General features: G+C 38.1%; 2 protein-coding genes across 4 annotated transcripts; one reads left to right on the top strand and one right to left on the bottom strand.

Annotated features, from left to right (window-relative positions):
* The first annotated feature begins 10669 nt into the window (after nucleotides 1-10669).
* On the top strand, nucleotides 10670-20259 carry LOC110619727 (protein HAPLESS 2). Its single transcript, XM_021763281.2, is given in 18 exon segments — nucleotides 10670-10914; nucleotides 11099-11242; nucleotides 11509-11597; nucleotides 12433-12472; nucleotides 12839-12896; nucleotides 12993-13053; nucleotides 13756-13834; nucleotides 14392-14526; nucleotides 15675-15869; nucleotides 16008-16088; nucleotides 16171-16271; nucleotides 16637-16754; nucleotides 16970-17002; nucleotides 17166-17259; nucleotides 17342-17430; nucleotides 18358-18473; nucleotides 19478-19578; nucleotides 19682-20259. Coding segments are annotated over 18 exon segments (2220 nt in total). The 5' UTR covers nucleotides 10670-10698; the 3' UTR covers nucleotides 20152-20259.
* Nucleotides 20260-24775: 4516 nt separating this feature from the next.
* Nucleotides 24776-32371, bottom strand: LOC110628084 (phosphatidylinositol glycan anchor biosynthesis class U protein). 3 transcript variants are annotated; one of them, XR_002489957.2, is made up of 14 exons: nucleotides 32111-32371; nucleotides 31958-32005; nucleotides 31781-31841; nucleotides 31536-31568; nucleotides 31007-31131; nucleotides 30553-30672; nucleotides 28643-28719; nucleotides 28251-28516; nucleotides 27413-27469; nucleotides 27143-27311; nucleotides 26188-26253; nucleotides 26012-26097; nucleotides 25872-25928; nucleotides 24776-25194 (listed from the first exon to the last, which is right to left on the bottom strand). XR_002489957.2 is itself a non-coding variant. In XM_021774556.2 (14 exons), the coding sequence occupies exons 1-14, from the start codon at nucleotides 32274-32276 to the stop codon at nucleotides 25099-25101; spliced, it is 1419 nt and encodes a 472-aa protein (XP_021630248.1). In that variant the 5' UTR covers nucleotides 32277-32370; the 3' UTR covers nucleotides 24776-25098. The 3 variants fall into 3 exon arrangements, 2 of the variants coding, with proteins under 2 accessions (XP_021630248.1, XP_021630262.1); XM_021774556.2 differs by having other exon boundaries at nucleotides 26196-26253; nucleotides 32111-32370; XM_021774570.2 differs by having other exon boundaries at nucleotides 26196-26253; nucleotides 31007-31111; nucleotides 32111-32349.
* Between the last annotated feature and the right edge of the window lie 39718 nt (nucleotides 32372-72089).

A 72089-nucleotide genomic window follows, 5' to 3' on the forward strand; every position in this document is an offset into this window, starting at 1 on the left:
GGTCTTGACAAGGAAGACCTCAATAAGGTCTTGACAAAAGAAGACCTCACTGAGGTCCTAGCAAGAGAAGACCTCAATGAGGTCTTGACAAAGGAAGACCTCAATAAGGTCTTGACAAAAGAAGACCTCACTGAGGTCCTAGCAAGAGAAGACCTCAATGAGGTCTTGACAAAGGAAGACCTCAATGAGGTCTTGACAAAGGAAGACCTCAATAAGGTCTTGACAAAGGAAGACCTCAATAAGGTCTTGACAAAAGAAGACCTCACTGAGGCTGAAGACCTCAATGAGGCAGAAGACCTCAATGAGGCAGAAGACCCCAAAGAGGCAGAAGACCTCAATGAGGCAGAAGACCTCATTGAGGCAGAAGACCTCAATGAGGCAGAAGACCTCAAAGAGGCAGAAGACCTCACTGAGGCAGAAGACCTCAATGAGGCAGAAGACCTCAAAGAGGCAGAAGACCTCACCGAGGTAGAAGACCTCACCGAGGCAGAAGACCTCAATGAGGCAGAAGACCTCAAAAGAGGCAGAAGACCTCAAAGAGGCAAAAGACCTCAATGAGGCAGAAGACCTCACCGAGGCAGAAGACCTCAATGAGGCAGAAGACCTCAATGAGGCAGAAGACCTAAATGAGGCAGAAGACCTCACTGAGGCAGAAGACCTCACTGAGGCAGAAAACCTCACTGAGGCAGAAGACCTCAATGAGGCAGAAGACCTCACTGAGGTAGAAGACCGGCGAAGATCTCAAAGATCTCCCGGAGCAAAAGTAGCCGGAATCCCCAAGATCATCCGGTGCTACAAGCAAAAACAACTCATAAAGAACATAGTTCTGATCTCACATAAAAGATTGGGGCACGGGACCATAAATGAAAAAGCTAAACTCCGACCTCCCAAAGGAGCTCAAGTCATCAGGTAGAGAGACTTTAATCTCACACAACAGCCAAAAGTACCAAAGCATCATGCCGATCTCAAGAAAACGAGCGCAGTACTGGTAAACCCGATAAGACAGACCGAATTAAGGCAAGGCGATTCCTAAGCAAACTGCATACCAAAATACAAAGCCAAACAGAGAATCAGGGGCAATCATAAGAGGCACCGACCTCGAGAATTGACCGCTCACACTAAACCAACTCAGCTGACCTAGAGAAAGGTCCAAGCAACAAAGAGCCCGCAAAACGCTCGAAAGAAGACAGCCCATAAATACTCAGGGGCAAAAAACATACACAAGAGTCCAACGCTCAGGCAAAAATAATAAAAAGGTAAGAAAGAGATACTTTCGACAGGAGCAGTTCTCAGACCACACGGTCATGAATAGAGTTTAAAGATTTATCCCCTCACCAGTCATGGAATAACTGCTGAGGAGATAAAGGGGCAATTGATGATCGCTGGATTTCTTCACCCCGGTATAAAGGCCAGGCCCATGAAAACAGTCCATGATCCGAAGGCTTCAATATTCCCCTCAAGAGCCAGGTCTAGCCCGCTCAGTCACAGGACCGGACTCCGCCTAGACTCTTCAATCAAACCGGCCCAAACCTCTCGGCCCAGTAATCAGGCCCTCACCAGGCTCAACTTCAGCCCTACCATTCAACCCAGCCCGGAAAGGGGAAAATGACCAAGATGCCCCGCTGGTAGGTCCTTCCGCATGCGTATCAGAGGAGAATCATACGTATCAGAGGAGAATTAATGGCCGTTACGCATGGAGCAGGCGCTTGACACATCCGTACATACGGAGCTAGGCGACAGAAGACAGCTAGCATTGTGGCAGAGAGACAGATATATATATCACGATAGAGGCCACGCAGAGGGGGACTCTCTTCTTCTTCCTTCTCCTTCCTGGACACCATTTTTATTCTTACTGTAACCCTTGCCTAAATATACTACTCTGAGCTATAAAATCTTACTTGAGCGTCGGAGGGCCTCCGCCGGGGCACACCCGGTAGGCCCCTGACCATTTTTTCTTATCTTACAGGTCCTTTCACCAGGAAGAACATGGAGAGATCCACTAGGGAGCCCAGCAAGAAGGGACCTAGAAGAAAACCAGATCTATCATGGACCAGGAAGAGGAAAATATTTATCATTATCATATTATAAAAAAATAAAAAAATAAACATAAAAAATAAATCATATATATATCGAGTATAAACAACACGTGAAACATAAAGATTAATTAAAAAAACTGGTAAATAAATTAAAATGATCGCAACGATTTCAATACCATATATTTTTAAAGTGAAAAAATTTCGTAACTTGCTTAACCGTGTAGGATTATTGGGTAATTGGGTTTGACTGGTTTTTGCAAGTGTTAAAGGATGTAGTTAAAGTGCGGTGGTAAAGGTAAATGAGTCAGATTTTTAAAATTTATAATTTACTTAATTACTTTTAAAAAATAAATAAAAATTTTCAAAATAAAGTACATAAAGATTTTAAGAAAATGAGGCGTTTGCCTCGACGGGTCGACATATCTTTTCGTTCGAGCGTATAATTTTATTAAGTTGTCATGGGTTCGATACGATTGTGGAGATTTTTTTTAAATTTAATTAGGTATGGATAAATTTCGGTGATTGTTGTGGATTCAATATGATCGTCGAAATTTTTTTTGAATTTAATTAGGTATGAATAGGTTTCGGTTCGTGCTAAATGAGAGATAGAGTTTTGTCTCTTTATTTTCTTCTTTGATTGGTGGTGATTTTATCTATGCATCTTGAGAGGTCTTTTGCATGTCCTATTTGCTATATCGCATCGCCTTGTACAGTGCAAGGTCTATCTTGTCTACCATTTAAACCTTCTCTTGCTAGTTGTTGGGAGACTGTAGATGGTCTTGAATTGTGATGATCGCTGGATTTCTTCACCCCGGTATAAAGGCCAGGCCCATGAAAACAGTCCATGATCCGAAGGCTTCAATATTCCCCTCATGAGCCAGGTCCAGCCCGCTCAGTCACAGGGCCGGACTCCGCTTAGACTCCTCAATCAAACCGGCCCAAACCTCTCGGCCCAATAATCAGGCCCTCACCAGGCTCAACTTCAGCCCTACCATTCAACCCAGCCCGGAAAGGGGAAAATGACCAAGATGCCCCGCTGGTAGGTCCTTCCGCATGCGTATCAGAGGAGAATCATACGTATCAGAGGAGAATTAATGGCCGTTACGCATGGAGCAGGCGCCTGACACATCCGTACATACGGAGCTAAGCGACAGAAGACAGCTAGCATTGTGGCAGAGAGACAGATATATATATCACGGTAGAGGCCACGCAAAAGGGGGCTCTCTTCTTCTTCCTTTTCCTTCCTGGACACCATTTTTATTCTTTCTGTAACCCTTGCCTAAATATACTACTCTGAGCCATAAAATCTGACTTGAGCGTCGGAGGGCCTCTGCCGGGGCACACCCGGTAGGCCCCTGACCTTTCTTTCTTATTTTACAGGTCCCCTTCACCAGGAAGAACATGGAGAGATCCACCAGGGAGCCCAGCAAGAAGGGACCCAGAAGAAAACCAGATCTATCATGGACCCAGGAAGAGGAAAATATTTATCAAATGGCGCCGTCTGTGGGAAACGAAGGAGATCTTTTCATCACCGGAGTTTTCACTTTCAAAACCCACTGAGATCCACAATGGCAAACCACCAAGAAAATAACCTTAACGTCATTCCAAATAATCTGAGCTCTGCCCAAGAGGGGCAGCGGTTCTTATTTTCCAGTCCTACAACTCCAAACAACCAACCACCCATTCCTTTTAACCCCTCGCCGAGCTTGGCCGGGAATGTGCCCTCCACGAAAGAGATTTTACTATCTCAAAAGTTTTCAGATCCACCCATTGAGATCCACATAAGGTACGAAAGTTTGAGCAGATAACCCAGCTGAAAAGAAAGGTTCATTGTGCTAAAGAATATTTTGATGGTCTTTCAGATAATTTATTTTAATATTTATTAGATTTTATTACGACTGATTTTTTCTTTGAAGTCTGGTGAATATTTTCTGTAAAAGAAAAAAAAAGGGTGAGGAATATATGTATTGTTGAAATTCTGAGGTCCGCTGTATATATAAAAAAAAAAAAGAGAAGAAGAAGGTGAGAAAAAGAGAAGAGGAGTCCGTGAGAAAAAAGGAGGTCGGAGCCGTGTTTAGCAAGACAGAAAGGAACTCAGCAAATCCGACGACCACAGCGATAGATTGCTCGTTGAGGTCGGATCCATGTTCGAAACTAGATTCGTGGTCGAGGTTGGAGTCGCATTTCAGGACAGATGGAAAGCATCGGGGCGACAGGGAGACAATACAAAAAAGAAAGCTTACACGAAAAAGAAAGCTGGAGATTTACAGTAATCCAGCTGAAAAGAAAGACCCAGCTGGTGTAAGAATATCTTGACAGTCTCTTAATCTTCATTTTCCTACCCTCGTTGTTTATTTTAACATTTATTGAATTTTATTATTACTAACTTTTTCTTTGAGATCTGACGAGGTGAAACTTCAGATCGAAATGCTTGTCTCTGAGTGTAGATTTTAATCTTTTTTATATAAAAAAAAAGAATGAGAAGTATATATATATATTTGTTGAAGTTGTGAGGTCGGCTGTAAAATATCAGGTTAGCAAGTTAAAGAGAAAATTAATAAATGAAAAATAGGATAGGTCGGACTAACATTTCAGGTCGGATAAGGCGCAAGGTCGGAAGAAACACGATTCATAGCCAGCCAACTCGGTTGCAGAGCAACGCCCCTCAAGTATCAGAGCAACTTGGCGACAATAGGAAATAATCAAATATTAAGGGCAGGTCGCGTCCAGTCATGGGTGTCACCGGCGAAGCCCGAAGCCGTGTGTTGTAACAGCAGAGAAAGCTCGATCATCTCGAGGATGGGGAAGACAACTACGGGAGATTGCGGGGTCTCTTGCAACGCCTTCGACTTCGTATGTGCCGGCGGCGGAAAGGAAATCCGGCGAAGCACAAAGGTTGTCCTGTCATTGGCAATCCGGGCTGGCGACGCCAGCGGGTCGGCTATGCATGCACTTGGAGTGCGGCTGCTGCCTGAGATCGCTGAAGTTGAGCGAGTCGCTGAAGTTGAACGAGTCGCCGAAGTCCAGCGAGTCGTGCACGAGATTGTTAAGGTTGAGAGGGCTCTCCAGTGAATGAAGACCCGATGGCCATGCAAATCTGCATCTGCTCAGGAAGGAGGAAAGAGGTCGGAGGAAAAGCTCAGACAAGTTGATAGAGCAAATTTGGAAAGAACAACTTCAACAAATCCACAAGAAATTCCCAGTAAATATCACAAACTCGGCTGGACAGTGAACCACATGAATAAATCAGCTCACGCTTAACAGTCGACGGACTCAAGCTCGGGATGGAAATCGTGAAGTCGGATAGAGGTACGCCTGAGGTCGAAGTCATGTTCGAGGTCGATCCCGCATTCCTGGTCGGATGGCCAGACCGCTCTTAAAATTTGAATTAACAAGTTGGTTGGTCGGAATAGCAAGGCAAATAGGAGCTCGGCAAATCCGACGACCCCAACGATAGATTGCCCATTGAGGTCAGACCCGTGCTCGAGCTGAGATGTGATCGAGGTCAGAGCCGTGTTTGTGATCGGGCCCACATTTCAGGTTAGATAAAAATAATCGTCTGGTACCGGGAGCTCGGCTCCACTATCGCTACGGGAGGAGGCCACCACTTGAAAGTCAATGCAAAAACAGAGTAAACTTGAAGCCACCAATCTATCATCTGAGGGAATACCCTTCCTCGCAATCTCAAATTGATCCAAAAATCGAACACCCAAATGGCTCAAATCCAAAGACCCAAAAGCATTATTGATTTTCTAGGAGAAGAAATAATCAGAATCATAACAACAGTATCAATCTGCATGTTCATTGTGGTGATTCTGGTCTCAATTCTCAACACGGACTCCTCGTCGGCATCAACAACAATAAACACCATAGCTACCATGGCTTACACTGAGACAACCTCGGACTCCTTCTGGGATAAGCTCGGAGGTACCCTTTTGAACTCTCTTGTGTTTGTGACTGTTGTCACTGTTGTTACTTTCCTTCTGGTGCTTCTTTTTTACCTTAGATGCACTTAGTTCTTGAAAATATACATGGGTTTCTTACAATGGGCTAGGGCCTATAACAGCAAGACAAGTGTCCTCTGTTGGCTTTTTTGTTTGCCAATAATACATATACATTTGTAATTAAAAAAAATATATATATATAAAATAAAAATAAAAAAAAAAAAGAAATGGAAGAAAACAGCCACCAGCCGGGCCCACACCTTAACTTTTACATAGGGAGAGAGAGCAAGCAAGAGCAAACAGCAGTATATTATTACCTGACTACCATATATATTGGGGGGCCCACAAAAGTGAGATCACTTGAAAGTAGGGGAAATTGACAGCATTTGAAGACATATCAAAAACAGAAGGTCTAAATGCAAAGTCCCGGACTTCTGATGGACGAAATGATACTAAACCTGTCTCTAGTGGGGAGGAACAGAATAATAAATTGCAAGCTGATAATGCCTTTGCTGGTCATTCTACAAATGAGGAATCTTGAATCAACAATAGTAAGTGGAACAACCATCCCCAGAAGGTCCACTCAGGGCTTGCACAGTAAAGCTGATCATCGTGGTAAAGGAAGATTTAGTACTCAAGAAGCTGATGGCTGGCAGAAAAAATCTCAGGTTGCAGATCAACAATGTACAGTGTCAACTGCACATTATGAAATTTCTTCCGTTCATGGGCAAGCCCATAGTTCAGTGAAGGCTCTCAGAATTTTGTATTGCATCCTTCACCGAAGGATGAGGGATAATCATGCCAATTGACTATTGAAATAAGGTACACATAATTTGCTGTGTATATTTATTATCTTGCTTCAGAATTTCAAGAATGCCTTTAGTTATTGGAAGTTATTTTTTAATTAAATATTATTGAATACAAATGATTTCATAGATTATTAAAAGGCATGCTTCGCATGTAAATAGTAAGACTAAATTTAATTAAAATATATCTCTATGAGTTTAGATATCCTAATAATTGCTTACATTATATAGATTGAAAAATTCTGGAGAAATTTACATATATCGTTCATTGCATCTCTAAAATTGCATGAGTTAATACTTGCATGCATCTGAAAAATGAAACTAAGTGGCATGAGCGCCATATCATTTATTGATGAATATTATTGAATTAACAACGGGCATCTTCGTTATATATGCTCTGTACAAGCTCTTATTTTGCAGAAAAATTCAGAAAAATGAACAAGACCTCAGTTAGGCACAAAAACCAGCTGAGATGACGAAGCGACAGTAAGGCCAATGAGCCTGAATCTTACCCAAGACCTCAGTTAGGCACAAAACTAGCTGAGATGACGAAGCGACAGTAAGGCCGATGAGCCTGAACCTTGCGCAAGACCTCCTAAGGGAGCAAAGACAGCCGGCGGGGCCCCGAGGTCACCCCGGAACAAAAACGGCCAGGATCTCGTAAGATCTCCTGGAACAAAAACAACCGGCGAGGCCCCGAGGTCGTCCCGGACATATAAAAATGACCAGGATCCCGTAAGATCTCTTGGAACAAAAACAGCCGGCGAGGCCCCGAGGTCGTCCCGGAAAAACAAAAACGGCCAGGATCCCGTAAGATCTCCTGGTGCACAAACAGCCGGCGAGGCCCCGAGGTCATCCCAGAAATACAAAGAAGACCGGGATCCCCTAGAACTCCCGGGAAAACAAAACAAAAAACAGCCGGCGGGGCCCCGAGGTCACCCCGGAACAAAGAAGACCGGGATCCCCTAGAACTCCCGGGAAAACAAAACAAAAAACAACCGGCGGGGCCCCGAGGTCACCCCGGAACAAAGAAGACCGGGATCCCCTAGAACTCCCGGGAAAACAAAACAAAAACCAGCCGGCGGGGCCCCTAGGTCACCCCGGAACAAAGAAGACCGGGATCCCCTAGAACTCCCGGGAAAACAAACAAGACCGGGATCCCCTAAGAACTCCCGGGTAAACAAAGAAGGCCGGGATCCCCTAAGAACTCCCGAAAAAACAAGAGAAGACCTCAATAAGGTCTTGACAAAAGAAGACCTCACTGAGGTCCTAGCAAAAGAAGACCTCAAAAAGGTCTTGACAAAAGAAGACCTCAATAAGGTCTTGACAAGGAAGACCTCAATGAGGTCTTGACAAAAGAAGACCTCACTGAGGTCCTAGCAAAGGAAGACCTCAATAAGGTCTTGACAAGAGAAGACCTCAATGAGGTGAGGTCATAGCAAAAGAAGACCTCAGTAAGGCAGAAGACCTCAAAGAGGCAGAAGACCTCAAAGAGGCAGAAGACCTCAATGAGGCAGAAGACCTCAATGAGGCAGAAGACCTCAAAAGAGGCAGAAGACCTCAATGAGGCAGAAGACCTCAGTAAGGTAGAAGACCTCAAAGAGGCAGAAGACCTCAAAGAGGCAGAAGACCTCAATGAGGCAGAAGACCTCAATGAGGCAGAAGACCTCAATGAGGCAGAAGACCTCAAAGAGGCAGAAGACCTCAATGAGGCAGAAGACCTCAAAAGAGGCAGAAGACCTCAATGAGGCAGAAGACCTCAATGGGGTAGAAGACCTCACTGAGGCAGAAGACCTCAACGAGGCAGAAGACCTCCAATAGGCAGAAGACCTCAAAGAGGCAGAAGACCTCAAAGAGGCAGAAAACCTCACTGAGGCAGAAGACCTCAATGAGGCAGAAGACCTCACTGAGGTAGAAGACCGGCAAAGATCTCAAAGATCTCCCGGAGCAAAAATAGCCAGAATCCCCAAGATCATCCGGTGCAACAAGCAAAAACAACTCATAAAGAACATAGTTCTGATCTCACATAAAAGATTGGGGCACGGGACCATAAATGAAAAAGCTAAACTCCGACCTCCCAAAGGAGCTCAAGTCATCAGATAGAGAGACTTTAATCTCACACAACAGCCAAAAGTACCAAAGCATCATGCCGATCTCAAGAAAACGAGCGCAGTACTGGTAAACCCGATAAGACAGACCGAATTAAGGCAAGGCGATTCCTAAGCAAACTGCATACCAAAATACAAAGCCAAACAGAGAATCAGGGGCAATCATGAGAGGCAACGACCTCGAGAATTGACCGCTCACACTAAACCAACTCAGCTGACCTAGAGAAAGGTCCAAGCAACAAAGAGCCCGCAAAACGCTCGAAAGAAGACAGCCCATAAATACTCAGGGGCAAAAAACATACACAAGAGTCCAACGCTCAGGCAAAAATAATAAAAAGGTAAGAAAGAGATACTTTCGACAGGAGCAGTTCTCAGACCACACGGTCATGAATAGAGTTTAAAGATTTATCCCCTCACCAGTCATGGAATAACTGCTGAGGAGATAAAGGGGCAATTGATGATCGCTGGATTTCTTCACCCCGGTATAAAGGCCAGGCCCATGAAAACAGTCCATGATCCGAAGGCTTCAATATTCCCCTCATGAGCCAGGTCCAGCCCGCTCAGTCACAGGGCCGGACTCCGCTTAGACTCCTCAATCAAACCGGCCCAAACCTCTCGGCCCAATAATCAGGCCCTCACCAGGCTCAACTTCAGCCCTACCATTCAACCCAGCCCGGAAAGGGGAAAATGACCAAGATGCCCCGCTGGTAGGTCCTTCCGCATGCGTATCAGAGGAGAATCATACGTATCAGAGGAGAATTAATGGCCGTTACGCATGGAGCAGGCACCTGACACATCCGTACATACGGAGCTAAGCGACAGAAGACAGCTAGCATTGTGGCAGAGAGACAGATATATATATCACGGTAGAGGCCACGCAAAAGGGGGCTCTCTTCTTCTTCCTTTTCCTTCCTGGACACCATTTTTATTCTTTCTGTAACCCTTGCCTAAATATACTACTCTGAGCCATAAAATCTGACTTGAGCGTCGGAGGGCCTCTGCCGGGGCACACCCGGTAGGCCCCTGACCTTTCTTTCTTATTTTACAGGTCCCCTTCACCAGGAAGAACATGGAGAGATCCACCAGGGAGCCCAGCAAGAAGGGACCCAGAAGAAAACCAGATCTATCATGGACCCAGGAAGAGGAAAATATTTATCAAATTGGATTATTTCTCACAAAGAGTAATCTGTTTTGATTTTTATCTGTGTCTTTATGTGTAGTTTGGTTTTTTGATGTATGCATTTAATTGTTTGTTGTTTTGGTTTATTTATTTATAATTTTAAATTTGATTATCCAAACATCCAAATAATTGATTTTTATTAATTATCATTTAATTATAATTTTATTAATAATATATTATCTGTAATAATTATTTTTGTAATTTACTAATAATATTTAATTTATTTTTAAAAATAATATCTAATTTCTAATTATTTATTTATTGCTAAGAAAATCATATCATTTATTTTTTTATAATTAAAATGTTCATAGATATATTTTTTTATTAATATTTAGTTAATTATTAATGACATAAAATATATTATAATTTTTATTATAACCGATAATGAGTAAAAATTTTCAATTTCAATTAAGTTTGATTTTCTAAAATTTGCTTTGATTCGTTAGTCATTCTAAAGTCAATTAAAAATTCAATTAGCTTAAACTTTGATTTGATTCCGAGATTCGAATGCACACCCATAACAGTAGAGACAGATATTTTATATGTAGGTAACCGTTAATGGCGGTTATTTTTTTTAAAAGAAAAAGTAAAGAAATCCCGCCAAAATTGCTTCCATCTTTTACGATGAGCAAAAACGAAATGTTAACCAGAAAAACAGCAATGGAGGGGCAAAAGATGGTGTTAATTTTGTGTTCCTTGGTGAGTTATTTAAGCGTAGGAAGTGTTGGAGTGGAGATTTTATCGAAATCGAAGCTTGAAAAGTGCGAGAAGGGCTCCGATTCCGATACTCTCAATTGCACTACCAAAATCGTCCTCAACATGGCCGTTCCCAGCGGTTCAGTAAGCTTCTGTTTCGCCTGGTTTCCGTTTTATCTTTTGCCTTATTATAAATGTAATGGTGATTAATCAGCCACTCATGGAAAATCAATGATTGTCATGGAATGTGCAGATTTCAGTAAGGACTTCGTTTCTGTTTTTATTTTTTTTTTTAAATTAAGCAACTTATCGGCTTCTTACTGTTTAGAGTGGCGGAGAGGCGTCGATTGTGGCGGAGTTAGTGGAGGTCGAGGAGAATTCTACCAGCAACATGCAAACACTGCGAATACCACCAGTGATAACTGTCAATAAATCCGCTGCCTATGCCCTGTATGAGCTATTATATATACGCGTACGATATTATCTAAATCACTCAAGATTGAAACTTTCTAATCTTTTGATTCAAGCATAGAAATGATAAGAAACGTGTAATGTGATATTTTGCTAATGTGAAGATTGCTTTGAGAGGGGAAATTTGATGTGGCAACACAACATATGCATTTTAACGCTTGTAAAATTTTTGACTTCGCATAACGATTGGCTGCTTGAGTGTCTCTTCCGTTTCCGTTAAGTGCACACTAGATTGAACTATCGTATTGTTTGTGAACTGAATATCAGGACGTTGCTTATAAACCTCAAGAATACCATGTCAAGACACGCAAATGTGAGCCAGATGCTGGTGGTGATATTGTGAAGACATGTGAGAGGCAAGTGCTCTCTTATTGTTATTGTTTTCATTTTTAAAGTTTCACATTATGTTTTTGATTTATAATTAGTTAGAAATTGCTATATTAGTGTTAGTATTAGACTGTGACTTTTGGTAGTTTTAGATATTGATACTCGGTAGCAATTGATCTGCATTTCCTTGATGCAACAAAATATGGTACTAAAAGCCTCACTACATTTGATGAAATTCCAATTGAAAAGGTTGTATAATAGCAAATATTATTACTTCTTGAATAACCACTTTATACTTTTTTTTCTCTCCTTCCCTATCCCATGCTTTAGAATATAGATAAAGCTCTTCCTTTTGTATATGGACCAAAGTTCCCAAACAAACGGTCAAGTTGTGGGTGCTCAAAAGCATGCTTTTGCTATCAATGTTGTATGGCCAATATGTAATGTAAAGCATCTCACTTTCGTTCTCAAAATACCATTTCTCTTATGTAGGTGATGCTTGATGCATTATGGGCCAGATATCCTCCTTTTTTTTGAAAAAAAATGATATTGGGTAAAAGTTTTGTTGATCATAATAAAAAATTACTGGAAGTACTTATATGCGCTGTGAGCACAGATTATTCTTCTTCCAAGATGAGCTTTATGTTCTAGAGTGAGGCTTTCAGGGGTTAGGGCATTTGACATGAGAAAAGTTGCTGAAGACTATTCTTTATTTATTTATTTTTCTTTATTATATAACATGCTGATCTTTGCTTGCAGAACATAGGGTTTTGTTAAGGAAGTACCATAAGCTGAGAGATTTAGATTTCATTGTTTTGTATGTATCTTAACTCAATTAACTGTCACATTGTAACTCTTATGCAGGTTGCGGGACGAGAATGGTCACATCATTGAGCATACTCAGGTGGCATTTTTAACTTTTTGAATCTCATTTGCTTTCCTGTTTCCATACATGATACATGTGTACAAATGTTCCTATGTACATGTAGGGCTAATATCTATATTATTTGTGTAGCAATTTATATAATTATTACCTAAAAGCAAAATTTAACTTTAAAGTAACAATTGAACCTTTTTTTTTGGAAATAATGTATGCATAAAACTCCATTTACAGTGGAACTTTTTTTTACTCTGTTTACCGTATTGATAATAGTTTATGCTTCTTGCACTATTGGGTATGGTTCTTTGCTTCCTTTATGGATGTCGTTGTTGTTATTATTATTTTTTTGTCTTCTGTTATTCTTGCATCTTTTCTCTGTTTCCTGCTTAGCCAACCTGTTGTCCTTGTGGGCCCCAACGGCGAGTACCTTCATCATGTGGAAACTTTTGTAAGTGATTTTAACAATGCCCAGCATTCTCAAATTTAGCATGCATGATGTAGATTGCCAGTTGTTTTGATTGATTCTTAACTTTGTTTCTCTAAGTTGACAAATTGATGAAAGGAAAGGCCAATACTGCACATTGTGTCCGCTATCCAGGTGATTGGTACGGCCTATATTTATGCTGGTTTTTTCTTTTGACTATACTCTGTTAGAAATCCGTAAAATGACTCAATCATGTCCTTTTACTATTTGATTTTTTCTTTAAAAAAATCAGATATTTAGTGGATATGTAACGTATTTGATGAGAGAAGCATGTAACTAAATTGTAGAAAGTTTTTGAAAGATCTAGCTCTAGGATGAATAATGGAGGTTCTAGGCTTCCAGCTTTGGGATGGTCCTGCATTGCCATGAGTTAAAGAGATTAGGTTACAAATACTGGTTTCTGCTTTTATACTTGCTAATTAACTTATTTCTTTGGATGCTTTCATAGTAACTTTTTACCGTTATATAATTTTGGATAACAAAATGTTCTCTATCTTTTTAACTTTCAAACAAACTTTTTCCTCCATATGATGAGATGTGACAAAATTCACGTTGCAGACCAGCAAATGCCTTGGTGCAGAAGGTTGATTATATTGAAGTTGCAGGAGTAAAAGAAAGGAAGGGGTGAACTGAGAGTAATGTGGGGAAGTAGGAAAAAAAAAAAATTAGTGACTTCACATCCTTATGAAGATGGAATTCCAAAACCAGGATGGAAAGGAGAAAAGTGATATCATAGCAACCACAGTCTTTGATTAAGGCTGAGATTAAATTTTTTGCTTGTTGGGGATGATTATGCAAAAAGTAACATTTATTTTTCACTTAGGTTCCATGTTTTTGGTATTGGAAGGCAATCACTTGGATTCAGTGTTCGAGTTGAGGTAAAGACAAGATCTACAGTTTCGGTATGTTGTTCCTATACAAATTTTATGATCTTATGCCCTAGGAATTGGATTTATGTTTCAATTTATAGCAGCACTCAACTTAGGCTCCAATCCTGAACCTGTCTTAAGTTGTTCATGAGAGCAGATTGTGCATATGTTTCTTCCAATCAATTTCCAAGGACGGAATATATATCCATTCCTTATGTGATTTACATGCAATTGAGGGATTGTAGCTTTGACACTGAAACAAAACCTCTTCTCTCCTCGGTTGTGTATCTGATAATAAAGCAGATGTGAACCTTCTTTATTTGTCATCATTTTACTCCATACCTAACCCCTCCCACCAGCATGTACAATCAAGCTTCACTTCCCTTCACTGAGGAAATCATCCTATAACCTAATTTTCTTATAATCAACTTATTTCTTCCATTAAGATTTTGAATTTGGCCAATTTGAATGGAATTATGAGTTTGCCTATTGATTGGATGATACTTTGTTTTTTTAGGTATCACTGTACTGGAAGATAGATTCACTAACTGAAGATCTTCCTGAGTCCTGACCTTTCTTTTTGCTTGCAGGAAGTGATAGTGGGCCCTCAAAATAGAACTGTGACATCCAAGGACAATTTTCTGAGGGTTAATCTCATTGGAGATTTTGTTGGGTACTCAAGTGTTCCTTCTTTTGAAGACTTCTACCTTGTCATTCCCAGGCAGGTATGTTTCCTTCACAAATGTAGTTAAATTTTGTACTTCCTTAAGGGGAAAGAAGCTTAAATTTCTGCCAAAATTAATTGTGGATGTAATTTCCTTTTAATTATGTGCCTTTTTGGAAAGTTACATTTGATACCAAATTTTCTGTAGCATAGTGGTATTGGTATTGATGGAAAAGAAATGCATCTTAGATTAAAAACTCTTATTACATCACCATAGTTGTGAAAGGTTACGCAAAGGGAGATTTGGAGTCTAAGCGCAAGATGCAGGGGTGCGCCCGAGGCGTAAAAAAAAAAAAAAAATCTAAAAATTCGTTAACATTTAAGAAACATAAAGCTAAATGTAATAAAATTAAGTACCAAACATTACTCATAATTCTATAATCACGATTCACATTCACAATTCTATAACTACAATCACTTTCACAATCACAATTCAGTATTCACAATACATCAAGTAATTAAAGCACAGTTCTCAGTTAATTAGCATGATAACACAAATGCATAAGTAACATAAAGCCAAAAAAAAAAAAAGAAACAGAACAGCAATAGCATAGAACAGATGCAGCAAGAGATTTGGCCGACAGCAACATTAAAAGAAAAAAATTGGGCAGCATGCCGGCAACATACAGCCATAGGGAGAATAAATGATAAGAAGAAAAGGAAAATGAGATGAGAAGGAAGAAAAAGAGAAATAAGAAAAAAAGGAAGGAGGATGATAAACAAACAAAAAAAATAAAGAAATAGTTACCTGAGATGGGATTAAACGGGTATGTAAAGTGTTAATGATTATTCATTATTCCTCTTCTTCCTCTTCTTCTTTTTTCTTCTTTTTTTTTTTTTTTCTCTCTTTTTCCCTCCTCACTGCAGCTGCTGTCTTGAAAATGGAAGACTAGGGCAAAAAATTTGGATCCCTTTAGAAAGAGCACCTGGTATGGCGCAGGCGTGCCTCTCCAGTGCCCTGTGCCTGGGCTACATCACCCACTTGGGGTGGCACAAGGCGCCTCAGGCGCGCTTTTCACAACAGTGCACATCACCAATATGAAAACTGAAAAGGCTTTCTTACTGCCACTGATCTGGCATCTGCTTCTTGATTTAGATTGCATATTCTGTAATCTGATAATGCTGAATTTAATACTATGAACTGTGAAGGGTGAACCTGGTCAACCACAAGATCTTGGGAGAAATTTTTCAATGTGGATGCTGCTTGAGAGAGTCAGGTTTACCTTAGATGGTTTTGAATGCAACAAAATTGGTGTTAGTTATGAGGCTTTCAATAGACAACCAAACTTCTGTTCTTCACCATTTTGGAGTTGTTTGCATAATCAGTTGTGGAATTACCGAGATGTAAGTATTCTAAACCAGTTATTAACCTTTGTAATCTGTTTTCTTCATATTAACCTCTTCCATTCTCAGTAGCTGTAATTTATGCAGCTTTTTACATTGGTTGAACTGAAATGAGAAGTGAGTGTCTTATGCATGCAGGCTGATCGTCACCGAATTGATAGGAATCAAATACCACTATATGGTGTGGAAGGAAGGTTTGAAAGGATAAACCAGCATCCAGTTATGTTTCAGCAATTATACATTTCACCCCAGTAATTGTCCATTTTTGAATTTTGTTAACTGTACTTTATTTTGAATGTAGAATGCGGGGACTCACTCATTCTCCATTGGCATCACTGAAGTTCTTAATACAAATCTTTTGATAGAACTTAGTGCTGATGACATAGAATATGTCTACCAAAGGTTAACATCCTACCTCATTGTTGCTGCTTCTACAAGTGACTGATCTTGATATATAATAACTAATAAGCTTTCATCCGTACAAATTTAGACACTTAAATCCAATTTGTAATAGAGGGGGCAGCCCTATCTTTCTGAATGCACTTCATCTGTCTAAACACTATTATATCTTGTGAGTGAGAATGAACCAGATTCAAGGCTACTAGAAAATAATGTGGAGGGGAATTTCTTCAAACTCTCATCATGCATTTTGAGCTATTTTAAACTTTTAGTAGTCATTGGCAATACATGTGCCTGTCTTCGTGCTTGTATATAAATCTATATTACTTATTGTAAATAACTATGTGAAAGTTTCCTTTCTTTTACAGGAGCGATGGGAAAATCTTAAATGTTACTATCCCTACATTTGAAGCACTTACTCAATTTGGAGTTGCTACAATCACAGCACAGAATACTGGGAAAGTGGAAGCATCATACAGCTTAACGGTGTTCTTAAACTTTACTTTGTTATGTTCTTTTATGATGCTAAATTGCTTAAAATCGGAAATGTTCTGAGGCACAAGTAATCTACAATGTGCATGGCATATTGTAATCGAAGTTAAAGAACTATCTTTGTTATGCTACAATTTTTAGTTGTATGTCGTTTGGTTGCCCCTTTAACTTGTAGTATACTGTAATGGCTAAATCTCTCCACTTTGCAGTTTGGCTGCTCAAAAGGTGTCTCCCTCATGGAGGTATGTTTCTTTTTCTTAATATATTACTATTTTGTCTCCCAAAGCCTGCAAAGTGAAGCTTGAGCTCAATGACTTTATTTTGCATTATTGTGTACATGCTTCTTTCCATTGGGACATGATTAAGTGCTTGAAAGGTAAACTTTTGGATTTTCAATGATTGCAGGAACAATTCTTCATTATGAAACCAAATGAACTTGCAGATCGATCATTTAAACTCTACCCGACCACTGATCAAGCTGCAAAATATGTGTGTGCAGGTAAATTTAGTTGAGGGCCTTTACAATTTTCGTTTGTTATTATGATAACTAAGGTGGCAGAACATTCTGCTTTAATGCACAGCTATACTGAAGGACTCTAATTTTAAAGAAGTTGATAGGGCTGAGTGCCATTTTTCGACTACAGCTACCATCCTTGACAACGGATCACAGGTTTGGGGTAGTTATTTATATTGCATCCTTTTCCTTCTTGAGATACTTAAGTTTTATGCGAGCAATTTCTTATGATAAGATGTAAAGGATCTGAAACTGATCATAATTACTCAACTAACTTCAATCCTCATCTAGTTGGTTCTCTATGTTGATTTTTTCACTTCATTCCACTTGACTGAGTGCTACATTTATAAAAAGCTATAATGCTGCTAAATCATTCTTCATCTCTTTGCCCGAAGCCATCAATATACTGAACCTTCTATACTGTTGCCATCTCTTCCTGGTTTATGTTAGATTTGCCCCAAACAGTCTCAGTCATTCTCAGTTTGCCTTCACTGAGTGCAACCTCTAACTTCCTAATAGAGAGAACAGATTATAGAAAATGTAAAAATTTGTATCTCTTAGATTCTTCACCCCTACAACTTGGATATGGTCAACCCCATATAATGGTAGTCTTACTGCTCTGTGCTAGATATTCTCAAGCCATCTCAGTCACCCATCTCTAAGTCTATCTGCAAAAAGTATCAGTGCCATCTAGTCCTAGTTAAGAAAATGGTTTTAAGCAACAATTTTGTCAGATAGGAGCACAGACTGTGTAACTGCTAGAATTATGTTTTATAATATGCTGAAAACTTCAGATGGCACCTTGCCTTATGGTCTGCTTATAGTCCTTCGTAATTTTGACAAATCCAAGAGAAGAAGATTAAGCCCTAAATTGCTACTATGTGTGCATGTCCATTTTGTAGAGCACTATCAAGGGTCCAAGACTCAAAAATCTATTTAATGGCTGGCTAGGATTGTCATTAAAAATTTCTTCAGATTGTTATACTTCATAATACTAGTAGACAACGTTCAATGCTTATCTGTTATAGGCAGCTGATCTTTATTATCACTGAATAGAACACTTCAATCATAAATATTTTGCAGATTACTCCCCCTCAACAGCCAAAGACTGGTAGACATGGTTTCTTAGAATCTATTGAAAGCATTGGGATAAAATTGTGGGAAGGTCTAGTGGACTTCATCACTGGAAGAATTTGCAGGTACTTCTTTTAGTGGGGGATTGATATGGTTTATTTGAACCTACCTATCTGTGTTGGGATTATTGAGAACCTTTTTGTTCCCTTGTCATACTGACATGTTTTTACTCAAGTTCATATGTATTCATATTGTTTACTTGAATGCTTGTGGTAAAACATATTGATGGGATCGTGTACTTCTAAATGGTTCTGCAAATATCGGAATGAAACAAAGGGTTATGATTTACATGCTAAACTCTTGACCCATAGTCTTTAGAATTTATTATCTGCCTTTATTTCTAAAATGAACGTTAACGCTAACAGAACAAATGTGTGGGCTTCTATATCAAAGAAACATATTTGCGACTGCAACACCTGTTGCATGAAAATGTGATGGACATATATGGGCCATCTCGTTTGTGTAAGCGCTCTTCTTTTTTTTTTTTTATTTGAAATTTGTGTTAGGACATTAAGTGAAAGCGTATAGCTTCTAAAACTTACAAATCAGTCCAGATGTTGAAATTTTCAACTTATTGCATATTAAGCTTGTGGAATAGGAGGGGGAGAGAGAGAGAGAGATTGAAGGTAAAATAAAGTTTTGAATGCTGTTGATACATAAATGTTTTGTGAAATAATGCTTTGTTTTATAGAGAAAGTTTTAGATCTAAAGCAAATAAAATTATAACATATTCTAATAAAATCTTGAGCCACACCCATGTTAAAGACTACCAAGTGTAAGCAGTGAGCACATGTTAGGATGATTATCATGTTGCTTTTCCTGCATCATATTTAAAATATTGCTCTGTATATCTGCAACCAACACCAGGATATGGTAGTGTACCGTAGTGAAACATTAGTACAGGTATCCGTCAAGATAAAGCTACTGGCACTTCGCAGGTTTCTGTTCCTTCGAATTCATTTAAAAAAGTGTTTTTTAGCTGCACATTTCTATGAAATGAGGTCAATTTCTTGTTTATTAGATGATGCAAATGTTCAATGACTCTATATGTGGCTCTTTTTATATGCAGAAGGAAGTGCGTTAGTTTCTTTGATTTCAGTTGCCACATACAATACATATGCATGAGTTGGATGGTGATGTTTGGTCTACTTTTGGCCATTTTCCCAATGGGTAATAGTTTGTCCTTTTTTTTTTTTGTTTTTTCTTTTCCTTTTACTTTTCCTTTATAAAATTTGGTGCTGAAAAATACAAAATACTGACACTTGGAGCGCAGTGCTTGTGCTACTATGGCTTTTACATCAAAAAGGACTCTTCGATCCTCTTTATGACTGGTGGGAAGGTCACGTGTGGGTCCATAAGCGGAGAATTAGACACGTGCCAAGACATGATACAATTCATCATCGTCATCATCACAAGCATGCTAATAGACGCCATGAATTGAGAGCAAGGCACCACAAGCATGATGCTCACAGTCAAAGAAGCACTCATCAAGGGCATAGACATAACCACTCAAGAAGAGATACAGATTATTATCTTCACCATGTTCATAGGGACAACAGTAAGCACAAGAGGGGCAAGAAATCAAGATTCAAGCAGCAAGTCTACATGGGTGGAATCGAGGACTACACTGAGCACCACAGGCACAGAAAGGAAAAACACTATACACGGACCATTTAGATGACCAATCTAGAAGAGAGAGTGAGAGAGTATTTGACAATGATGCAACTGAAAGATTTACAGTAAATTTTCATTGTGACAAGTGTTAACTGTAGCTTGGTATGCTTAATTGTCATTTGTGAATAAAGGAACCAAAACAAATCACAATTTATTTTATTGAAATAGGATATAAAACTTTTTTCCCCATTTGAAGCTTCAACAATATGTAGTTCAACTTCAATTTACTGCTCTAATCGTTCTTTCTTATACACATGCTTGATATTGGAAGTGAAAATATTTGTTCTCTCTCAGAATCTGGAACTCAACCGGACTAGAATCAGTGGTTCGATCTAGTGATCAGTCTGATTCAAACAAGTTTTATTAAAAAAATTTCACGGCAAAATGAACGAACTCTAAATCAAAACTGTCAAAAATCAGATCGAAACCAAAACAGTCTTGACAATCAGAATGAAACAAGGCTATCGCGATTAATGCAGTGATAAACCTAGCATTTAGACCTAAGAAGAGCCAACGACAGGCTTCGAATAAGGCCAACAACGGATATAAAAATAATTTAAACTTCAGTGCCTTTTAATGCATTTACACTGAATTTTTAAGTCCTTTTAAATTCATTTTAACTAATAAAAAGAACATTTTAAAGTTTTAGCTCATTAATTTGATTGGGTAAATAAAAATCTCTAGAAATTTTAACAAGTTGGGTCTAAAATAGAGTTTAACAAGTAGTATATTTAAATTCATACAGTTGTGTAAGGTTGACACATTGTTTAATAGTGTATTTATATTAAGTGGCATATTTAATATATTTTATTTTCACTTTTAAATTATAATTTTATATTTAATAATATTACTAATTAATATGTTTATAATAAAAATAATTTATTATTTTTATTATTACAATTTATATATAATTTTTAAATTTTTTACCATTACTATTACTATATGATTTTAAATTTTTAATAATTTTTTTAATATAATATATTAATTTATAATTAAAAAATCTAAAATTAAAAACTAACTATATCTTTAAAATAATTAATAAAAAATTAACACATATTTATCTCCTTAATCTATATATAAACTCAGGTCTATACTAAATTACGAATAAATTGATAGGTCATACGTTTAAATTTATATATTTATATTTAATAACACAGCTAAATTTATGTATTTATGTCAAATAACACACTTAATATATTTTATTTTTATTTTTAACTTATATTTTCGTAATTAATAATATTAATAATTAATATATTCATAATAAATGCAATTTATTACTTTTATCATTACAATTTACATATGACTTTTAAATTTTCTACCATTACAATTAGACTTTTTAATTTTTTTATAATATTTTTAATATAATATATTAATTTATAATTAAAAATTTTAAAATTAAAAACTAATTATATCTTTAAAATAATCAATAAAAAATTAATACATCGCTATCTTCTTAATTATAAAATGTAAAAAAATGATACATTTAACCTTGTAATACAATTTTTTAATTATATTTCTACCATATATATATATATAATTGAATTCTAAAAAATTTACAAATGTTATTATTAAATTTATATAAGATTGACAAGTGACCTTACATATTAATGATGTATAGCGTAAATATATTTCTAATTTTTTATATATTTTTTGAATTTTATTTTTATATAAAATAAAAGTTAATGTATATATAATAAATATAATTTATTATTATTATTTATTATTAATATATAATTTTATTATATTTATTATCATTGTTATATAATCTTTTCACGTTCTACTACTTTTTAATATATTATATTATTAATATTACAATGAAAATTTTATTATATTTTAATTATTAAAAAATTTTATTGTATTTGTTTTATTTTAATAAAAAATAAATTTAAAAATATATTTATAAAAATTGAGTAAACATTAGAACACTTAACTGTCATAAAAATATAAAACAATTAAAATTAATTGTATAAAATATTATCAAATTAAAATTTTATTAATTTAAATAACTATAAAAGTTAATAAATATAAATAGTTAAAGTATAATAATGAAAAGTAAAATTGTGATTTTAATATTTTAAATTAAATATTACAAATATTAAATAATTCAGTTATTAAATTTAAATTACTATAATAAATTATATTAATAATTATAATAATTTTAATCTCTTTATCTTTCAAAAAAAAATAATACCTTCATTATCTGTTGTATATAAAACTTATAAGCACCATCTCTATTTATTTCATATATTTCTTCACATAATTCTTTTTTTACTTTCAAATAATTCATGTTTTAAAACTTTTCTTTTTTATTATTTTCTTAACATGTACAATTTTTGACAGTTAATTTAATTCTATTGGTTAGATTGAAATTGAACGATGAGTTATCTAGATATTTTAGAGAGTGATGACCGTCGGGCTTCACGCATTCTAAAAGGAGGTCGGACCCATGAAGACAGTTCTGGTCCAAAGCCCACAAAACTTTTCTGGCAGGTAGGTCCAACGCCTTTGGCTCTGATCCAAACCCAAAGAGCAAACCGGATCGCTCATGAGTCTAGGTCCATCAAGAAAAAGTTTAGCCCGGTGACGTGACATGAGAAAGGACAGCAGACCCAGTCACTTCACAGTCTTGTCCGCATGCGCGGGAGAGAATTAAATGGCCGTCTGGCGTGAAGAGGACGTCTGACGCTTTTGTATATACGGACCTGCGTGACAAGAGTAAGTGACACTGTAGCAGAAAAGTCGTTAGGCGTCACTAACAGACAAAAGAGAAGGGATAAAAGGAGAGGAATACTCTCTTCTCCGGAGAAGTTTATATAACTACTGTAAACCCTATTTTCTAGATTTCAGAATATTAGAGATAATTTATTTTTTTTCTATATTAAAATATATTTATATCATAATTATTATAAAGTTATTCATACTATTAAAAATATATACTAGATTTACCCCTCAATAAATTGACATATTTAAAAGATTTTGTGATAAAACAGATAATTCTCTTCTCCACTGCTATTATTGTTATCCACCACTGTTAGTTTTTAATAAACTTTACTTTCTTAATAATATATTTCTTTGAATAGAATTTATTATTAAATATTAATAATATGATTATCAATATTAAAATCGCCTTTATTTTTCTTTGTTGAAATGAATTTGTGCTTATTATTATTCTGAATTTAAAATTTTAGAGAAAATATTTAATAAGTAGAATAAATTTATAAAAAAATATTATTTTATAAAATAATATTATAATATAAAATATTTTAATATTTGCACAATAAACGATTAATATATATATATATATATATATATATATATATATATATATATATATATATATATATATAGTTGAGATCTAAGATAGATTACGGAAAAAATTGATAAGTTGCATTTTTAAATTCATACACTTATATTAAGCTGCACTCATATAAACTCATGTATTCATGTCAAGATATATTTTATTTTTATTTTTAAATTATATTTTCATATTTAATAATATTATTAATTAATATTTTATAATAAATATAATTTATTATTTTTATTATTATAATTTATATATGACATTTTAATTTTTTATAATATATTAATTTATAATTAAAAAATTAAAAATTAACTATATTTTTCAAATAATCAATAAAAAATTAATACATAGCTATCTTATTAACTATAAAATAATATATTTAAATTTGTAATATGTGTTTTTAATTATATTTTTATTATTAGTATATATATATATATATATATATATATATATATATTTTAAAGTACATCAATAAAAAATTAAAAGCATCACTATTAAACTTACATACGATAGATTAACAAGTAACAAATATATTTATAATTTTTTATATATTTTTATTTTTTTATATAAAATAAAAATTAATGTATATCTAGTAAATATAATTTATTATGTTTCTAATGTATAACATTTTAATTTTCTATTACTTTCTAATATAATAAATACAGTTTTTATTATATTTATTATTCCTATTATATGACTACTTGATATCTTACTATTTTTTAATATATTATATTATTAATATTATAATAAAAATTTTATTATATTTTTTAAATTTTATTATATTTTTTATTTTAATAATAAATAGAATGTTAAATATATATTTATAAAAATTATATAATGTTTAGAAAATAAAAGTAATTTTTTTACCATACAGCAATAATTTTATAATAAAAAATCATATAAAAAGTTTTTACTATTCCATAGTATTATTGTTTATTTATTTGATAATTTTATACAATCATAACTAATATAATGTGAATAATAACTGTAAAAAATATAAAATAATTAAAGAATTAATAAAACTAATTATATAAAATATTATCAAACTAAAAATAAAATTGTAATTCTAATACTCTAAGTCTTACAAATATTAAACAATTAAATTATTAAATCTAAATTACTATAATTTATTATATTAATGATTGTAATAATTTATTATTATTTAAGTTTAAAATTTTTTTAAAAATATTTTATTATAAAAAATTTTAATATTCCACAACTTGCGGCCAAACCACTGATTTCTAATAAAAATTGAAGCTTCAAGGGGACAGTGTCCCCTCTGAGCTACTCAGCTCTCCCTCCTTCTTTCGGTCATTGACTAGGTGGATGACCCTTTTCTGTTTTCACTAGTAATTACTCAGAACCAAAACTTGCCAAATTACAATGTTTCAGTAGCGCTCAATACATTACATTACAGATGCATAGACAATTGTAGTTGATTGAATAGAACAATCCTCTGTATAACAGAACTATAACAAGCTGTAGTTAGAAAACGTATCAGAAAAAAAAAAAAAAAAATTAAAATGACTTGTGATATATGTTGTTCAATTCAATGTGTTAATGTTACATTATGCAAAACCAAGCTTCTGCAGAATATGGGCAACAGGCTGCAACGAGAAAAAGATCGTTACCAGCAAAAGTTTTCTCGGGGTTTGAACTTTCAAGGGCCAGAACGTGCTGCATTGGAATAAAAGTATCCTGGTTTCCACAAGTGCTCAAGATTCGTCATCTTGAAGATTTGCGACAGATAGCTTTCTTAGCTTCCTATCATGGTTAAGCATGGCGCCAACGCTCTCAACCACCAAAATAATCTGTGTAATCATATTTACAATTATAGAAACGGGGGGGGGGGGGGGGGGGGGGGAGAAAGCAAACATTAGCGTGTAGATCAAAGAAGCTACAGCATTCTACAATTGCATCAAGCCAACAACTGACTAGTGCAACAAATCATTTACATGCCTGCAAATCTAAAACCAAGAAACTTAGATTTAGCACGTATCTAGATTATCTCTTATTAGACTGACAGTTTCACAAATTTTTAACTCGAAGCGTAGCTAGTTTTAATAGTGGAGATCAGAGAACAAACTTGAGGATTCTATGCCATCATCTTACACCAGAAAAATCAATTAAATCTAAATGATAGTTGCTCGCATGATTTTCTTGGGAATTTTTAAGAATTAAACAAAATATTAACTTATATTGTTGGATAACTTGTGTGCTAAAATTCAATTGAGATTCATAAATTTGGTGGAAAAATAAATGGAACTCAGTAAAATGATTGGCAGGCACCTTCATGACAATAAAATTAAACTTGAGAGTGTAATCTAAAGAATCACAAAACTTAATATTTCTTTCTTGAATCCATGACCAATGACCCTCATAAATCAACCAAGTAAATTACTTCTATAATCAAAATAAAAGTTTCACAAAAGAATCATTCAATATCCTCAAATGCCAATGGACATGCCATAAATAATATTCGACGTACCTGCAAGCAAGCATAGGCAATTGCAGTTGCAAAGTAGAAGTTTGCATTGCCAGTGCCCTGCAAATTTGGATAAACAAGTTGGGATACAGAAATTGAGCTACTAGTTTGCCTAATAAGATGAGTTACATAAAGAGGCATACCCTCCAAATCCAAAGGTTGTGCATCACAGGGCTAAGGAGGGAAATCCCAACATATCCACAAAAGATGAAGAAAGAGAACTGCATATCTGCATAGGATACCATGTAAATAGCATAAAATGCCAGATCAAATACAAATTCATCAATAAGATATAAGAACCTAACCTAAAGGAACCTACCAACTGACCTGCCAATTCATCAAGAAACAAAACCAGTAAACCTAAGTATAGAGCTGAATCTCCAACCTAGTCAAAATTGAACCAAAAGTCAGAAGAATACCAATTAGGTTCTATAATATAAATCTATAGACTATAGAAGGTATAAATCCCAAAGAACATAAATTGTGATGGTAAATGGGGTAATTATCTGAAGATAACCATTCCACATGGATAAAAAATTTTGGCTGCAGAGATTTGCACATTCTGGAAGCTTGCAATCAAGTTACTAGCCTGAACAAGGTAATCTCTTCCTCTCATGCAAATATAAGAGAAATTTATGAAGATACATCCCATGAGATGCAAGCACAAATAATTAAGTCAACTAGCATCAAAGTACACACTTGGGAGTACTACAAAGCCAAAACCATGCAATATATATGATAATTCATCAAATCATACAAGTAAAAAAGAAATCTGAAGCAAGATACCTGGAAATGTAATTTGCAAAAAGCCACCAAAAAGATACAAGTGACTATAGCTATCAAGCCCCCCAGTGAAGAACAACAAAATATTCACTCTGTTGATCTAATTGACAATAAAGTAATTTTACCATATATGGGTGTTTTATATACTTCTAATCACATGTTCAAGATGGAGTATTTATCAGCAGTAACAACATTATAAAAGCCAAACAGGCCTTAAGTTAACCTCATAAGAAGGAAGAGCTAGAACCCACTATCGGTAGGTCATCTTAAATGAACATCAAGATTCAACAGGTCCAAAAAAAAAATAGTTGGGAATCTACATTATGCCAATCTCTTCATATCATAAAGAAATATGTGCAAACATCATCTAATGCAACTGCTCCACAGTATGTGAAAGAGAAACTGCACTCCTTATAAAAGGTTGTAATTTTAAACATAAAATAAATATATCTTGGTAAAATGGAATATCTATGCAAGAAAAAAGAACTTACCGATGGATATGACTTAAGCATTGATGAGATGGCAATGTAGACAAAAGCCAAGAAGCAAGGCCGATGGTTTAGCCTTATGGCTAAAGGCAATACCATAAACAAAATATTCACATGGAAAACTATCAAAAAGAAGTTTCTGAAGAAATCAAAAACTTCAGCAAAGAAATACCTGCCATAGAAAACAAATTCAAGATGGCTGTCTCAGTGCAAAACCCACACACATCAAATAAATCACATTCTGCAAATAACAATGATATATTTTGGCCTGACCATAGAACACCCATGTTTGGAGACATATCTTCCACCGTAAGAATGAACCCATATGTTCTGCAAAATGAAGCCAGACATACAAGAACCATTAAGAGAGACCCCATGATTATAGTATAAATTACTCTAAACGAGCCACCTGATAATTATCAACATAAATCAAAACAGAAAGTATTGAAGTTAACATAAAATAGTAACCACACAAAAACATTCCTCATTTAGAGAGCGAGAGAGAGAGAGAGAGAGACTGAGAGAGAGGGGGGGAATTTTTACAATTAATTCTCAACATGCAAAACTTGTTGTAGGGAGAATGGCAGGTATCGTAAATCCCCCTTGTAATGACTTTATGAAACTAAAAGAGAATGTAACCTTCGTAATATATCAAGTCCCCTCATACTCTTTACGAGTATCCAACATATAGAGTTCAAATTTTCAGGAATTAAAATTAAATTAAGAAACACAACACTGTGTATGAATGATCCCTGGGCACAATTATACACTCTTCTCTGGCTGATCTTAAGTTCTTTACTCAAAATTGATTGCTTTTTCACGAACAAAATATAGAACAAATTTCTTAACTATCTTCCTTAACCAAATTAAGTGCTTGACATTTTAAAGTACTGCACACTTTACCAGCCTTTATCATGATCAACCTACTTCTTCACAAGATTGTCTTCTAGTTGTAAGCTTTGCAAAAGACATTTTGATGGTTAATACATCATAGTTCTCACATTGATCATGTAACACAACCAAAAAAAATTACAAGTAGAAGCATCATTGAAAATTGTTATACATGATGCACGTAAAACAGAAGCAAAGATTATAGAATATTCATTGATACCTTTGAAACATCTCCCATAGGCTACTATACTGCTTGACAGATATGCTACATAGAACCAACACATAGATTGACCACAGAGTTGCCCAGAAAAAGAACAGCACGACTGGTCTCCTTGAAAAGATAATTTGTTCTTTTGATCTGTTGATCATTTCCTCTTGTGCACAATGAACATGACTAGAGTTTTTATCCCCAGTTTTACAATATCCCTTCTGCAGAAACAGCTTCCTAGGAGGAGCATCTGGACCATATCCCAATAAAAGAATCACCTAGGACAAAATATGAATGATAAACATCTAAATAGAGGTTTATGGCAATAAAGAAAATATTCCATGCATTTTGCAGCAAGAAATTTCAATATGAAGACCAATAAACAAGTAGAGAAGAGGCATTACTGGAATAATTAGAATTGCTGGATAAAGAGACAAATGAGTTGCCATAACCCATCCAAAAGCTGCTAGGGGAACTAGTCCTGTTATCCATAAAAAGAAGAAATCAATTAAAAAAAATATGGAAGTTACACAAGGGTAGGGGTGTAATCGAGCCGAGCCGAGCCGAGCTTTGTAAAGCTCAAGCTCGTTTATTAAAAAAGTTTGGAAGCTCGAGCTCGAGCTCGAGCTCGACTCGAGCTCTAATATTTGATTCGAGCTCGGCTCGAGAATTAAATATTATAATCGAGCTCGATTTGAGCTCGACTCGTGAAAGACTCGTTCGATTTAATAACGAGCCTAATTCGAGCTCGAGCTCGAAAAGCTCGATTAAGAAGCTCGTTAATAAAACTCGAGCTCGAACTCGGAAAGCTTGATTAAGAAACTCGTTAAAAAAGCTCGAGACCGAGCTCAAAATTAAAAAGTTTGGTTTGAGCTCAAGTTCAGGCTCGAGCTCGAATTAATAATTACACTTTAATCAGTTTTTAATCATCATTAATTTAAATAATATAAAAAAAAGAGAGTGTACATAAAAAAATTACGTAACACAATTTATAACTAAAATAACACAAATAAATATAAATTCAACAACATAATAAAATTAGATTACACACAAAGTTTAATATCAAACGAATAAAGTTGATTCCAACTTCCAACAGTTGAAACAAGCTAATATAATTTAATTATCTTCATAATCATCTTCATGCTTGTTCAATTAGTTAACTTGAATTTCAACTTCAACATCCATATAACCTTAATTAATTATTATTAATATACTTTGATAATTATTATCATCTTTTATATTGTATGCTTAATTATATACAAAATTTTTTTTATAATTATACTTTAATTTTAAAATGTATATAATTTTTACAACTCAATTTATCATGTAGTACTATAATTTTAAAGAATACTTATTATAATAATTAATATTAATTATTTGTGATTATACATTAATTTTATGGAATCTTATTATAATAATTATATACAAAAGATTTTTATAATTTAATTTTAAATAATATTAATTATAATAATTAATCTTAATTATTTGTAATTTTCAATACTATAATTTTCAAGTATTTATAATAGTTTAAATTTTATAACTTTATAGTTATTTTTATTTTTTTAATAATATATAAACTTGTTCATAAATTTATTTAACGAATTGGTTCACCCATTTATTTAAACAATATTACTCACGAGCCTATTTAACGAGCCTGCTCGCGAGCCTTCTCAACGAGCCTGCTCGCGAGCCTTCTCAACGAGCCTGCTCGCGAGCCTTCTCAACGAGCCTGCTCGCGAGCCTTCTCAAATGAGCCAGCTCGCGAGCCTAAAAACGAGCCAGCTCGCGAGCCTTAACGAGCCGAATACTATGGAGCTCAAGCTCAGCTCGTTTAAGTGACGAGCCTCAAAATTGAGCTCGAGCTTGGCTCGTTTAAAAAACGAGTCGAACTCGGTCGAGCTTTTATCGAGTCGAGTCTCGAGTAGCTCACGAATAGCTTGGCTCATTTACAGCCCTACACAAGGGTAAAGCAGAGAATGCAGTGATGCACCCTCATCCATTTGTCATCAAATGCAAGCAAATCCCAATTGGCATTATTATTGTTCAGTGAAAAACAATCAGGGGTGCAAAAAAAGTAGAATGGCTTATATGATATCATGCAAATTACAAAATACTCCATATTTGCCATCATCAGAAGAGGTTAGCAGCAAATCACTGACATATTTAGGAGGCTGTAATTAGTGTGAAATATTCTTATCATACATATAGACTAAAGTTGAAAAGTTTTCACCAAAAGTTGGAGAGAAGCTCACTCTGATTATCCCAAATACAATGAACAAATTTCTCAAACACTAAAAGATTATTGGAAACTTACGTGTACAGGCTCCATAAAGTGTCAAGATGATGAACAAATTTTCAATTGGGGATGTTGACAAACCCACACATGCAACAATTGTGAATGGATTCCATAAGTACACAAGAGCAGCAATATCTCCTGAAGCAAATATATTTGGGAGCAACATCAATATTGCAATTCATCAGCCTTTGAATGCAAAGTGGGAGAAAGAGAAAATTTGCATCTGAAATATAATTCAATAAATGATGAACATGAGGGACATCCAAAATAACCTCATCGAGGTAAAAAGATGTCAAAACCCTCAATCTACATGGTATAGAAACATAAAAAGAGGCAACAACCTTCTTATGCATGCTTAAACTGTCAAGGTTACTCAAACTGTTTCTAGCTTCTGAACTTTTTTTTTTTAAATTTGAATATAAAATTACTCTATTTAAGGTTTCTTTCTATTAAGTTTGAATGTACTGCCTACCTGAAGTTACCAGTCTATTAATGATACCAAGTGCTTCCAAGCTCTTTTTGTATGCCATTTGTAGTTTCCAACCAGTAGCACGAATAAGCAAAGCACTCATAATATCTGCAATGACAAAAAGCACACTGTATCCAAGAATGTGTTGATATCAATCGCAAGTCTAAACAATTGGTAAAGGTAAAATAAGGGATAAACTATGAACTATAAACATAAGCATGCACTGCTAGAATGAGCATAACACAAAAATTGAACACTTGCAAACATCCCAACCTTGGCCTTCCAAACCATCAGTTAAAGCTTCATTTTACATTATGAAATGGAAGCCAGACAGAGCTTGTGACTAATTAATTAACTTGAGAGATTTACTTAATCAATCATTGATGTAATGATATTATAAAACATTAAAGCCATTCACCAGATACCAAGAAAAATGAAAACAATATTAAGAGAGAAATTTTCAATTATTGCCACTTTAAGCAATAACCCAATAGCAAGAAGCAACTACTATTAAAAACAAAAATCACATTACCTGCATAACACATGATCAGGTTGCCCTTCAATGCTGCATCCATCAAATAAAATAAATATTGAACCCAAGTCAAAACAAGCTATTCCAGGCATTGATTGATACCATATATTTTGTATATATATAGGAACTAAAACAAAGTCTAGCCAACGAAATGCAGTATCTGAGAACCTAAAACCAGAAAGAAGATTAACCAAAAAATTAAAAGACCATCAATTAACTGAATTAAAGCTCCCAGTTGCTTGTACCTCTTAACAGTAAGTGGCCCAAGTACTGATAGTAACAATGGAGAACCGTGGTACATAGATCCTACAAGCCAAAATGCATATCAATCAATTCTTATATCAATATACAAGTTTCACCACAAAACAAAGTACAAATTCGAATAGCTGGAAGTAAAATATAAACTCAAATTCAATTCAAACCTGCATATGGAGACATCGAGGCTTGCTTCAACCAGTAACCCTCAGCCACTAGAGCAACAAACAAAGGCAATTAGAAGGGAAAACAACAATGACTACGGTTAAAATTCATATTGCAAGCGAAAACTGAGAAATGCACGAGAGAGAGAGAGATACGGCGACGGAGGCTGGTGAGAGGAGTGGAGACTTCGGGACGAGAGGACAAGTTGAGATTTTGGGGGAAATAAATGAGAATAAGCCTGAAGATTACTGAGGCCATCACCCATGTCCAAAATCCTCCCCTTGTTTTATTCAGCTGCTCGTTTTCTTCTTTCGTCTCCATTTCTACGGGAGCGGAAGTATGGAAAGGGAGCGGAGCCGAGACATCAGACACCAGATTCGAGACGCGAGATTTCAGAAGCGGACGGTGCTTCCTATTTTTAATGCGACGTCGTTTTAACGCAGACAAGCTGAAGTTCCTCGTGATATTGGGCCTCCATCGGTGGGCCTGATGTGAACCGATTTTCTCAATCTCTGTTATGAAAATAAACTTTTTTTTTTTTAATTCATCCCAAATTAAAATAACTTTTTTAACGAATTTAGTTCTATATTATATAAAAACTTACCAATTATTCTTTCAATTTTTAAAAATATATTAAAATATTTATAAAATATTAAAAATTTTATTAATTAATTTCTTTATTAATTTTATTCGTGTTATAAAAAAATTTTAATTACTCAATACATGGACAATATTCGATTAGAACCGAATAAATGAACCAATGAAATTTGATTGTTTTAGTGAATATAAATTTAGTTTGGATAATAATTTTTAAAACATTCAGTTTTCAATTTTCAATATGATTATCATTAATTTGATAATTAAACTAACCAAATAACCCATTTTTTATTAAATAATATATTTAATTATTATTTTATTAATAAAATATTATTTTATAATTATTATTATTAATTTTATAATAATTATTTTACTAAAATAAGTTATATTTATTATTTTTAAAAATAAAATATTATTATTATATTATTTTTATTTATAAATTTAATTAATTAATAATTTAAAATTAATTTTTATTTTTTTGATTAATTTGATTATAACAGATAATTAAATTGAATAATTCAGTTGCAATTAATTTTGATTTTATTTTAATTTTAGTTCAATTTAATTAATATTTAAGAGTCGATAAATATTTAATTAGTTAAAATTTCAGTTCGGTTAACTAAATACTCACTTTTAATATAAAAGACTAATTAATAAAAAAATTATAAAATTAAAAAATTAATTAATAAGTTTTTTAATATCATATAAACTAAATATTAAAATATTTAACTATTAAATCTAATGGAAAGATGGATTGATAGATTTTTTAAAATTTTAAATTTATATATATATTTTTAAATTTATTTTAAATTAAAAATAACTTATATAATCAAATTATTTTAAATAATAAATTTTATATAAAGATATCTTAATGAATTAATAAATAAAGTATATTCTTTTATAAGTTAAATTATTTTTAATAATAAATTATATTTAAATATATTTTAATAAATTAATAAATAATTATGCAAAATTAAATTAATTTTTTTTAACGAGTAATACAAGTGAATACATATTAAACAAAATAAATAGAATTATTATTTGAATTTATATTAATTATACTTTAAATTGTTTAAAAGAAAAAAGTTTTTTTTTTTATCTGTACAGTCAAAGTAAGATGGATAGAAGTATTTCATTTCTATGGTCACCGTTTTGTGTGGCATTGGAATGAGTCAATGCTTTTGAGGTAAAGTTGATTTTATTATTTTTTTTTCTGATGACACTAGGCTTCTCTAACCAGGGAACGATGCCAGCCCCTAGATAAGGTTATGGTCTCAAAACCCATTAAGCCCCAAACAGGCAGGTCGGCCTAATATCGCGTGACCAAACCCTGCAATGAGAGGTGGACCAGACTAATTACATACTCGGGTCTACCTGTGAAAAGTCCAGCCCGCTGATGTGACATAAGGTAATGGAAGTAGACCCAGTCACTTCACAGCCCTGCCAGCATGCGCGCCGGGGGGAATTAGATGGCCGCCTGGCATGAAAAAGGGATTTGACGCATCCATACGTACGGATTTGAGTGACAGAGACAGTGGCACTGTAGTAGAGAGACGGTTAGATGTCACTAGCAGACAAAAGGAAAAGGAATAAAAGGGAAGGAATGTCTTCTTCCCTAGCCAAGCTTACACACTCACTGTAAACCCTATTTTTCTAGATCTCAGAATATTAATTGGCGTCGTATGTGGGAACGAAGGAGATCTTCTCATCACCGGAGTTCCGTTCTCATAATATCCACTGAGATCTACATAGCAAACCACAATGAAAATCATATCAATAACACCCCGAACGACCTGAGCTCTGCTCAGGAAGGTCAATAGTTCTCTTTCTCTAGTCCTACAACCCATCCAACCAACCACCAGTGCTGTTTAAACCCTTGCTGAGCTCGGTAGGGAATGTATCTAGTGCCACCCTATCCAACCAAGAACTTCAAGCCTTGACTCTTCAGCTACAGAACACTACCCACTGGCTAGGGCAGATGCTGCAGCAGAGGGGTCTCAATACCCCATTAAACATACCCCCTGTAGCTGAAGGAGTCCATACAATCAACCTACCTTTAACAACCAAATCCCCCAACAAAGCAGTAGGAGGACCGAAGAAGGGAGCGGAGGAGCTGGTAGAGAAGAGGAGCCGGCAGTCAGAGCCCAAGGAAGGAGGGTGAGAGAACTCATTGAGAATGACGAAGTAGAGAGCTACTCTGCAGGGACAGCAAGGAGGATGGAAAGCGAAGAATGGGGAGAAGGGTATCGCCTAGAGAAGAGGCCGAGGCAGGAAGAGGCAGACGTAGATTACAAGTTACAGAAAATGAAGGAGCAGCTCCCAGCTGAGTTGGGGGCAAAATACAACAGTCAGACCCTCTTACCTACGTCCTCACCATTTTCAGAGTAGATCTAGCAGGAGACTATCCCCAAGAAGTTTATGATGCCACCCATGGAAATGTACGACGGAGTAGGGAACCCTCGGGAGCACATCCTGAACTACAAAATGTTCATGGAGCTCCAGACCCTATCAAATGCTTTGACATGTAAGGTGTTCCCCACACTCTCACAAGACCAGCGAGGGCCTGGTTCAATAGCCTAGAGGCGAAAAGCATTAAAAGCTTCGGGGACCTCGCCAACATTTTCATCAGTCGATTCATAGCACGGGTCCCGGCCGAAAGGAAGACCAGCTATTTAGAAACGATCCGGCAAAGGAAGAACGAATCCTTGAGGGAGTATGTGGCCCGTTTTAACACGGAGGCCTTGCAGATCCCAGATTTGGATGAGAGTTGCACCATGGAAGTCATGCAGAAGGGGACCATGTCGCTTGAGTTTTTTGGGTCATTATGTAGAAAGCTACCAACTACTCTGGCAGAATTGATGAAAGGAGCCGAGAAGTACATAAGGCAGGATGATGCCTTAACAACCAGCAGGTTCGCCAAAGAGGTTGGGGACAGGGGAAAGGCAGTAAAGGAAAGGAGGTCAGAGAGACTAGAAAGACAATAGAATAAGGGGCCTGAGGTAGATAGGCATCCCTGGGATAGGAAAGAGTAGAGGGCATACCAGCCCAGGATCCCTGAGGCAGTCACTCCACTGAATGCATCCAAAATCGAAGTGCTCATGGCAGTATAAGATAAGGACTTCCTCCAATGGCCTAAGCCCATGAAAGCCGATGTTAGTTGGAGAAATCTTGAGAAGTACTACCAATACCACCGCACCCATGGCCATGACACTAACAGTTGCTACCAATTGATCAATGAAATAGAGAGGTTGATAAAGAAGAGGCATCTCCGAAACTTTGTGAAGAAACCAGAAGGAGAGAGGCCCTAGCAAAATGCCATAGCAGAGAGGCCCCATAGACAAGGGGCAGGGCCTGTGAATGACTGCTCCAGCAGAACCATAAATATGATTGTAGGAGGGACTGGAGGCCGGATGACCAGGAGAGGGAGGAAGAGAAGCCGAAGTGGGGAGGGGAGCAGCAGTGAGGTCTTACAAGTAGTAGAACACTCCCCAGTGACCATCTCCTTCTCCCCCGAGGATGCTCATGGGATTCAGATTCCCTATGATGATGCTCTTGTCATCGAGGCCGTCATTCATAACTACAGGGTCCGCAAGGTCCTGGTCGATGACGGGAGCAAGGTGAATCTGCTACCCTACAGGGTTTTCCAGCAGATGAGGATACCAAAAGAGCAGTTGGTGAGAGTTCAAGTCCCAGTCAAGGGGATTGGAGGAACCCCGGTGGCTGTGGAAAGGAAGGTGAAGGTGGCCCTAACCTTTGGAGAACCACCTTTATCTCGGACTCACTACATAGTATTCCTGGTGGTGAAGCTCCTACTAAGCTACAACGCAATCTTGGGAAGCTCCCACTAAGCAACAACAGTTTTTCCTTCCACTTTTAAATGTTTCGCAGAATCAAAAGGTAAAATAGTAATTTTCTTTCAATTCCATGTAAATATATATGAATTCTCCTTCCCCTTATGCAAAAGATCAACATCAAACTATCAAGGACAACCTAACAAAATTTCACAGCAATCCATATATACAACATCACAATTAATAGATTCAGTGTAATATTTACCGATTGAAATAGACACGTTGCAGATTCTATTAACTTTAATAGTCAGACCTTCCTTAATCCACCCAACTTTGTGTGGCGAAGGGTGAGGCTTTCTAGGAAACTGCAGTTTCTCCACCAATTGCTTAACTATCAAATTCTCACAACTGCAACTATTTATAATTAGCTTGCAAATCGCTTCTTCCACTTGATACTTCGCCTGGAGAATCTTCCTCCTTTGCATCTCATCCTTATGTTTTGTCGAGCATAAATTTTCTTTATTATATAGGTGAACTCCCCATCTTCAGAACCAGTAATAGACCCATCATCTTTATCCACTTCCTCCTCAAATTCAACTACCTCCTCAACCACATTAACCTATCGACGATCAGTATTAACTCCTCTATGTTCTGGATAATTATTTGATCGATGTCCAGGTTGCCTGCAACGATAACATATGTCTCCGGTTGGTTTATCTCACCTATGTTGAGCAGCCAGCGGATCATAGACACCCAGATCAGAAAGCTAAGGAACAAGGAAATCCCGATGGTGAAAGTCCTTTGGAATCACCACAACATCGAAGAGTGTACCTGGGAGACACGGGAGTCCATGCTCCAGCAATATCCTCATCTCTTCTAAGGTGAGTGTTATGTGTTTTATGTAAATGTTTATGTTTTATGCCATGCTATATTTGTTTGGTGAACATTCGGGGACGAATGTTCTTAAGAGGGGGAGAATGTAATACCCGGCTAGACTCCGGTATCAGAATTCCTACCGTCCGGTGGAATCTCGGATGTCGGAAACCTCTAAAAGGGTAAAAACCATGTTTTCATAAAATTTTTTAATGTATTTTATGGTTTTAAGCAAGAAAGGAAATTGAGTTTTGAATGAAAAAGACCAAGGAGGCATTTCCAGGTTCGGCCGCCGAACCTCAAGTTCGGCCGCCGAACATTGGATAGTTTAGGGGGGCAAGTTAGGCTTCCGAAAGTTTCAAAGGTTCGGCCGCCGAACCTCATGTTCGGCCGCCGAACTTGCATGAGTTTTGGAGGCACTTTAGGCTGCCGAAAGGTGGTCTGACAGCCCCTATAAAAGGGCTCCATGGCCGAAACAGGCGAGTTTTCTCCCCATTTTCGGCCACGGTGAGTCCCTGCTCTCCCATGGTTCGTTTTTGATATTTTTTCTCCGATCTTTAGAGTTTTAACGAGTTTTATCTTGATTTGAAGATATTTGAGTAAAAGAGTAAGTTTTGGAGCTTGGAGACCAAAGAGTTGAGATCTCCCCCATCCCCAAGTTAGGATCGTTTCTCCTCTAGATCTTCAAGAGGTAAGCTTCGATCCTGCCATTCTAGTATGTTTTAAACAAGTTTTATGAAGTTTCTTGGGGTAGATATGCATGTGTAGGTTTATGATGAGTTTTTGGTTAAATGTGTGTTTATGAACAATGTATGTTGAATATGCATGTCTGATGTGTTTTGGTTGGGGTTTAAGTTAGTTTGAGACCCCTATGTACTTGTTGGCTTGAGTTTGCTTGTTGTAGAATAGGTAAATGCATGTTGAATGAGTTGGGAGGCTTTTGTGTATGTTGGAGCTGAGCTTCTGCCCTTTGGGAAGAACTCAGGTTCGGCAGCCGAAGGTTCTTTCGGCCGCCGAACCTGCCTGTGGTAGCATGTATCGGCTGCCGAACCCTGCCCCCGAAAGAGGACTTTCGGCTCTAGAAGGGAGTTTCGGCCGCCGAAAGTGCCGCCGAAGGTGCATGACTTTCGGCTCTGGAGGGACTTTCGGCCGCTGAACCTGCCGCCGAAAGTGCCCTGTTCAGCCTTTCTTTGCATGATTTATGTGATTGTTTTAAGGTGTTTTGGGGGGGTTTTTGGGGAGTATTTTAGAGTCATGTTCATGGATGTTTGGTCCCTCATTTGAGTCCACCTGTGTAGGTTCGGACCCGAGGAACCGAGGACCTCAGCAGTGAGATAGCTGCTTCAGAGTCATTAGAGCTTCAGCCAGAGGTGAGTGGAATAATTCTTTACGTTTTAAAGTAAACAATGAATATTTTAGCATGATTCACGCATCATGAATACCATGTGATATGTTAGGGTGCTTGCATTAGCATTCACGAATATGTTGCATTGCATTTTATGTTGTTGATGTGGATGAATGTTGAATGATCCATTAGTCCTCGTATGATATGGTATGATATGATGATGATATGGTATGGAAGTCCAGGAAGACCCATTCTACGTCCCTGGTATATTGGAATGTTATATTATGATATGTTATGTAAGAGGAAGTCTAGGAAGACCCATTCTATGTCCCTGGCACTATTGGATATGTAGAGGACTATTGGTGACAAGTTCATCCTTTATGTGATATGTTTGTGATGTGATGCATTTCATGGAAGCATGGACTTTAAATTTAATGTTTTACTATTCTGCTCACTGGGCTTTATAGCTCACCCCTCTCCCTTAACCCCCAGATTTGTAGGTACAGGGTAAACCAGGAGGTCATCAGGAGTAGAGTCATGTTTTATGTACTAGCTAGATGTGGACATAAATATGATGTAATGTAAAAGCATAGTATAGAAATGTAATGTATTGATGCTTATGGAAGTTTAGAGTTGTGCTTGACCATAGTAGTATGTTAATCCCTTTCTAGTACATGATCTTAAATGTTTGATGATGATTATTGTAAACCAGGCTTAAGGTATGTTATGTTACCCCATTGGAGTATTTGATGAGGACTCCAGTGCGAGGTTTTATATTATGATTTGTGCATGCACAGGTTAAGAATGAATGAAAGAATGAATGATAAAATGAATGATTAAATGAGAAAGTTTTAAATTTTTATGTAATTGTTGATCATGTATGGGATTAAACAGGTATTCAGGATGAATGTTTGGCTTGCTACGGGTCCCGGCGGCCTTAAGCCGATTTGGATCCTAGCGCCGGTAGCGGTCCGATTTTCGGGTCGTTACACCTGTCGAACTAGAATTTCTATAATTAAAATTTTGATTAGACTGTTGTTGAGACTGCCATTCAACATGTTCTTCTGCTTTTTTCGTCATCTCAATGGCATTTGCCAAAGTAAAAATCGCAGCTACTCCTATCATACAACGAATTTCGTGATTCAATCCCCTCTGATAATGAGCAACCTATTGGGCTTTGTTCTCGCAGTTATCACACCTCACCTGCCACCTTAAAAACTCCTCTGTATATTCATCCACCCTTCGACTCCCTTGAATACAGTCATGATACTAGTTATACAAAATGTGGGCATGATCGCTAGGCAAAAATTGTTGCCCAATCATTTGCTTCATCAACAGCCAATTTCTCATAGGTTTCAGCCTCGTGCAATAGCGTTCCATTTGAACAAAATTCCACCATACTGCTGCACCACTCTTTAATTTATACGACACAATTGGAATCTTTCAATCCTCTTCTACGTTTATAACTTCGAAAAATCTATTAAACCTGAGCTAACCAATTAAGAACAAATTCTACATCCAGCGAACAAAAAAGTTTTGAAGGTTTATCTCTATATTATAACCTTCGTGATAATTCTGTTAGGGATTTGCAACCATAGGATTTAGAATTGGCTATGGGTGTTCAACTGCAGCGGGTTGGTTGTTACCCCATTGTGGGACTAGTCGTCCAATCATCTCCCTCATTTTTTTCAAGGATCCCTCAATTGCAATGAGTCGTGCCTCTTGATTGTCAGCCATGGATGAACTTCTCTCTGATACAACTGAAATAGAACTGTTTAGACTCCGTCAGGAGTTTTAACCAATAACATTTAATTAAGACGAAATTTAAAAAATGAAAAGCTAGAAGCCGAAATTTCTTTTGAATTCTCAAAAATTCAAAAGTGTTTCAAATAGCCAAGAAAATGGCTATTTACAATAACAAAAACCCTAATATAGAAAATTATGAAAAAATTCTAAAAAATAATTAAAATACAAAATTGATTATCTAAATGATGAAATTTGGGCCTTGATTTTTGTGATAAGCTTATTGTAACGACCCGAAAATCGGACCGCTACCGGCGCTAGGATCCGGGTCGACTTAAGGCCGCCGGGACCCGTAGCAAGCCTAACATGCATCCTGTGAACCTGTTTAATCCCATACATGATCAACAACATATATAAAAATTAAAACTTTTCTTTCCATATACATCAACCAAACTCAACCTGTGCATATACATCATACATAACATAAAAATAACATTGATCCCTCAGTGGGATCTCATCAGTGCCCCCAATGGGTGGCATAGCATATGTTGAGTTGGTTTACATAAACATCATAAAAATCTCTAAGATCATGTAATAAAAGGGATAACAACCATCTATGGTCAAGCACACCTCTAATATCCATAAACATCCTTACATAACTATACTGTACTTTTACATTACAATTTGATCATGTCCATAACTAGCTATTACATAAGCATGGCTTCTTTACTCTATCCGGACTCCTGCACTATACTGTACCTGCAAGCCTGGGGGTAAAGGGAGAGGGGTGAGCTAAAAGCCCAGTGAGTAGAACTATAAAACATATTAACACTATGCTCCAATGAAATGCATCATAACACAGACAATTCACATAAGGGTTGGGTGAACTTGTCACCAATTAGTCCAAGCTAACTCTGTGCCAGGCCGTAGCATGGGGTCCTGGTCTTCCTGTCATACATACATTACTTACCATTGCCCCAGGGCCTCCTCTGGGCTCCTGGTCTTCGAGTCCCATAACCGTGCCAGGCCGTAGAATGGGGTCCTGGTCTTTCCTTACTCTGTGCCAGGCCGTAGAATGGGGTCCTGGTCTTCCTGTCATGGACTAATTGGGTCATCCAACATTCACCCACATCAACAACAATCGATGCAATGCGGCATATTCGTGAAACTAATGCAATCATCCTATTGCATAATCATGATGCATGAAACATGATAAAACATTTAATTTAAAAGATTAAGTTTAGTCCCACTCACCTCTGGCTGACTCTGACAACACCGAAGCAGCTGAACTCATTGCTGGGGTCCTCGGTTCCTCGGGTCCGAACCTACACAGGTGGACTCAAATGAGGGACCAAACATACCTGAACATAACTATAAACTACTCCCCAAAAACCCCCTAAAGCATCATGAAACAACCATACAAAATCATGCAAAGGAGGCCTGGACAGGGCACTTTCGGCGGCAGGTTCGGCGGCCGAAAGTCCCTCCAGAGCCGAAAGTCAGGCAGGTTCGGCGGCACCTTCGGCGGCCGAAACTCCCAGACAGAGACGAAACTCATGCATGTTCGGCGGCACTTTCGACGGCCGAAAGTCCCAGACAGAGCCGAAAGTCACCTTTCGGGGGCAGGGGTTCGGCAGCCGAAATGCTACCTCACAGGCAGGTTCGGCGGCCGAAAATCCCTTCGACTGCCGAACCTGGTTTCTGCCAAAAGGGCAGAAACTTGGTTCCTCATGCACATTTCGCCTCCCAAACCTCTCATTATGCAAGGAGCTCAACCAAAACATGCATACAAGCTCCTAGGGGCATCAAACTAACTTAAACCCCAACTACAACACTTCAACATACACATCAAGCACACATTGTCCATAAACATACATAAAACCCTATCAAAGCTCAACTATCCTAAGCATGCATTTCTACCCAAAGAAACTTCATAAAACTTGTTTAAAACATATAATGAACTTAAGATCGGCTCTTACCTCTTGAAAATCGAGAGAGACGACCTGAACTTGGGAGATCCAAGGAAATGAGTTCCTGAGTCTTCCAAGCTTCAAACTTGCTCTAAGCTCAAGAAAACTTCAATGCAAAGTTGAAAACTCAAGAAAATGGTGGGGATTTGGAGGAAGAACACAAGATTTGCAAGAGGGAGGTCGGAAGCTCGCTGTGGCCGAAAATGGGGAGAAGGCTCGCCCATTTCAGCTAAGGGACCCTTTTATAGGTGGCTGGCCAGGCCACATTCGGGGGCCGAACGTGCCTCCACAACACATGCAAGTTCGGCGGCCGAAGGTAAAGTTCGGCGGCCGAACCTGGATGTCCCTCACTTATGCTTTCGGGGGCCTAAAGCACACCCGCAACGCATGCGTGTTCGGCGGCCGAACTTGAGGTTCGGCGGCCGAACCTGAGTTTTCCTCCAATGCTATTTTCATGCAAAAACTCATTTTCTTTCATGCTTAAAACATAAAACACATTAAAACATTTCATAAAAACATGGTTTTACCCTACTAGAGGCTTCCGATATCCGAGATTCCACCGGACGGTAGGAATTCCGATACCGGAGTCTAGCCGGGTATTACATTCTCCCCCCCTTAAGAACATTCGTCCCCGAATGTTCCTCAACTAGTACATGCATAGAATCATCACATCATACACATAAAACACATAGAGACTAACCTTAAAAGAGATGAGGATATTGCCGGAGCATGCACTCCCGTGTCTCCCAAGTGCACTCTTCCAGATTGTGGTGGTTCCAAAGGACTTTCACCATCGGGATTTCCTTGTTCCTTAGCTTTCTGATCTGAGTGTCCAGAATCTGTACCGGCTGCTCAACATAGGTGAGATCCTCTTGGATCTCCACATCAGGCTCACTAAGAACCTTGCCCGGATCTGACACGAACTTTCTCAACATAGAAACATGGAAAACCAGATGGATTCTCTCCATTGAAGCAGGTAAATCCAGCTTGTACGATACATTCCCAATCTTTTGCAAGACTTCAAAGGGTCCGATGTACCGCGGAGCCAGCTTACCTTTCTTCCCAAACCGAACCACTCCTTTCATTGGAGACACCTTAAGCAATACCAGATCCCCCTCCTGAAACTCTACTTGCCTTCTGCGGATGTCTGCATAACTCTTCTGCCTGCTTGCAGCAGTCTTGATTCTTTCCCTGATTAAGGGTACCACCCTGCTGGTGATCTCTACTAGCTCAGGCCCTGCCAAGGCCTTTTCTCCAACTTCCTCCCAGCAAACAGGTGACCTGCACTTCCTCCCATATAACGCTTCATATGGAGCCATCCCGATGCTAGCATGATGGCTGTTATTGTAGGCAAACTCCACCAAAGGTAGATGCTGCCTCCAAGAACCGCCAAAGTCCAGCACACACATTCTTAGCATATCTTCTATGGTCTGGATGGTCCTCTCTGACTGTCCGTCTGTCTGTGGATGGAAGGCAGTGCTAAAATCCAACCTGGTACCCATGGCATCCTGCAGACTCCGCAAAAACCTGGAGGTGAACTGGGGCCCTCTATCTGACACTATAGAAATAGGAACCCCATTCAGTCTGACGATCTCATCAACATACACCTGCGCCAACTTATCCACAGAGTAGCCACTCCTGACAGGGATGAAGTGAGCAGATTTGGTGAGTCTGTCCACAATCACCCATATGGAGTCCAATCTGTTGGACGTCGCCGGTAACCCCACTACGAAGTCCATAGCTATATTCTCCCATTTCCACTCTGGAATAGGTAGCGGGTTAAGCATTCCAGTCGGCTTCTGATGTTCCAGCTTCACCCTCTGACACACTTCGCAGGCTGACACAAACTGTGCCACTTCTCTCTTCATAGCTGGCCACCAATAAACCTTTTTCAGATCCTGATACATCTTGGTGGCTCCGGGGTGAATGTTGTATCTTGCATTATGAGCCTCTCTCATAATGTCTCCTTTTAGCCCTATGTCATCTGGTACACATAAGCGACTCCCATAGCGGAGGATCCCCTTGTTGTCGAATCTGAACTCGCTGTCTTTGCCTGACTGAACAGTCCTGGCAATCTTCACTAACTCTGGGTCCTCATGCTGTTTCTGAGCCACTTGCTCCAGAAACACGGGTGTCACTTTCATCTGAGCAACTAAAGCACCTGTACCAGACAACTCCAACTGTAGACCTTCCTCAATGAGCTTGTAAAACTCCTTCACCACTGGTCTCCTCTCTGCCGTGATGTGGGATAGACTGCCTAGTGACTTCCGGCTTAGGGCGTCTGCCACGACATTCGCCTTACCCGGATGATACTGAATCTTGCAATCATAGTCACTCAGCAGCTCTACCCATCTTCTCTGTCTCAAGTTCAAATCTCTTTGACTCAGGATGTACTGCAGGCTCTTATGATCTGTAAAGATCTCACATTTTACCCCATAGAGGTAGTGCCTCCACATCTTGAGTGCAAAGATTACTGCTGCCATCTCAAGGTCATGTGTGGGGTAATTCAACTCATGCTTCTTTAGCTGCCTCGAAGCATAAGCAATCACCCTCTCATTTTGCATCAGTACACAACCCAGTCCCACACGGGACGCATCACAAAAGACTGTAAAGTCCTCATCACTAGATGGCAGAGCTAAAACTGGCGCTGAAGTCAACCTCTTCTTAAGCTCTTCAAAACTCTCTTCGCACTGGTCGGTCCACAGAAACTTCTGATTCTTCCTGGTTAGTCTGGTCAGAGGAGTTGCTATTTTCGAGAAGTCCTGAACGAACCTCCTGTAGTAACCTGCCAAACCCAAGAAACTCCTGATCTCCGTCACTGAAGTGGGTCTAGGCCAGTTAGCCACAGTTTCTGTCTTCTTGGGGTCCACCTCTATCCCATTCTCTGACACTACATGCCCCAAGAACGAAATGCTCCTCAGCCAGAACTCACACTTAGAGAACTTGGCATACAAGCCATGTTCCCTCAAGATCTGTAGAACCAACCTCAGATGATGGGCATGCTCCTCTGCATTCCTGGAATACACTAGGATATCATCTATGAAGACAATAACGAAGTGATCCAGGTACTGGCTAAACACTCTGTTCATGAGATCCATGAATGCTGCAGGGGCGTTGGTTAACCCGAACGGCATTACAAGGAACTCAAAATGCCCATATCTGGTCCTGAAAGCTGTCTTTGGCACATCCTCATCTCTGATCCTCAGCTGGTGGTACCCAGATCTCAGATCTATTTTGGAGAAACAACCCGCTCCTGCTAGCTGGTCGAATAGATCGTCGATCCTTGGCAAAGGGTACTTGTTCTTGGTAGTGACTTTGTTCAACTGCCTATAGTCGATACAAAGCCTAAGGGATCCATCCTTCTTTCTCACAAACAAAACTGGAGCACCCCAGGGTGAGGTACTCGGTCGGATGAAGCCCTTGTCTACCAACTCCTGTAACTGCTCCTTCAGTTCTTTCAATTCTGCTGGCGCCATCCTGTAGGGAGGGATAGAGATCGGTCGGGTTCCAGGCATCAGTTCTATCTCGAACTCTATCTCCCTAGCAGGTGGTAAACCTAGCAGCTCGTCTGGGAACACATCTAAGAACTCTCTAACCACTGGCACCGAGGCGGGCTCTCTGACCTGACTGCTAAGCTCTCTCACATGAGCCAAATACCCCTGACATCCCCTCCTGAGCAACCTACGAGCCTGAAGAGCTGATATCAGACCTCTAGGTGTACCCCTCCTGTCTCCTCTGAAGACAACCTCAGACCCATCCTGACCTCTGAACCTGACTACCTTGTCCCTGCAGTCCAAGGTAGCACCATGGGTAGATAACCAGTCCATCCCTAGAATGACGTCAAAATCTGTCAAATCTAGAACCACTAGGTCGGCGGACAAGCATCTTCCCTCAACAAACACAGGACTACACTAGCAGACTGACTCTGCCACTGATGGATCACACTTGGGTCCACTGACCCAGAGAGGACACTCTAACCCAGAAGTCATCAGACCTAACCTCCCCACGGCTCTCGGAGCAATAAAAGAATGAGATGCACCAGGGTCCATCAAGGCATACACATCTGAACAACCAATGATTAAGTTACCTGCCACCACGGTGTTAGATGCATCTGCCTCCTGCTGTGTCATTGTGAAGATCCGTGCTGGAGCTGATGGACCTTCACCTCTGAAACCCGCTGAAGAAGAGGCTGCCCCTCTCCCTCTGCCTCTGCCACTGGCCTGAGTCATGGCTGGAGCTGCTGGCTGCGCTACACTGCCTGAAGCTGTCTGCTGGGACTGAGCCATTGGGACTGCTCTTGGACATTCTCGAGCCATATGCCCCTCCTGACCGCATCTGAAACAGGCATTCGTCCCAAACCGACATACTCCCCTGTGTGGCCTACCACACTTCGCACAAACTGCATTATCCGCACCAGAGCTTGAGCCACTTCCAAATCCCAGATTGGACTTGACTTTATTCCAGAACTTATTCTTCTTACCCTTGGGCTTACCCCATCTCTTACTGCCTGAAGCTGCTGCACTCAAGGTAGAGGGATCTAATCTTCCCCCACCCGGAGTGTTAGAACCAGAAGGCTGTGCCACTGTCTGCTTAACTGTCCCCTGAATGATGGCACTGGCCTCCATTTTCCTAGCCATATCTACTATGGCATGGAAGCTCTCCCTGTCCACGGACTGAATCAAGGAGGAATACCTGGAATGAAGTTTCATGACATACCTCCTTGACTTCTTCGAATCTGTATCCAGACTCTGCCCAGCAAAAGGCAACAGCTCCAAGAATCTGTCGGTGTACTCCTCTACACTCATATCCTTTGTCTGCCTCAACTGTTCAAACTCTATCATCTTCAACTCCCTTGAACTATCGGGAAAATCCCAACCTGCAAACTCGTTTGCAAACTCTTCCCAAGTCATGCTGTCCACTCTCGGGTTCACATAATTCTTGAACCACTCTCGTGCCTTCTTGCACTTAAGCGTGAACCCGGCCATCTGAATGGCTCTACTGTCATCCGCCCCTAACTCCTCTGTAATAGTCTTGACCCTCTCAAGATACACAAATGGGTCATCCCCTTTTTCATACTGAGGAGCACCCAGTTTCATGTAATCTGTCATCCTGACCTTGCTCCCACTGGCTGAGCTAGGTCTAGAAGGTTGAGCAACTGGGGCTGCTGGTTCTGTAGGTGGTGGAGGTGGTGCAACATTTTCTGAGGTAGGGTTTGTTGGATTTGGATAGTAAGGTGGTGGTGGATACATTGGGTACTGTGAGTATGGTGGGTAGTATGGTGGGTATGGCATCTGTGTGGGATAAGGGGTGAAGCTAGGGTAATCCGATGTACCTCCCATCGAATACCCGGGATGTTGTGAGAAGTGTGGGTAGTGGGGTGGCTGAACAAATCCCGAGGCCTGAGTGCCTCCTTGGGACTCTCCCATACCTTCTTCCGACATGCTAACTCCCAAACTGCCATCCCTCCTCTGCTCTACATCCATCTGGTCCCCCACTTCCTCTGACATTCCTCCCTGAACTGTTCCTCTGACTGATCTGCTTCTACCCAGATCCAAAGACCTTCTAGGGTCTCTTGCTGCTCTATCTCGGTTAGACCTACTAGACATTGCCCTAGGCAATGCTGGAGGACGGGCGCTCGTGCCCTCATCCTCGGGTGGTACTCCAGTCAATCGTGCAGATCGACGAGTTCCCCTCATCCTATTTTCTGAAAAACATTGCACATCACATAAACATTAGCATCATATGGTTCATGTGGGCACACATGAACCCGCATCACATACATCACATATCATAGCATATCATCATGGCATTTCACATCATTATGTAAGACAGGACTCCACATCCTATCCTAGTGGACATGATCTTTCCTATTGTGCTTGACCTTCTATAACATCTATGAGCCCGACACTCTAGGTCCGACCATATGAACCTAGGGCTCTGATACCATTCTGTAACGACCCGAAAATCGGACCGCTACCGGCGCTAGGATCCGGGTCGACTTAAGGCCGCCGGGACCCGTAGCAAGCCTAACATGCATCCTGTGAACCTGTTTAATCCCATACATGATCAACAACATACATAAAAATTAAAATTTTTCTTTCCATATACATCAACCAAACTCAACCTGTGCATATACATCATACATAACATAAACATAACATTGATCCCTCAGTGGGATCTCATCAGTGCCCCCAATGGGTGGCATAGCATATGTTGAGTTGATTTACATAAACATCATAAAAATCTCTAAGATCATGTAATAAAAGGGATAACAACCATCTATGGTCAAGCACACCTCTAACATCCATAAACATCCTTACATAACTATACTGTACTTTTACATTACAATTTGATCATGTCCATAACTAGCTATTACATAAGCATGGCTTCTTTACTCTATCCGGACTCCTGCACTATACTGTACCTGCAAGCCTGGGGGTAAAGGGAGAGGGGTGAGCTAAAAGCCCAGTGAGTAGAACTATAAAACATATTAACACTATGCTCCAATGAAATGCATCATAACACAGACAATTCACATAAGGGTTGGGTGAACTTGTCACCAATTAGTCCAAGCTAACTCTGTGCCAGGCCGTAGCATGGGGTCCTGGTCTTCCTGTCATACATACATTACTTACCATTGCCCCAGGGCCTCCTCTGGGCTCCTGGTCTTCGAGTCCCATAACCGTGCCAGGCCGTAGAATGGGGTCCTGGTCTTTCCTTACTCTGTGCCAGGCCGTAGAATGGGGTCCTGGTCTTCCTGTCATGGACTAATTGGGTCATCCAACATTCACCCACATCAACAACAATCGATGCAATGCGGCATATTCGTGAAACTAATGCAATCATCCTATTGCATAATCATGATGCATGAAACATGATAAAACATTTAATTTAAAAGATTAAGTTTAGTCCCACTCACCTCTGGCTGACTCTGACAACACCGAAGCAGCTGAACTCACTGCTGGGGTCCTCGGTTCCTCGGGTCCGAACCTACACAGGTGGACTCAAATGAGGGACCAAACATACCTGAACATAACTATAAACTACTCCCCAAAAACCCCCTAAAGCATCATGAAACAACCATACAAAATCATGCAAAGGAGGCCTGGACAGGGCACTTTCGGCGGCAGGTTCGGCGGCCGAAAGTCCCTCCAGAGCCGAAAGTCAGGCAGGTTCGGCGGCACCTTCGGCGGCCGAAACTCCCAGACAGAGACGAAACTCATGCATGTTCGGCGGCACTTTCGACGGCCGAAAGTCCCAGACAGAGCCGAAAGTCACCTTTCGGGGGCAGGGGTTCGGCAGCCGAAATGCTACCTCACAGGCAGGTTCGGCGGCCGAAAATCCCTTCGGCTGCCGAACCTGGTTTCTGCCAAAAGGGCAGAAACTTGATTCCTCATGCACATTTCGCCTCCCAAACCTCTCATTATGCATAGAGCTCAACCAAAACATGCATACAAGCTCCTAGGGGCATCAAACTAACTTAAACCCCAACTACAACACTTCAACATACACATCAAGCACACATTGTCCATAAACATACATAAAACCCTATCAAAGCTCAACTATCCTAAGCATGCATTTCTACCCAAAGAAACTTCATAAAACTTGTTTAAAACATATAATGAACTTAAGATCGGCTCTTACCTCTTGAAAATCGAGAGAGACGACCTGAACTTGGGAGATCCAAGGAAATGAGTTCCTGAGTCTTCCAAGCTTCAAACTTGCTCTAAGCTCAAGAAAACTTCAATGCAAAGTTGAAAACTCAAGAAAATGGTGGGGATTTGGAGGAAGAACACAAGATTTGCAAGAGGGAGGTCGGAAGCTCGCTGTGGCCGAAAATGGGGAGAAGGCTCGCCCATTTCAGCTAAGGGACCCTTTTATAGGTGGCTGGCCAGGCCACATTCGGGGGCCGAACGTGCCTCCACAACACATGCAAGTTCGGCGGCCGAAGGTAAAGTTCGGCGGCCGAACCTGGATGTCCCTCACTTATGCTTTCGGGGGCCTAAAGCACACCCGCAACGCATGCGTGTTCGGCGGCCGAACTTGAGGTTCGGCGGCCGAACCTGAGTTTTCCTCCAATGCTATTTTCATGCAAAAACTCATTTTCTTTCATGCTTAAAACATAAAACACATTAAAACATTTCATAAAAACATGGTTTTACCCTACTAGAGGCTTCCGACATCCGAGATTCCACCGGACGGTAGGAATTCCGATACCGGAGTCTAGCCGGGTATTACACTTATGACCCTTGTCACACTTTTAAAAGTCGTGCATCTCAAAATTTCCTTTTCGAAAAACTATTGTGAGCTCTAACGGACGTCAACCGCAGAAATTAAGATTGATCCAAATTTTTCATAAAATCCAAGATTTAATTGCTTCACATTAGGATTTCTGAGTATTTGTTGATTAGTGTTGTGGCATGTATTTGTCATTGAATATATGATAGTTTTGTGTGCTTTTCATAGCACAATTTGAATTTTTCATGTTATGCTTGTAGAGTTTTGGTCTTGGCAATAAAATGTTATAGACGAAAAAAAAAAGAAATGTCTTAATAAAAATCATTTTTTAAAGGGTTTTTTGAAAAAAAAAAATAAAATTCATTAGAAAAAATTTTGATACAAGGGATAATAGCCTACAATAATGAACTCAAAACATTTTAATTAATCTCTAGAGCCCAAAGAAACAAACAAGCATGACAAGTCCAATCCACACATAAATCATAGAGATCTAATAACACTTGACTTGAAAAAAACTTGATTAATTCATTAGTGACCGTAAAGCATGCAATGTCGCCTCCTTCTTTGATAGGCAAGCCACTAGTAAAAGCAAGACCCAATGTTGACAGCGGTTGTCTCTTATATCAATAGCAATAGTTGAACATAAAAATCACACTGAAGCCTTGAGGAGATAGATTTACACTATCTTCCACAACATTATATTAGCTACTAGAAGGAAGGACTTTGCTCACCCTAATGCTAGCATGTTAAGCAACTAACATTGATATAAAAAAGTGAATTTGACATTGTTAAGTTGCTTGCTTAGTGGCTAAGATGGAGGAGGTGCGCCCTTTCATAACCTAAATGCACTATTTGAGACTTAGTATGCTATTTATTTCTAATGAACTTTTATAAAATTTAATTAAATAAGATTATGAAAGAAATTAATCTATAGTTCGAGAAATAAATAAATAAAAAAGGCATGTGATGAAGTTTAATATTAATTTATTTTATTAGAGATTAAATAAATTTAAAAGTTAAATAAATTGTATATATATAATTAGGGGTGAGCATTCGGTCGGTTCGGTTCAAAATTGAACTGAACTGAATAAACCGAAAATTAAAATTTTAATATTTATAAAAATTGAACCGAATCGATTTTAGTCAGAAATCAAATTGAACCGAACCGATCTGATTCGATTCAATTCGATTCGATTTAATCAATTTGAATTTTTAATAATTTTTTACTTTTACCTTTTATTGTTAGTATTTTAAAATTTAAATAGAATATTTTTAATATTAATATGATCTAACCTTTTTATATTATTGAAAATAATATATTATTATCACTAATCGGTTTGATTCAATTTTTTTAGTTTTTTTTTTATCAAAATCGAATCGAACTGAAATAACTGAAATTGTTAAAATTAAAAATCGAATCGAACCGATTAAAAGCATATATATGTTTTATTAATATAAATTTCAAAATATTTGTTGTTGCCCTGAAAAAAGTAGCAAATAGAAGGATGAATAGGATATTTTGACAATTTTCAGCCTTCACTTAAAGACATTATGAAAAATTGTAGCGAAGTCAATCAACAAGAACCCCATCCGTTGAACATTATCAGCACCAAGTATAAACCATGGACAATCCCAACCAGTGCCTTTGCAAATCAGACTCCATTTAATTTAATCAATGCCTTGCCATCCACTTCTCTCTGCAATATGGAAGGAAGAAGCAAAAAGCGGATCTCTGCAGAGAGATTCTAGAGTACAATTATTATTGATAAGGACATCCCTTTAAATGGGTCTGTCCGGTCTGCTTCTCGCTATTGGCGGGCTCCCGCCATATGGAACTGGTTGATTTCTGATGAGTTTTGAATTTACGTTTTTTTTCTAAAACTTGACCTTACTCCAGGTGTTGAGAACCTGGCGATCATTAATTATATATAATAATTTAATTGTATCATAATATGTGCAATGAAAAATGTATTGAATTTAAATTTGTTAAATGTATATTATGTTTTTATTTTTTTTGAACTGGATATATTATATTTTTATTAAATGTAAATATTAATAAATATTTTGATCTGCTAAATACAAATGCTACATTCTTCTTCACTTAATATAAATAGTATTCGCTCTTTTAAGTGCATCTGTCCCGGGCTACTATTTGCCGGTTAGCAAGAGCCAGCAACATGGGTTTGTAGGAGGGAAACCTGACCATCTCACCAACATTCTCTATCTTTATTGCGTCCCTAACACTTTGCCTCAAAGCTGACCGTCTCTTTTTCTTCTTAAAGCATATGCTAGCATGATGGGTCCGGTCCGTAAGAGGAAGGAGACTTCAATTTGAAGCTAAGTTAAGGGAGAAGCTTTCCTTTGTTCTTCCTTTTTTTTTTTTTTTTCTCCCATCCTAACCTTAGTAATTTTTATTCATTTTATTTTTTTATAAAATTAAAAAATAATAGTTATTTTAGTTTTCTAATTATATTTATTTTCAATCTTTCCTTTCTTTAAGATTCATTTGTTCTTCATCTCTTCTTCTCTCTCCTCCATTTCTCTTCTTATAAAATTTCCTTTAGGTTACCAGTGATAAATTTCTCGCCGGTTGCATTTTTCATATTTTTTGCAGTCTTTTTATTTTTTTAAATCTTTAATTTTTTTTTTCATTTGAAGGGATCTTATTTTAATGAATTTTCCTGTGCTGTGCCTATTGAATAAATTTTTTTAGTAGTTTAAAATTCAGTATGTATTTTGACTTTTTAAGAGATATAATATAAACATTAATTTCTAACTTTTTTGAACAAACATTAATTTCTAATTTAAATCACTTTAAATATGATTATATACTTTCAAATGTATAATAATGGAAGAGAGATTATTTAATATTCTAAATATATAATTCTTTTAGGTGGCCTCATCATGTGATGATTTTCTCACCGACGGCCTCTTAATTATTTTTTGCAGTCTTCTCATTTTTTTTAATTAAATTCAATATATGTTAAGATTAGATATGGGGTTATCTTTCTTATACTGGGATTATGTTCCTATCATTTTTGGGTTCTTTTCTATTAGGTCTTGCTTTCTCTTGGCAATGGAGTTTTGTCGTATCTTACCTATTAAATATACTTTCTAATCGTTTTAAATGCAATGTAAATTGTTGAGAGACTTTAGATAGGCAAATAACATTTCTTTCTAGAGGCTTTAGATTTGCAAATAATATTAATAACTTTACAATTTTTTACAAATGGACTTTATTAATATAGCTCCCTTCTTCTATTAATGCTTAGTGATGTAAGGAGAGCATGCATTAATCGGTTTTAACGAAAAAATCAGATTCAACCAATTTTTTAATTTTATTTTTGTAAATCAATTTTTTATTTCAAAAAATAAGAAATTACATTAAAGTCCGGAGCTAAAATCTAAACAACTAGAAAATAAACTATAAGATCCAACGTATCCAACCCAGCTCATAAGCAGAATTATAGAACCTTAACCCTAACAAAGGCACTAAACATAAGAAACTTGGCAGCTAACATTCAACAACAAACCCTTCTACAACTGAAACTAAATCCTAAAATAAATAACATGTAAGTTTAAAAACTCGACCAAAACACCATATTTAAAAGAGAGGAAGAAAATTCGGCAGAAGAAAAACCATTAATCGTATTCAAAAGGCTAAACAACACATTGAAAAATAAAGATTCTTTTAAAGGTGTGATTTTCAATCGAGTCAAACGAGAAGAGTAATAAAGACATAAACCAAAAGTAAGAACAAAACCAAGGAGAGAAGAAAATCGAACGGCTAAGAGAGGAAAAATACAAAAGAATAACAAACTACAGAAGGGTGATGACTAGAGCTCCACTCACTCGTCGGTGATTGAGAGTCACCAGTAACGGCAGAAAGCTTGATATCAACTCCAAGAGAATAGCCACCACCAAAGAGAGCTCTTATTATAATCTTCTTATTTCTATTAGGGACGACGACAGATCTGAATATATTAAAACTATATAGTCCAAACCTATAACAAAAAACAAAATTAACATACCACCGAATACGAGCAAAAACAAAAAAGACATATGTATACCTTTCACCTTAAGGACGAGAAGAAAATCTACATATTTGGATGAGAAAAAAATATTGTCCTTGCCAGAAAGGAGTAAGGAAAGCCGCCAATTCAATAGGCAGTTGAGAACTGGTTTCTCATATAAAAAAACCTCATATAAAAAAAAAAAAAGAGAGAGAAAGACCTCTCTCTAAAAATGTTGAGAGAGCTTTTTAATAATTCATAGTTATTTGGTTTACTGTTGCTATTTAAAAAAAAAAAATTCAATTTGATTCTATTATTAAGGTTAAAAAATAAAAAAAATAAACTGAACCCATTTTTCTAAACCTTATACCTAGTTTACCCTTAAAAACCCTACTTGAACATTTTGTTCTCCCTATCCTCAGCCTATTGCTCAACAGTCATGTTCTCCCCTTCATTTCCTTTTCCTTTTATCTTCTTCTTTCTCCATTCTCTTTTATCTTCTTTCTTTTACTCTCCTTTCAAAATCTCATTCACACCACTACTGGACTGCCATTGTTGCAATTATTGCTATAACTGGATTTTGCATTTGGGTCGTCGCTAATGCCATCCCTTGATCGAGTCATCGCTGTTGCCATTGCTTGATCTAGCCATCGAGTCATCTTCTCCCCTTATCTTCTTCACTAGTTCTCCAGTCTATCGTGACTGTTCAACCATATAATTTTAATTTTGATTTCTATTTTGTTTGTTAACTGAAATTGTTGAAAGTTGGATGAATAGATTTAGTTTGGATTACTTTATTGTTAATTTCTCCTTTCTAATTCATAAATTTAGTTATTGGGTATTGGAATTTTGAGGGAAAGTCTAGTTGGGGATTTGAGAGTATGGGAGGAAGAGTAGATTTTGTAAAAGGAGGAGTTGGAATGCCAAAAACTAATTAATGGAATCGAAGGGAATGGAACTGGTATTTCTATTTAATTTGACTCACAAAAATAAATTTTTCAGTTATTTATTTATTTTATTTTATTTTGATTGAAAACCGAATCTATTAATTCTCATAAAAATAATATTTGCATTCAAAATGAAAATGAATCCAGTTATTATTTAAAATATATTTTTTTATTATTTTCATCCACTTGCATAAAACTTTAAAAATATATTACTTTCTTATGAGAAATAAGATAAAATTAAATAGAGTTATAATAGTTAATGTTATTATAATCTAGAAAGATAGTGAACAATAATTTTGAGATAAAAAAAAAAAAGATAGATAAAATTTATGTAATGGAAGGCGTATCAATTTTTTTAAAAGAAAAGTCTAAATTTAGTTTTGAATTATACATTAGGAATAAAAATGTAAATTTTCATATTTCAATTTAATTATTTTATAGATTTAATTTGATTTTGTTGGCAAAAATAAGTTTTTCAATCTTTTTAATTTTTTTATTTTAATTCAATTCGAAACCAATTTGATCATTGCACACTCAGAAGTAAATTTTTATAAAAATAATAATGCAAAAGTTTCCCTCAGCTTGAGATATTGTTTTCCATTATTCCCTCAGCTTGCATAAAAAGATTTTAAAAACATATTATCAAATTTTCTAAAAGAAAAAAAAAGCTACTATAATAGGAATAAAAAAATATATAAAATTTTATTTTTTAATATATTTACCTTATTAAAAATGTTAAACAAATATAAATGGTTAGAGATAACGTTGATTCGATTTTGAATTACAATAAAATTCAACCACTTAAATTTATTTTCTATTATAACTCTATTAACTTTGCATTGGTTGAAATTTTTGTATATTTAACTCTCTTGTATTTATTTATACACATTCATATTAGAAATAAAAACAAGTTTTCATTCTGATATAATTTTTTTTATGGTATCAGATTTTTTTTTTCTGTTTCTTTCGCTTTAATTATGGTGTCTAGTACTACAATAAATATTATTCATGTCTCCGGTCGTTCTCTTGTATCCATCAACTGTACTCAGTTTTTATTAAAACTTACAGTTACAAACTACTCGACATGGAAAGCTCAAGTGTCTCCTCTACTTAAAGGTCACAGTCTTATGGGATATATTCTGGGTACTGTCCAAATTCCTCCTGCGTCTGTTACTCAAGAAGAAAAATAGATTTTCAATCCAGATTACGAATTTTGGGATTGTCAAGATCAATTAATTCTTGCTGCTTTTTGATCTTCACCCTTGTTTTCTGTTATGAATGTGATTGCTGACACTGAGACTTCTGCAGAGGTGTGAAAAAAGCTGCAGATTACTTATGCAAATAAGTCGACTATAAAAATTTTATCACTGCGTAATAAGTTGTCTCATACGAAACGAGATTGTCGTTCGATTTTTTATTATCTTAATAATGTGAAAAATATAGCTAAGAAACTATCTTTATATAGTAGTTCGGTTAGTGATGTTGATTTGGTTGTTCAGGTTCTAGAAGGTGTTGGACTTGAGTTTTGCGATACTGTAATTTCCTTTGATGAGCTTCAAGATAAACTGTTAGCTCATAAGTTGTATCTAAAGCAGATTGATCCGTCCTATGAGGTTGCTTCGATTACTGCTAATCATGTTCGAAAGTCAAACTATAGCAAATCTTCATCCAAACAAAACTCCTATGGTCGATAATATATTGGTACTGCATCTATTCCTATTGTTAATGAATCAGACGAAATTCAGATGGTAAATTCAAATCTGTGGGTTCGATTGTAATCAAGGCATTCGGTCAAAAGTTCAATGTCAGTTTTGTGAACGATATGGCCATACTGTTAGACAGTGTTTCAAAGCTAAGAATTTTTTCAGCCTTTGTTGACTCAACAGCCACAAGCAAATTGTGTGAGTACACAGTAGAATGGAGATTCTCCAAGGTTGCTCGATACTACAGCTTCACACCATGTGACGAATGACTTGCGCAATCCCTCATTTCATTCTCCATATTATGGGAATGATGAATTACAGTTTACGGACGGTTCAGGTTTATCTATTACTCATGTTGGTTTTGGTACTTTTCTTTTACCTTCCAAGCTTTGTTATCTTTCTCATGTGTTGTTTGTACCAAAAGGCAAAATAAATCTTATATCTATTCCTCAATTCTGTGATTTTAATCAAGTTTCAATTGAATTTTGTTTCTCAATTTTATCTCATAAAGGATCAATCTATGATGGAGACTCTAGCCAAAAACCTACTTGACCAGTCTTTTTATAAGTTCAGTTTAGGCCGTTTCGAAATTTGGTGTCTTTTGGCTGTCATCATGTTCGCTTTCGACTATGTTGTGGCATCAACATTTTGGTCATTTTAATTTGAAAATCTTTAATTTTATTTTATCAAAATTTTCTCTTTCTATATTTGTGGTTAAAGAGAGCGTGTGCAATCTTTGTCGTTGTAATAAATGCCAGCGGGTCCCATTTGGTGTTTCTTCTTTAACTAGTACTCATCTTCTTGAACTTTTTTATTCGAATTTATGGGGATATGCTCCAATTCATTCTGTCGATGGTTTTTGCTATTATATAATATTTGTGGACTATTACACAAAATATATTTGGTTATATCCTTTAAAGGAAAAATCTAAGATTTATGAAATTTTTCCAATATTTCAAAAACTTGTCAAAAATACTTTTAATTATAAAATAAAAACCATTTATACAGATAGGATGGTGAGTATGTTGCTCTTAAGAAATACTTTCAGAAATCCGGTATAAATCATTTACAAATCTTGCCACGCACACCTCAATATAATGGTGCAGCTGAACGCCGTCATCGACATTTGGTTGAAACTGGTCTTACATTGTTGCAAACGGCTAGTTTACCATTGTAACGCCCCGGAAATCCGGACCGCTACCGGCGCTAGGATCCGGGTCGACTTAAGGCCGCCGGGACCCGTAGCAAGCCTGACATATAACCTGTAAACCTGTATAATCCCATACATGATCAACAACATGCACAAAAATTAAAACTTTTCTTCATACAAACTGTCATCTACTAACTCAACCTGTGCATACTCTGATCATATACATAACATAGTCCCTCTGTGGGATCTCATCAAGCCTTAAAGGCAAAACAACCTGTGTTGAGTTAGTTTACATAAACATCATAACATAAGATCATGTATATACAAAAGGGATTAACAATATATTATGGTCAAGCACAACTCTATCCTCAATGACTTCATTACATAACATCCTGAATATTTTTACATCTCATCATAATACAGTTGTCATGTCCACACACTAACTATTACATACATATAACTTTTTCTTCTTGCCTTCTCTATCTATCCCATACCTGCAAACCTGGGGGTTAGGGGAGAGGGGTGAGCTAGATGCCCAGTGAGTAGAACTGTAAAAAGAATATTTAAAACATGCTATCATGAAATGCGTCACTGCACAAATAAATCACACCACGGATGGACTGATTCAAAAATCCCTCAACTCCATGCCCGGCCCTATTATGGGCACCACAGGACTTCGTATTGCCCGGCCCTATTATGGGCACCACAGGACTTCGTACTCGGAGTTATTGCACGGCCCTATTATGGGCACCACAGGTCTTCGTATTGCCCGGCCCTATTATGGGCACCACAGGACTTCGTATATAGAAGGCTAATGAATCATCCTAATGTCCATCCACTATCATCTATCACAACAATACAATGCGGCATAGTCGTGAATTCTAATGCAAACAACCTATAATATGATCATGATGCATGAAGCATGATAAAAGCATTTCATTTCTTAATTTAAAAAAGTTAAGTTAGTTCCACTCACCTCTGGCTGACTCTGACAAACTCTGTAGCAGCTGGCTCACTGCTGGGGTCCTTGGTTCCTCGGGTCCGAACCTACACAGGTGGACTCCAATGAGGGACCAAACATACATAAACATAACTCTAATACATTTCCCAAAAACCCCCTAAAACATCCTGAAAATATCACATAGAGATATGTATGAAGTGGCTGAACAGGGCACTTTCGGCGGCACCTTCGGCGGCCGAAAGTCCTGGACAGAGACGAAACTCAGGTAGGTTCGGCGGCCGAAAGTCCCAGACAGAGACGAAAGTCTCTTTTCGGGGGCAACTTCGGCAGCCGAAAGGCCTGCCTCCCCAGCCATGTTCGGCGGCCGAAAGTGCCTTCGGCTGCCGAACCTGGTTTCTGCCAAAGGGCAGAAACTCGGTTCCTTTGTGCATTTTTGCCTCCAAACTCACCAATCATGCATATCACTCAACCAAAACATGCATACAAGCTCCTAGGGGCCTCAAACAAGCATATACCCCAACTACAACACTTCAAGCATACTCAAACATGCCACATTGTTCATAAATCACATAAAACCTAATATTTGCTTAAAAACTCTTACAACCCTATACATGCCATTCTACCCCATAAAATCACTTAAAACTTACTTAAAACACATGAGGAGCTTAAGATCGGCTCTTACCTCTTGAAGATCGAGAGGGAGACGACCTAAACTTGGAGATCCACGAAAATGAGCTCCTGAGTTCCCAAAGCTCCAAAACTTGGTTTAAATGTTCAAAACCTTCAATGCAAGCTTAAAACTCAAGAAAAATGGTAGAGATTTGGAGGAAGAGCACAAGAGTTGCAAAAGGAAGGTCGGAAGCTTGCTGTGGCCGGAAATGGGAGAAAGCTCGCCCATTTCGGCTAAGTGCCCCATTTATAGGTGGCTGGCCAGGCCACGTTCGGGGGCCGAATGTGCCTCCGCATCCATGCAATGTTCGGCGGCCGAACTTGACTTTCGGCGGCCGAACCTGAACTTCCCTAACTCATGCTTTCGGGGGCCTAACGTGCCTCCAAAACGCATGCATGTTCGGCGGCCGAACTTGACTTTCGGCGGCCGAACCTGGGTTTTCCTCCAATGCTATTTTCATGCAAAAACTCATTTAGTTTCATACTTTAAAACATTAAAATTCATGAAAACATTTTATAAAACATGTCTTTACCCTTCTAGAAGTTCCCGACATCCGAAATTCCACCGGACGGTAGGAATTCCGATACCGGAGTCTAGCCGGGTATTACAACCATCCTCCTTTTGGACCCTTGCTTTTAAAACGATAGCTCATCTAATCAACCATATGCCTACACTAGTTTTCAATTATGTGTCTCTCTATCAGAAATTGTTCAGTCGATCACCAAATTATTAGTCTCTACGTGTATTTAGATTTTTGTATTATTCATATTTAAGGCCCTATATACACTCTAAGTTTGATACTAACTCTATTATGTGTGTCTTTCTTGGTTACTCTTCAAATAAAAGTGCGCATATTTATTATAATATCAGTCAAAATAGATATACTGAGTCTCGTCATGTTTTATTTTTAGAGAAAACTTTTCCTTTTTTAACTCAACAATATCCAGAGTCCTTGTCTTCATCATGTTAGTATAATGTTCCATATTCTTATCCTATTTCAACGACTATTCTATTTATACCCACGATAGTTTCATCTCTCTCTCCGGCTATTATTATAGACTCACAGGCCACCATGTCAACAAATGATCAACTAGTCTCATCTCTTTCGCAGCTCTCACTGAATTTCACTTCTTATTCTTCTTCAATCGAGATTATTACTCTTCCACTGCCGAATATCGTTCTCCCAACCATGAATAATCATCCCATGATTACACATTGAAAGAATAATATTTAAAAATTCAAAATTTTAAATCATGTCCCCAGATACCCATTACCTGAAGTACTAGAACTAGCAACAGTCAAACAGGCTTTAGCTGTTCTTGAGTGGCGTAATACTATGTCGGATGAATTTAATGTCTTGCTTGGTAATAAAACTTGAATTCTTGTTCCATCTGAGTCTCATCATAATCTGGTTGGTTGTAAGTGGATTTACAAGGTTAAAAGAAATGCGGATAACTCTATACAATGATATAAGGCCAGATTGGTAGCTGGTGGATATAATCAAAGGACAGGACTTGATTACAATGATACATTCAACCTAATAGTGAAACCGATTACAATTCGAATAGTGCTAACCTTGGTAGTTTTAAATTTACAGCTTGACGTTAACAATGCATTTCTACATAGTCCTTTGCAGGAGGAGGTATTTATACAACAACCACCTAGATAAAAGATCTTTCGAAGCCTTATCATGTGTGTAAGTTACTTAAGGCTCTTTATGGCTTAAAGCAGACGCCTAGAGCATGATGTCAAGCTCTTCAGTCTTTCACTATATAATATGGGTTTCAATTATCTCAATTTGATCATTCCTTATTTTTTTTATCGAAAAGGAAACATCTGTTGTTATTTTCTTGTGCATGTGGATGATCTCATTATAATAGGGAATGATTCATCATTTGTATCTCGGTTTGTTCAAGCTCTAGGAAATAAGTTTTCATTGAAAGACCCTCAACCCTTGTCATTGTTTTCTTGGTGTGGATGTTCATCAAATGGCAAATAGTCTATTTCTTTCACAATATCATTATATCCGAAAACTTCTGGAAAGAGGTAATATAGATGGGGCTAAAGCAGTGTCTACTCCAATTATCGTAGATAGCAACTTGAGGAAATCGATTTCTGGGTCTTTTGCTATAGGCCTTACTACTTATCAGAAATTAATTGGAGGATTACAGTATCTTAGTCTTACTAGACTGGATATTGCTTTTACAATTAATAAGTTATCGCAGTTCATGCAACATCCGAATCAATCGCATTGGCTAGCCTTGAAACAGCTGCTTCGATACCTCAAGTCCACTATTGATTTCGGTTTTACTATCACCTCTCAATCAAAACTTGTTTTTCATACCTTTTCGGATGTAGATTGGGCGGGAGATCCTTGGGATAGAACTTCAACTATGGGGTTTATTCTGTATTTTGGCAAAGTACCGATAAGTTGGAATTCCAAAAAGCAACGAACAGTTGCTCAATCCAGTACAGAAGTTGAATATAGGGCAATTGCTTCAACAGCAGCTAAAGTTCAATGGGTTAAGTCCTTGCTAGCTGAACTCAGCTATAAGGTACCATCGTTGGTCTTCTACTATGAAAACATATCAACAATGTATATGTGTCGGAATCCTATTTTTCATTCCAAGATAAACATCTTGAAATAGATATTCACTTTATTTGTGATTTGGTTTAATAAAGAACTCTTCGTATTTTTCATATTTCGTTCAAGGATCAATTAGCTAATTTATTGATAAAACCATTGACAAAGATAAAGTTTCACATTAACAGGTCCAAGGTTGGTCTCCATGATGGATCCTCAATCTTTCGGGGGAGTGTTAGGGACAATGTTAGTTCGATTTTGGAATTACAATCAAAATCAACCACTTGAATTTATCTTCTATTATAACTCTATTAGAGATAATGTTGATTCGGTTTTGAAATCACAATTAAAATCAACCACTTAAATTTATTTTCTGTTATAACTTGTTAACTGTGTGTTGATTAAAATTTTTATATATTGTACTCTCTTATATCTTTTTATATTACATTCATATTAAAAATAAATTTTTATTCTGATAAAATTTCTTTATAAATAAAACTAAAAAAAAGCTAATGAGAAACTGATTAATTTGATTTGTAAAAATAAAATTTTCAATTGTTTATTTTTTTTTTAATTTAATTCGAAATTGAATCCACTGGTTGCATAATCTATATGTAGAAGTAAATTCTGGTAAAATAATAATGCAAAAATTTTTCTTTAATAGTTTAAAGTGAAAACGATCCAGTTATTATTTAAAAAAATATTTTCCATTAATTCCATCTGCTTATATAAAAAAAAACTTTAAAAATATATTATCAACTTTTCTAAAAGAGAAAGACTAAATTTATCTTTCAACTATATATCAGAAATAAGAATATAAAATTTCATCTTCTTATTTAAATTTATCCATGAGTTATATTTAAAAAGAAAAAATAAATACAAATAAGATCAAATAAATTAAAAAAATGTGATTCACATTGTAATACCCGGCTAGACGCCGGCATCGGAATTCCTACTTTCCGGCGGAATTTCCGTTGGAATCTAGAATTTGAGGATGTCGGAAGTTTTTAGAAGGGTAAGAGAAAGTTTTTCTAAAATCTTTTTAAGTGTTTTAAGGTTTTAAACGAGATAGGACTTGAGTTTTGAAGAGAAAAGGCCAAGGGAAAAAAGTGCGGGTTCGGCCGCCGAAAGTATGTTCGGCCGCCGAAAGTGCCTTAGGTTTGGCCTCCGAAACTCCAAGTTCGGCCGTCGAACGTTGCATGGCTTTGCATGCAGGTTTGGCCGCCGAAGCTGAGGCGGTCAGCCGCCTATAAAGAGCCCTCAGTCGGTGAAATGGATCAGATTTGCTTCCTTTTCACTCTCAGAGGTGAGTTCTTGTTCCCCTTGGAAGGTTTTCATGGTTTTTCATCAAATCTGTCAAAGTTAAGTGAGTTTTCTCCTTGTTTTGAAGGTTTTGTACTTTGAGCAAAGTTTTGGAGAGTTTGGAGCTTAGATCCTCCATAGCTCTACGTTTGGATCACACCAGCCTTTGTTCTGTAAGAGGTAAGGGTCGATCCTTAGTTTTTATAATGTTTTACACGAGTTTGAAGAAGGGAAAAGAGAGTTTATGGGTAGATATGCATGGTTAGGGTTTTTTGGTATTTTCTTGGTAAAAGTATGTATATGTGTTGTTTTGTAGTGTTTGTTGGGGTTTTAAGGTAGTTTTGAACCCCTTGGTGCATATACTAGAGTATATGTATGTCGAGGAATTGAGCTATGCATGTTGTGGGTGTGTGGATGGTTGAGAGGGTGAGTGATGCACGAAGCTGAGTTCTGGATGAACTCAGGTTTGGCAGCCGAAGGAAGGTTCAGCCGCCGAACGTGCTGAGGAGGTGGCTTCGGCTGCCTAAGCTTGCTTGAGATTGCCCCCGAAAGTTTGGACTTTCGGCTCTGGAGGAGAGGAGAGGTCGCCGAAGGTGCCACCGAACATGCATGAGGTTCAGCTCTGGAGGGAGCATTCGGCCGCCGAATGTGCCGCCGAAGATGCTCTGTTCAGCCTTCCTTTGCATGTTTCCCATGTTCTAGGATGTTTTAGGGGGTTTTTGGGGAATTGTGTAAGAGTTGTGTATCAGTTGTATAGAGTATGTTTGGTCCCTCATTGAGTCCTCCATTGTAGGATTGGACCCGAGGAACCGAGGTGCATAGCAGTAGTAGCTGCATCAGAGTTAGAGATGGCCCAGAGTTAGCCAAGCATTGGCTACAGGTGAGTGGAACTAAACTTGATGTTTTAAATTGAGAAATGACACGCTTCTAGCATGATCCATGCATCATAAAATGCCATGTTATGTAGTAGGTTGTATTGCATTAGAATTCACGAATATGATGCATTGCATAAGATGTTATTGTGTGGATGAATGTTGGATGATCCTTAGCCCTTGATATAAGCAGAGATCCTATGAGATCAGATGAGATATGGCATGAGATAGCCATACCAGGTCGCTCCTGGTACTGTGAGACAGTCAAGTAAGAGTCAATTAGCAAAGAGAAGTCCAGGTGACCGACGTAGTCTCCCTGGCATAGTTGGACTATCAGAGAAGACCAGGTGACTGACGTAGTCTCCCTGGCACAGTTGGACAAATTCATCCGTGAGATGATATGTTTGTGATGTGATGCATTCCATGAGAGCATGTAATGAATGAACTGTTTTATTGTTCCTTCTCACTGGGCTGTAGTAGCTCATCCCACCCCCCGTAACCCCAGTTTTGCAGGTTCCGAGATAGCTATGGGAAGTCAGAGTCAGCAAGAGTAAAGAGGAAAGATATGCATGAATGTATGTTTGTAATAGAATAGTGGATATGATGTAATTAACAGATTAGTGTGTAATGTATCGAATTGTACTATCAGATAATGGATAGAATTGTGCTTTACCCTAGTGTCTTTGCTTTAGTATGATGTATGATTCATTCCTTTGTACATAGATCCTGTTTTACGTTTCTTGATGAGAAATGTGTGGAACCAAGGCGGACTTGTGATATGCTGACCCTATGTGAGTGGGTTCTATGTTTTCAGACATAGTGCATACAGGTCGAGCTTGGTAACTCTGAGATGAGTTTACAGGATTGTTGTTTATGTTGAATCATGTATGGGATTTATCAGGTACACAGAGAGTATAGTCGGCTTGCTACGGTTCCCGGCGGCTTTAAGCCGATCTGGATCCTAGTGCCAGTGATGGTTCGGGCCGTTACAAAGGGGTACCGGTTTCCGGGCTATTACAGATTGGTATCAGAGCATAGGACCTCAACAGTACGATGTGTTGAGCAAAGATGCTCAAGGACTAGAGATATCCCACATCGGAAAGAGGTGTTGTCTTGTATAGGAGGGTAAGCACAATAGGCAAAATCATGTCCACTAGGAGAATGTGGAGTCCTGTCTTGCATGATGATGTGGAATGCCATGATGAGATGCATGTGCATTATTGATATGTTCTCTATATGTGTTGTGGATTCGTGTGTTCTCACATGGATCATTTGATGTTTTGTGTGATGTTGTGTTTTTCAGACATAGGATGAGAGGAACTCGTCTATCTGCTAGATTGACTGGAGCTCCGCCAGAGAATGAGGGCATAGATGCCCATATTCCTGTTCTGCAAAGGGCAACGTCAGGTAGATTAAGCAGAGAAGGTACATCAGGGGACCCGAGAAGGTCTTTTGATGAGAGTAGAAGGGGAGTAGCTCAGGGTGGTATATCAAGGGATATGAGGGAAGTAAAGGAGGATGAGCAGAGCAGAGATGGTAGCTTGGGCATGAGTATGTTAGGAGTGGATATGGGTGAGTCCCAAGGAGGCACTCAGGCCTCGGGATTTGTTCCATCTCAGTATCCGCCCTACCCGTGGGGGTCAGGGTATCCGATGGGTGGTACAGCAGGTTTCCCTAGTTATAACCCATATCCTACCTTTATGCCCTATCCTCCCTTTTACCCGCCATATCCATAGTATACCAGGGTTCCACCCTTCTTTTGTTACCCAGGTTCAGCAAATCCTACCTCAGGGAATGTTGCACCTCCTCCACCACCAGTAGCCCCAGTTATCCAAACACCTAAGCCGAGTTCACCTGGAGGAAGTAAGGTAAAGATGACGGACTATTTGAGGTTGGATGTTCCCATGTTTGAACCAGGTGATGACCCGTTGGAGTATCTCAGAACGGTCAAGATGATAACTGATGAGTTGGGAGCCAGTGAGAGTAGAGCCATTCAGATGGCAGGGTTCACATTGAAATGTAAGAAGGCAAGGGAATGGTTCAACCATTATGTGGACCCGAGGGTGGAAAGCTTATCTTGGGAACAATTTGCCAATGAGTTTGTAGGATGGACTTTTCTAGATAGCTCAAAAGAGCGTAAGGAGGCTGCCGTAAAGAGTAAAAAGAAAGTCAAAAGCCTCAAAAGGTCACAGAAAAGTGAGTACTGGAAGCAGCTAAAGTCTGGTCTGGGAATAGGTGAGGGATCGAGCTCTGGTTTGACCGACTCCAGATGTTCGAGGTGCGGTAGGGCGCACAAGGGAGTCTGCCTGGTAGGGACAACAGCATGTTTCAGGTGCGGACAGGAGGGACATATAGCACGAGAGTGTTCCACCGCGATAGTGATAACACAGTCCCAGCAGACAGCCTCAGACAGAGTGGCTCAGCCAGGAGTGCTAGCCATGGCGATGGGCAGAGGCAGAGGGAGCGGGATCACTCCTTCTTCCATAGGTTCCCCAGGTGAAGGTCCATCAGTGCCAGCACGGATCTTCGCTTTGACGCAGCAGGAGGCTCACACATCGGACATGGCGGTGACAGGTACTTTTTCACTTCCATATGTTTTGATGTGTCTGCTGTTAGAGACTCTGATGTTTCGCTTTCCTTAGGGCCTTGAGAGCCACAGAGAGTAGGGGTTTGATAGCTTCTGGGATTAGAGTGTCCTCTTTGGGTCAGCGGACCCAAGTGTGATCCATCAGCGACAGAGTCAGTCTGCCAGTTGAGTTCAGTGCTAGTTGTGAGTAGGTGCCTTCCAACTGACCTAGTGGTTCTAGAGTGACTGTTTGAGGTCATTCTAGGGGTGGATGGACTAGCTACTCATAGTACTGCCGTATAGCAGAGGCAGAGTAGTCAGGCTTAGAGATCAGGATGGATCACAGGTAGTTTATTGAGGGGACAGTGTAAAGATGCCTAGAAGTTTGATATCAGCCCTATAGGCTTTTAGGCTAGTCAGGAAAGGTGGTCAGAGGTGTCTTGCTTGTGTCAGAGAGCATAGCAGTTAGTCAGATCAGGGGGGAACCAGTTTTAGTGCCCGCAGCCAGAGAAAAGTTGTAGATGTTGCCCCAGACAAGTTGCCAAGTTTACCACCTGCTAAGAGAATAGAGTGGGCTATAGGAGTGGTGTCTGGACCCAGAACCATTCCTAGTCTTCTTTGCAGGATGGCACCAGTAGAGTGAGAGAGATAGTAAAAGCCAGATGAGTAGTTGCTAGAGTTGGTAGACAAGGATTGTATTCGACTTAGTACCTCACCCTGGAATGTTTCAGAGTTGTGATGGGAAACGAAGGATGAATCCGTGAGACTTTGCTTCGACTGCAAGTCGTTGGACAAAGTCACTACCAGCAAGGATCTGTTACCTTGGATCGACAATCTATTGTCGACCAAGAAAAATCTGAAATCCAAGTACTATCAGGTAGGATGAGAGTAACCAAGAAAGTAAGGACAGCGTCCAGGAAGAAAATATGGGCACTAAGGGTTACGGGCGAGTACTGCCCTTATAGCATTCATGACTCTCATAAACAGAGGTTTTAGTGCGAGTCTGACTCAATCCGGTATTGACAATACCGTGATGAGGTCCAGAAACACAGAGGAGAGTGCCCATTATCAGGAAATAGTGATATAGACCTTGAGAGAACATGGCTTAGATGCCAAGTTCTTCAGGTGTGAGTTCTAATTGAGAAGTAATTCAGTACCAGAAAAAAAAATTGAAGTAGTCCCCAGGAAAGGAAAGGTTATAGCAATGAGCTTAGACCCATCTCAGTGACAAGGATCAGTAGTTTATGGGTTTGGCAGATTGTTACAGAAAGGTCAGTCTAATGAGCAAGAAAGACCCGAAGTTGTGTGAGTAGTGTAACAAGGGTTGTGAAGCACTAAAGTAAAACTGACATCAGTACCATACAGTACAGTACCGTACAGTACCGTACCGGACAGTACAGTACAGTATAGTACAGTACCTTGTGATACATCCCTTGTATTGTGTGGTAAGGTAAGAGGCAGGGTAAGACGCATGAGTTGAATTATCCTACTCATAGTCTAGAGATAGTAGTTGACTCAAGATGTGGAGATACTACCCGTATGGGGTAAGAGCTGAGATCTTTATCGATCAAACGAGTTTACAGTGATGAGTCTGAAACAGGGGTAATAGGTGCAACTGCTTAACGACTCCAAACCAGTATCGATGGGGTGAGGCAGATAAGATGGTAGCTGCCCTCAATCGGAAGTCGCTTACCAGGTTGTAATACTTCAGATTGATGATCGGATGGATCAACTAGCAGGAGCCAGTTGTCTTCCAAGCTAGATCTGAAATCTGAGTACTAGTTGTTAAGAGCTAGAGTTAGTCCAGTGTGAAATCAAAAGAGAAGAAGCCAGTGTAGTAAAGAAGGGCAAGGATCAGAGTGCATAGCGGAAGGGTATAGTATTGTTTGTGGTGTCTCCAGTACATGGTGATCCAATGAAGGTTGAGAGATAAAAGGTTAAACCCGTGGAATCTTGTAGAGGATTATAGAGATCAAAACCATTCGGTTTCCTTGTTTCTTTTGTTCTGGAGTGGTGTTGGATCCGATAGAGGTTCTGTATGAACCAGAGGTGGAGATCTCAGGGAATCTCACCTATAGAGCAGAGTTACAGCGGATCATACACACTCAGCTCACAGAATAGAAGAACAGAACGATCTGTTAAGGGACAGCCCTTAGAATCACCCCAGGAATATCGTATGGCTAGGCGACCCGAGAGTTTTTACTCCAGCGATATCTGTGTTTCTCTTCGGAGAGCAGAGTTCCGCTTCGTTTGTTTGTTTGTTAACATTCGAGGACGAATGTTCTTAAAGGGGGGAAGAATGTAATACCCGGCTAGACGCCGGCATCGAAATTCCTACTTTCCAGCGGAATTTCCGTTGGAATCTAGAATTTGAGGATGTCAGAAGTTTTTAGAAGGGTAAGAGAAAGTTTTTCTAAAATCTTTTTAAGTGTTTTAAGGTTTTAAATGAGATAGGACTTGAGTTTTGAAGAGAAAAGGCCAAGGGAACAAAGTGCGGGTTCGGCCGCCGAAAGTATGTTCGGCTGCCGAAAGTGCCTTAGGTTTGGCCCCCGAAACTCCAAGTTTGGCCGCTGAACATTGTATGGCTTTGCATGCAGGTTTGGCCGCCGAAGCTGAGGCGGTCAGCCGCCTATAAAGAGCCCTCAGTCGGTGAAATGGATTGGATTTGCTTCCTTTTCACTCTCAGAGGTGAGTTCTTATTCCCCTTGGAAGGTTTTCATGGTTTTTCATCAAATCTGTCAAAGTTAAGTGAGTTTTCTCCTTGTTTTGAAGGTTTTGTACTTTGAGAAAAGTTTTGGAGAGTTTGGAGCTTAGATCCTCCATAGCTCTACGTTTGGATCACACCAGCCTTTGTTCTGTAAGAGGTAAGGGTCGATCCTTAGTTTTTATAATGTTTTACACGAGTTTGATGAAGGGAAAAGAGAGTTTATGGGTAGATATGCATGGTTAGGGTTTTTTGGTGTTTTCTTGGTAAAAGTATGTATATGTGTTGTTTTGTAGTGTTTGTTGGGGTTTTAAGGTAGTTTTGAACCCCTTGGTGCATATACTAGAGTATATGTATGTTGAGGAATTGAGCTGTGCATGTTGTGGGTGTGTGGATGGTTGAGAGGGTGAGTGATGCACGAAGCTGAGTTCTGGATGAACTCAGGTTCGGCAGCTGAACGTGCTGAGGAGGTGGCTTCGGCTGCCTAAGCTTGCTTGAGATTGCCCCCGAAAGTTTGGACTTTCGGCTCTGGAGGAGAGGTTCGGCCGCCGAAGGTGCCGCCGAACATGCATGAGGTTCGGCTCTGGAGGGAGCATTCGGCCGCCGAATGTGCCGCCGAAGATGCTCTGTTCAGCCTTCCTTTGCATGTTTCCCATGTTCTAGGATGTTTTAGGGGGTTTTTGGGGAATTGTGTAAGAGTTGTGTATCAGTTGTATAGAGTATGTTTGGTCCCTCATTGAGTCCTCCATTGTAGGATTGGACCCGAGGAACCGAGGTGCATAGCAGTAGTAGCTGCATCAGAGTTAGAGATGGCCCAGAGTTAGCCAAGCATTGGCTACAGGTGAGTGGAACTAAACTTGATGTTTTAAATTGAGAAATGACACGCTTCTAGCATGATCCATGCATCATAAAATGCCATGTTATGTAGTAGGTTGTATTGCATTAGAATTCACGAATATGATGCATTGCATAAGATGTTATTGTGTGGATGAATGTTGGATGATCCTTAGCCCTTGATATAAGCAGAAATCCTATGAGATCAGATGAGATATGGCATGAGATAGCCATACTAGGTCGCTCCTGGACAGACCAGGTCGCTCCTGGTATTGTGAGACAGTCAGGTAAGAGTCAGTTAGCGAAGAGAAGTCCAGGTGACCGACGTAGTCTCCCTGGCATAGTTGGACTATCAGAGAAGACCAGGTGACCAACGTAGTCTCCCTGGCACAGTTGGACATATTTTTATATGTATATAGTAGAGGGCTAGTGGTGACAAATTCATCCGTGAGATGATATGTTTGTGATGTGATGCATTCCATGAGAGCATGTAATGAATGAACTGTTTTATTGTTCCTTCTCATTGGGCTGTAGTAGCTCATCCCACCCCCCGTAACCCCAGTTTTGCAGGTTCCGAGATAGCTATGGGAAGTCAGAGTCAACAAGAGTAAAGAGGAAAGATATGCATGAATGTATGTTTGTAATAGAATAGTGGACATGATGTAATTAACAGATTAGTGTGTAATGTATCGAATTGTACTATCAGATAATGGATAGAATTGTGCTTTACCCTAGTGTCTTTGCTTTAGTATGATGTATGATTCATCCCTTTGTACATAGATCCTGTTTTACGTTTCTTGATGAGAAATGTGTGGAACCAAGGCGGACTTGTGATATGCTGACCCTATGTGAGTGGGTTCTATGTTTTCAGACATAGTGCATACAGGTCGAGCTTGGTAACTCTGAGATAAGTTTACAGGATTGTTGTTTATGTTGAATCATGTATGGGATTTATCAGGTACACAGAGAGTATAGTCGGCTTGCTACGGGTCCCGGCGGCCTTAAGCCGATCTGGATCCTAGTGCTAGTGATGGTTCGGGCCGTTACAAAGAGGTACCGGTTTCCGAGCTATTACACACATTCTTAAATCTTAATAGGTACAAATAAGTGAAATTATTTATGAAATATTCGAGACTCAACTCGATAACTTTTTAATTGAATTCAACTAGTTTTCTAAACGAGTCAAACTCAAATTTTTTTAAATTCGTTTAATAAATAAAACGAGTTTAAATTTTATAATATTCAACTCGTTAATACGTATATGCTCGACT

Source organism: Manihot esculenta, chromosome 1 (genome assembly GCF_001659605.2).
Source record: "Manihot esculenta cultivar AM560-2 chromosome 1, M.esculenta_v8, whole genome shotgun sequence".
Taxonomy (NCBI): Eukaryota; Viridiplantae; Streptophyta; class Magnoliopsida; order Malpighiales; family Euphorbiaceae; genus Manihot; species Manihot esculenta.

Coding starts and splice junctions, on each gene's coding strand:
- LOC110628084 (XM_021774556.2), bottom strand. CDS start 32,276: ATGGAGACGAAAGAAGAAAACGAGCAGCTGAATAAAACAAGGGGAGGA. Junction 32,006..32,110: donor TCTCACCAGCCTCCGTCGCC/GTATCTCTCTCT, acceptor TTGTTGCTCTAG/TGGCTGAGGGTTACTGGTTG. Junction 31,132..31,535: donor CCTGATCATGTGTTATGCAG/GTAATGTGATTT, acceptor TCTTGGATACAG/TGTGCTTTTTGTCATTGCAG.